This window comes from Lepus europaeus, chromosome 10 (assembly GCF_033115175.1).
Source record: "Lepus europaeus isolate LE1 chromosome 10, mLepTim1.pri, whole genome shotgun sequence".
NCBI classification, from domain to species: Eukaryota; Metazoa; Chordata; class Mammalia; order Lagomorpha; family Leporidae; genus Lepus; species Lepus europaeus.
Window position 1 is genome coordinate 67,958,307 of NC_084836.1, and position 67,398 is coordinate 68,025,704.

At 58.6% G+C, this 67,398-nt stretch overlaps 4 protein-coding genes across 6 annotated transcripts; all 4 read left to right on the top strand.

Annotated features, from left to right (window-relative positions):
- Positions 1-2,551: 2,551 nt before the first annotated feature.
- Positions 2,552-6,313, top strand: LOC133767748 (keratin, type II cytoskeletal 6A-like). The gene is made up of 9 exons (XM_062202185.1): positions 2,552-3,094; positions 3,569-3,783; positions 4,112-4,172; positions 4,321-4,416; positions 4,535-4,699; positions 5,194-5,319; positions 5,549-5,769; positions 5,943-5,977; positions 6,084-6,313. The coding sequence occupies exons 1-9, from the start codon at positions 2,552-2,554 to the stop codon at positions 6,311-6,313; spliced, it is 1,692 nt and encodes a 563-aa protein (XP_062058169.1).
- A 16,435-nt stretch (positions 6,314-22,748) lies between these two features.
- KRT75 (keratin 75) lies at positions 22,749-31,571 on the top strand. 3 transcript variants are annotated; one of them, XM_062202187.1, is made up of 9 exons: positions 22,749-23,246; positions 23,714-23,928; positions 24,734-24,794; positions 25,101-25,196; positions 25,884-26,054; positions 27,663-27,782; positions 27,912-28,132; positions 29,350-29,384; positions 31,080-31,571. In XM_062202187.1, the coding sequence occupies exons 1-9, from the start codon at positions 22,749-22,751 to the stop codon at positions 31,316-31,318; spliced, it is 1,656 nt and encodes a 551-aa protein (XP_062058171.1). In that variant the 3' UTR covers positions 31,319-31,571. The 3 variants fall into 3 exon arrangements, with proteins under 3 accessions (XP_062058171.1, XP_062058170.1, XP_062058172.1); XM_062202186.1 differs by having other exon boundaries at positions 25,884-26,048; positions 27,657-27,782; XM_062202188.1 differs by lacking the exon at positions 27,663-27,782 and having other exon boundaries at positions 25,884-26,048.
- Positions 31,572-36,953: 5,382 nt separating this feature from the next.
- On the top strand, positions 36,954-44,188 carry KRT82 (keratin 82). Its single transcript, XM_062202189.1, has 7 exons — positions 36,954-37,358; positions 38,727-38,935; positions 40,381-40,441; positions 40,847-40,942; positions 41,239-41,403; positions 42,924-43,049; positions 43,964-44,188. The coding sequence occupies exons 1-7, from the start codon at positions 36,954-36,956 to the stop codon at positions 44,186-44,188; spliced, it is 1,287 nt and encodes a 428-aa protein (XP_062058173.1).
- A 9,196-nt stretch (positions 44,189-53,384) lies between these two features.
- On the top strand, positions 53,385-59,810 carry KRT84 (keratin 84). Its single transcript, XM_062202190.1, has 9 exons — positions 53,385-53,876; positions 55,419-55,627; positions 55,946-56,006; positions 56,484-56,579; positions 57,394-57,558; positions 57,652-57,777; positions 58,216-58,436; positions 58,838-58,869; positions 59,578-59,810. The coding sequence occupies exons 1-9, from the start codon at positions 53,385-53,387 to the stop codon at positions 59,808-59,810; spliced, it is 1,635 nt and encodes a 544-aa protein (XP_062058174.1).
- Positions 59,811-67,398: the final 7,588 nt, after the last annotated feature.

Here is a 67,398-nt window from a genome sequence, read left to right on the forward strand (position 1 = left end):
CTCTGAGCTCTGTGATCCATACAGCCCGGGGCCAGCCCCAGCTGTTGCAGGGAACCCAGGAGAGTGAACCAGCAAAGGGGTGTTCTCTCTCTCTCTCTCTCTCTCTCTCTGTCTCAGTGTGTGTGTGTGAGTGTCATTCTCACTCCTTGTTTGGAACAACAAATCATAATTACACACAATTTTCAGTGCAGAGACAGTGAAAGAGAAAGCATCAGGAGGCAGAGCTCAGACAGAGCCCTGGGCCCTGGAGGAAGGCAGCTGGACAACAGCACCAGAGGAAGCGCAGGGCTGCGCGCACACAGCACAGGTGCAGGTGCAGGAGAGGGGGAGGGGCAGACAGACAGGAGAGAGCCACTCGCAGGGCCAAGGGCATCAAGAGAGAACCCCGCGCTGGGAGGAGGAGCTACATGGCAGAGGAGAAGGCAGCGTGGGCGTCTGGTCATGCGTGTGTGTGCGTGTCTGTCTGTGTTTGCAGATCTTACATGGAGAAGCCCGTCGCTGGCCACCTGCTATGTGCAGTTTCACACATGTCATGGAAAACATGGACAGTGACAAACTGCACGTGGAACTCACCAACTTGCAGCAAATAAACTTACGTTTTAAAAATAAATGTATGTTTTCACTCCATTATACTTAAATTGTTTTTAAGGTTTCTTTTTATACATTGGCAAGGCAGAGTGAGAAGGAGGATAAGACAGAATGAGAGGTTTTGTATCTGGTAACTCACTTCCTGTACGCCGCAACACTGGGGCTGGGCCAGTCATAGCCTGGAACCCAGGGGCTACTCAAGACTCTCACTTGGGCGGCAGGAGCCTGGGTCGGTGAGCCATTGTCTGCTGCTTGCATGAAGTCATAGCAGGGAGCAGGATTGGAAAAGGAACAGCTGGGACGCAAAGGTGTCCCTGACAGGGAGGCTAGACGCACAGCTGGTGGCTGAACCCACGGTGCCACAGCCCCCACATGACTTCTCCTGTAATAACATTCCCATAATCTTTCTGTCATTGTCTCCTATGGATTTACATGTGTGTGCATATAATATGTACCTGCAAACAGGTGTGGCCATGTACAATCCACCTATGCAGTGATTCCCTGACTATAAAGCCAGGTCACTCCCTAAATACCAAATTCCACCCAAGATCCAACTCATACACACTCCCACACACACACAAATTCACACCCACACACACTCACACCCAACACACACTCACACACACTCATACACACAAACCCACACACACTCACACACACTCAAACACACTCACACATTCACACACACTCACACTCACTTGCCACACTCACATACACTCACACCTGTGCACCTGCATCCCACAGGCTCCCCAGTAGAAGCACAGGAGCATATGCCAGGGAAGGTTCTAAAAGGACCACCAGGACATGGCAGCACTGTGACTCCCACACGCGGTTCCCTTCTGGTCCCCAGGGCGGTGGCTCCAGGAGGCCCAAGGGCTGCACAGCTCCTGTGTCTACATAACATGGCAGGGAGTTCGCACACAGCCGTGCATGGGCTGCTGCACAGATAACCCCCTGGAATCCTCGCACCCCGGCCTCTACTCGCTGTGTGCATCCTTCCTAGGCTGCAGAGAGGGAACCACCACAGACAGCAGTGAGTGCACGGGCTCAATACAGTGGCCATGTCTGGTCATGACTGTGGACAGCAAGGGTGGACTGGGTGGAGGGACACGGGTGCCACTGGGTGACGATGCGGTTGTGGGAGGCGGGCGTCACGAGCATTCTGGTCTTAACCAAGGGCTGCGTCTGGCTTGCACATACGGGTTAGAGGCCAGCACTCAGATTGTCCACGGGCACCCTGTTCCATGCCTGTCCAGACTGTTTTAGCCACAGGAGAACCTCACTCAGCCTCACGTTGGAAATGTCACTCAAAGGGACACGAGGGACACAGGAGCACCTTAGAGAAACTCCGTGGTGGAGAACTGGACCCACGAGGCAGAAAGGGACAAGACCTGAGGCCAGCTCCAGGCTGTGTTGCAGGCGGGGATCGGTCCTCGGAATCCCAACCTGCTGGTGTCCGTCTGTGCTACCTCTGTGGGATTACACAGAGGAGGAGTGGTACCAACACTTGCAAGGCCTGGCAAGGCTCAAGCCCAACTTTCCAGACCAGGGCATGATGCCCCAAATAAGGAGACTGTGATGTCCTGCCTGGACAGGACAGGTGGGGACTTGAGAGACGCAGCCAGCAACCCATGAACAACCGCAATGGGCTGTGCCCCGCTCCAGGCGTCTCTGATTCCAGTGACTCTGCTTGTGCTGATCCAGCCCAAGCTGCAGGCAGAGGAATTTTGCCCGACTCAGGGAAGCCAAATCGCAGCCTGGCTGTTTCAAAACTTCTCTGCTAAGCCAGGTGATCTCAGGATGGGGAGAGCCCAGCCCTCCCCGCCCTGCCAGCTCCACTTCCAGGACAGGCCCAGCCCATTCCCAGCCTATATAAAGCGCGGCCCGGAGCCCAGCTCACACACCTGCTCTGCAGCCACAGCGCCCACACTCCCGCCCGCTCAGCCTTCTCCCTCCTGCAGCCATGGCCAGCAAGTCCACCGTGAGGACCCAGACCAGCGTCAGCCGCCGCGGCTTCAGCACCAGCTCCGCCAGACTCCCCAGGGGCAGCCACTCTGGCTTCAGCAGTGTCTCCGTGTCCCGCTCCAGGGGCGGCGCGGGGCTCGGGGGGGCGTGTGCAGGCGCTGGCTTTGGAAGCCGCAGCCTCTATGGCCTGGGGGGCTCCAGGAGGATCTCCGTGGTGGGTGGCAGCTGCGGCGTCGGAGGCGGGTACGCCAGCAGATTTGGAGGCGGCTATGGCTTCGGAGGTGCAGCCGGCAGCGGATTTGGTTTCGGCGCGGGCATGGGGGGCGGCTTGGGGCTCGGCGCTGGAGCTGGTTTTGGCGGCGGCTACGGGGGCGCCGGCTTCCCCGTGTGCCCCCCTGGAGGCATCCAAGAGGTCACGGTCAACCAGAGCCTCCTGACGCCCCTCAACCTGCAAATCGACCCCACCATCCAGCGCGTGAGGACGGAGGAGCGCGAGCAGATCAAGACCCTCAACAACAAGTTCGCCTCCTTCATCGACAAGGTGAGCCGGGACCTAAGGCAAAGGCCGGACTCAGAGCGGGAGGGGAGTTTGGTTTTAGCTCTGTGCAAATCACCTCCTTGTTGGCAGGTGTGGGATTCCGCTTGTTCCCCCATCCTGGCTGGGAAGGGGCTTGGCAGACAGGATGTTATTACTGTCCCTGGGGCTCCTCGGCTCCTGCAGGAGAGACATGAACTCTGTGCTCACACATCGGGGCTGATGGCCCAGGAAGGCCACAGGATCCAGGCAGCAGCAGTGCCTGGGCCTTTGCAGCTTCCCCCACTCCAGCCAGCCATGCCTGGTGCCGGCTGTGTTCTGAGAGTGGGAGGCTGGGGGCTTCGCTCTAGATCTCCCCACACCCACCAGACACAGGGCGAGCAGAGCCCCCAGGAAAGGTTGAGGGGGAAGCAGGAGATGGGAGGCAGGGAAGCCACAGCAAAGCCACGTTTCTCCATCTTCTCACTCGGCTCCCCGCAGGTGCGCTTCCTGGAGCAGCAGAACAAGGTCCTGGACACCAAGTGGACGCTGCTGCAGGAGCAGGGCACCCGGCCCGCGAGGCAGAGCCTGGAGCCGCTGTTCGAGCAGTACATCAGCAACCTCCGGAGGCAGCTGGACAGCATCCTCGGGGAGAGGGGCCGCCTGGACTCGGAGCTGCGAGGCATGCAGGACCTGGTGGAGGACTACAAGAAGAAGTGAGTGACGTGGGGGAGTGGCTCTGGGGCTGCAGTGCCGAGGTCCCAGCCAGGGTGACTGCGTCCAGACCAGGGCCCCATTCTTGCCCTTACTGGGTCTGTCAGCTGAGACAAGAACTTGACAGCGTCCGAGGACCTCTGATGGCACAGAAGCACCACATGAGAGGGCTTGAGCACATCACAGTGAGAGGCACCCTAGGCTGCCTGTCAGGCTCTCAGTGGCATGAGCTCAGCCTGGTCTGTTTGTGTTCTGCAAACACTGAGGGCCTGGCCAGCCCTGTGCCGCCTGCTGCCCCTGCCCCAGCCCTGTCCTGTCCTCTCTGAGCAGATATGAAGAGGAAATCAACAAGCGCACGGCGGCCGAGAACGAGTTTGTGACTCTGAAGAAGGTGAGCTGATGATGTCAGCTGCAGGTGTCTGGCTGAGGGCGGGGCTTGTCTCTGAGTCCCCGCCCACCCAGGGGCAGACCTGGGACACAACAGTGGGGACCCAGCAGGGGGCGATCCACTGACCTCAGCCCGTGGACCCTTTCCCCAGGACGTGGACGCCGCCTACATGAACAAGGTGGAGCTGCAGGCCAAGGTGGACGGTCTCACTGACGAGATCAACTTCCTGAGAGCCTTCTACGACGCGGTCAGTGGCTCCATCCCCTGTGTGTCTGTCACACGCCGGGTCTGCACGGGGGCTCACGCCAGGGTCGGGCCCTCGGAGACCCCCAGGGCACAGGGGTCTCACAGTGCTCTCCCCGCAGGAGCTGTCCCAGATGCAGACCCACGTCTCCGACACGTCCGTGGTGCTGTCCATGGACAACAACCGGCACCTGGACCTGGACAGCATCATCGCCGAGGTGAAGGCGCAGTACGAGGACATCGCCCAGAGGAGCCGCGCCGAGGCCGAGGCCTGGTACCAGACCAAGGTGGGCAGGGCGGGGCGGCTGCTGCAGGAGCCTTGGGGCCCTTCCTGAACGACAGAGTCTGCAGATGTTCCCGGTCTCTCCTAAGAGAACGCGGGGTCTCCACTGAGCCAGTGCCCCCTGCCCAGTCATTATGGTGATGTTATTACAAGCCTGATCCATGGTTTCCATGGAGAAACCCACAGCAGGGTTAGGCCAGCGGTCTCGCAGTTAGGAGCCTGCATCCAACAGAGGAACCCTGCTTCTGGCTGCCTGAGGTCAGCCGCTGATGGCCCCATGAACTGCTTCCTGCTCCAACCTGGGAGTTGGGGATGCGTTCCTGGCACCTGGCACTGTCCAGCCCTGCTGTGGGCAGACATCTGGGGTTGAGGCAGGGGGTGGCGTCTCTCTGCCCCTGCTCTGGGTCTGTCTCTGCCTCTCACCTGCTCTCAAAACCCTACCAGTGCGGCTCACAGGCTATCTCCGCCTCCTCCCACCCCACCCCCACTCCCCCGCAGTACGAGGAGCTGCAGGTCACCGCCAGCAGACACGGGGACGACCTGCGCAACACCAAGCAGGAGATCGCGGAGATCAACCGCATGATCCAGAGGCTGAGGTCTGAGATCGACCATGTCAAGAAGCAGGTGCGTGGGGGCGGGGCCAACTCGCTCTGGTGTCCCTGCTGCACCCTAGGCTGGCATCGGGCAAGATGCTGGGCACTTCCCTACTCTAGGGGGATGGGCAGGGGTGGACACAACCTAGGGCAGGAGAACATGAGGTGGGGACAGGGCCGATCCCCCAGGAATGGCGGATGAATGCCATCTGGGAGATGTTGATGCTCAGAGCCTCTGCCTGCTCTCCCCTCCCCCCCAGTGCGCCTCCCTGCAGGCGGCCATCGCCGACGCCGAGCAGCGCGGGGAGCTGGCCCTCAAGGACGCGCGGGCCAAGCTGGAGGGGCTGGAGGACGCCCTGCAGAAGGCCAAGCAGGACATGGCACGGCTGCTCAGGGAGTACCAGGAGCTCATGAACGTGAAGCTGGCGCTGGACGTGGAGATCGCCACCTACAGGAAGCTGCTGGAGGGCGAGGAGTGCAGGTGGGCCCGCCCCTCCCTCTGCCCCTGGGTGCCCAGGCTCCTAGTGCTGAGCCAGCACAGGGCTCCCAGTCTGGGCCCAGCTGCGTCTCCCTGGGTCTCTGGGAGGGCCAGTGGTCGTGCCCCGGGCCTCAGTGGGGCTCCTGAGTCTCACCTCCCCCTGTCCTCTCTCCTAGGCTCAGTGGCGAAGGCGTTGGACAAGTCAACATCTGTAAGTCCTTGCTCCCTTCCTCCCTGCCCTGGCGCCCCTGGGACTGGGCTGGGGCTGGGCACGGGCGCTCACCAGCTCATGCTGTGTGCTTGTGTGCGCCCTGCAGCCGTGGTGCAGTCCACCGTGTCCAGCGGCTACGGCGCCAGTGGCAGCGGCGCAGGTGTGGGCGGCGGCAGCAGCTACTCCTACAGCAGTGGCCACGGGCTCGGAGGCGGCTTCAGTGCCGGCAGCGGCATCGGCCTTGGCCTTGGGGGCGGCCTGGGCTCCGCTGGGGGCAGCGGTGCCTCCATCAAGTACAGCAGCACCACCTCCAGCAGGAAGAGCTACAGGCACTGAGCCCCACCCCCGCTGCAGGGCCCCCAGCCCTGGGCCCCTGCCTGGCTGCAGAGTCGTCGGGGCAGGCGGCCTGCCCTGCCCTGGCCTCAGCTCCGTCCTGCTCTCTGCTTGGAGCTGAGGCTGCCCAGGGCCCCTCCCTCCTCCTCTGTCCCCCATGCTGTGCCCGAGCATCCTTGTCACCATCACAGGTCACCTCTGCCTTCCAACTGTCACTTAGTCATAAGCAGGCATTCACTTTTTTACTAAATTATCAATCTTTTCCTAGAGCGCTGCATCTTAATGTACAGCTCAGCGATTTCTTTCTGTAAAACTCCCCGGGTTCTGCTGACAAGTTGAGCAACTTCTGTTTTATGTCCCGTTGTCTCCCCAAGTCCTCATCACACTGGTCCTGATGACTCCCCTTGCTGTGCCTGTGAAAACACAAATGCCTGTTTCTGTGATGGACAGATTTGTAGCCCTGTGGTGGCTACAAATTGTGGTTGCTTTCTCATACATGCAAATAAAACAGATTTATGAACTAATGCCTGGCTTTGCTGTTTCTCAAGCTGTGTCAAAGACAAGTGCCAGGGCCGGCCCTGTGCTGTATCGGGTAAAGCATCTGCCTGCAGTGCCGGCATCCCATATGGGTGCTGGTTCGAGTCCCAGCTACTCCACTTCCAATCCAGCTCTCTGTTATGGCCTGGGAAAGCAGTGGAAGATGGCCCAAGTCGTTGGGCTCCTGTACCCATGTGGGAGACCTGGAAGAAGCTCCTGGCTCCTGGCTTCTGATCTGTGCAGCTATCTGGGGAGTGAACCAGCAGATGGAAGACCTCTCTCTCTCTCTCTCTGCCTCTCCATAACTCTGCCTTTCAAATAAATAGATAAATCTTCTAAAAAAAAAAAAAAAAGGAATGACAAGTCGACAAGTGTCGTCTCCTTTTCAAAGGTATTCCACTGCTCCATGTGCCTCTCAGTGAGGCACCTGAAACATTCGAGCTTCCCTGGGGAAGGCTGCAGGGTGAAGGCAACATGAGAACCAATGCTCCCTGAATCGCACACACCAGCCCCTCCCTAGGACTCTCAGAAACCAAGTCCGGGTGACACATGCTGACCCCGTTTCTTGTGGGCATGTGCTGGCCTGGTGCTGTCCGTGAGTGGGGCAGGGCAAACCCAGGACCCGGGGACATGGGTCGGGCCACGTGTGCTGTGCTTGGACCCCGTCTGGCCCGGATTCCCCATGGGTGACCATTACCTCCTTAACGTTCTGCTCTCCCATAAAGAGGGACATGACCATGGCCGGCCAAATGTGCGCCCTCAGCTCACGCTGTGTTCCTCTGCAGTGATGCCCCAGCCACACAGGTAACGTGTCCCTTGGTCATCTCCTCACTGTCTATCCAGGTCTCCCAGGGCAGTGAGGGGAGGCCTGAGCCGCCACACACACCTCCCTGTGCCCACAAGAGCGGGCTGCCTGGCAGGTGAACCTGAGACTTCCCATTGGTCAACAGCTCCTTGAACTTGGCCTTGGACCTGGCTGCCCATCACGGGGTGGGACGTTTTCTCCAGGGGTACAGCACTGACTGTACCCATCTTTGGAGAAAATCTTGTAAATTTGTCGGAGAGGGATAATGGTAGAGGCAGAGGGTGGGGGGAGAGAGAGAGAATGAAACTATCTGCCTGTTCCCTCCCTGATGCCTATAATGTTTTCAGCTGGTGCAGAGACCAACGCCGGGAGCAGGAACTCAACACACGTTTCCCACACGGGTGCTAGGAATTCAGTCTCCTCCTGCAGTAGCAGGAACTTGGAGTCAGAAGCAGAGCTGGTCATTGAGCCCAGACACTTTGTTGTGGGAGGCTTGTCCATGAGTGTGTCCCCCGCTGGGCCAGTCCCAAGCCCCTCCCCCACCCTGCTGCTCCTCACACTGAGCAGTTTCTTCTCCACTTAGCACTCGGGGACCCACCCCACTTCCTTCCGGCCCCTCTTCACCTCCTCCCTGAACAAGTCTTGGATGCAGCACCTCACCAGCATGTTCCTTTGACATTCCGGCCCCTCTCCAGGAATCCCTTAAGGATCCTTCTGCCTGCATCCCGTATGAGCGTTCATTCAAGTCCCAGCTGTTCCAGTTTCGATCCAGCTCCCTGCTCGTGTGGCCTGGGAAGGCAGCGGAGGATGCTCAAGTGCTTGGGCTCCTGTCACCCTCAGGGGAGACCCAGATGGAGCTCCAGGCATCCGGTTTTGGCCTGGACCAGTCTTCGTCATGGTGGCCATTTGGGGAGTGAGCCTGCAGATAGAAGATTCTCTCTCTCTCCCTCTCTCTCTCTCTCTCATTCTCTCTCTGTAACTCCACCTTCAAATAAATAGCTAAATCTTAAAAACAAGCCCTTCTTTGAGTGACAACTGCTCTCCTACTCACTGAGAAGCCTCACTCTGGAAAACCACAGACTCCGGAAAACTGGATTTTGCAACTGTATCAGGAGGAATGAAAGGCCCCAGCGTGTGTGAGGGTACATTTAGCTGGAAGCCAGAGGGAGCCTCAGTGCTCCTCCAACCGAAGTGCACCTGCTGGCAGAAGACAGCCTGGACATCCACGCAGCTTCACTCACCGTCTCCAAGGAAACAGGGCCAGCCATTCACTATGGCTTCAGAAAGTAGTAGAAGATGGCCCAAGTGCTTGGGCCCCCCAAGAACTTGTACTATCTTCTACTGCTTTCCCAGGCCATAGCAGAAGCTGGATCAGAAATGGAGCAGCCATGGCAGCCGAGACTTCAACCAGCGCCCATACGAGATGCCAGCACTGCAGGCGGTGGCTTTACCCGCTATGCTACAGTGCCAGCCCTACACAATGTCCTTTACTTTTTTATTTTTTTAATATTTATTTTATTTATTTAAAAGACAGAGTTACAGAGAGAGGTAGAAACAGAGAGAGAGAGGTCTTCCACCTGCTGGTTCACTCCCCAGATGGCCGCAACAGCCAGAGCTGAGCTGATCCGAAGCCAGGAGCCAGGAGCTTCTTCTGGGTCTCCCACACAGTGCAGGGACCCAAGGACTTGGACCATCTACTGCTTTCCCAGGCCATAGCAGAGAGCCAGATCGGAAGTGGAACAACCGGGACTCTAACTGTCGCTCATATGAGATGCCGGCACTGCAGGCGGCAGCTTTACCAGATATGCCACAGCACCAGTTCCCCACGATGTCCTTTAAAAACAAGCCCTGGTTCAAGTTCCCACCATAGGGGTGGTGCTGGTGCTGCTGTCTCCCTCCTGTAGGATCAGTCCCCAGGAACTGTGTAAACACCTGGAAGGCACGATGCTGGCACCGACAAACGAAAACCACTGAAACTGAGACACAGGTGGGGTCTCGGCATTGCAGCTAAGACCCGGGCGGTGTCGCTGGCTCAGTCCCTGCCACCCACATGGGACACCTGATTTGTATTTCCAGATCCACACTCCCACCTGGGTACCGGGTATTATGGGCGTGTAGGGAGTGAACCAGAGGATGGGAACTCTCTCTCTGTCTCTCTGCCATTGAAATTACAAAAAAAAAAAAAAAAAAAAACCCTCAGATCCCCCAGGGGAGCCTCAGGAGGTATGAGCTCATTTGTGCTGGGGCAGGTGCTTGGCAGCGACCTGGAGTGAAATCCCTGGGCAGCGATGAGGGAACGCTTTGGAGGAGAAGAGCTATGGTGCTGCCCTAACAGGAGCTGTCCCGAGCAGCAGCCCAGCCAGCGGTGCCCTGGTCTGTGGGTCAAGTGCACGAAGCTGAATCTGCGTGCAAGGGTGCTAGATTCAGTAAATAGCCTGGGAGGAGAAACGCACACTGACTGTCAGATACACAGGAAGCAACTTTGAGGTCAGCTCAGCTCCGAGCCGTGTTGGACACCCTCCCACCTCAACGTGTTGTCTGCTTTATCTCAAGTTCAAGTCTCCCTGGACACGTGGGCTGCCCAATTCAGGAGCCCAAGGACTTGGGTCATCTTCCACTGCTTTTCCAGGCCATAGCAGAGAGCTGGACCAGAATTGGAGCAGTCGGGACTCGAACCGGTGCCCATATGGGACGCCGGGGTAGCAGGCAGTGGTTTTACCTGCTATATGCCACAATGCCAACCTTGAACTTGAAATATTTTTTGTGACACATCATCTTTAGCATCACTAAAAATTTAGTTTGTGTTCCTCTGTGTAACACACTATCTTCCTGCTTTAATACACTGTGTATTCTGAAAATTTCAAGCAGGACACGAAAGGGTGGTACATGAACCTCCTGGTACCAATCACCAGGTTGAGCCACCATCACTGCTTTCTCGCTACTGTTTGATGCAAATCCGCGACTCTCTCCTCCTCTGCACGCCTAACTGCTTCTCCTGTTGCAAGCGCTTATGGGAGATCCAGAAACCAGGCGATGTGCACTGTAAATGTTTGCATGCGTGTCTGATGGCGGGTTTATCATCTTGTCACAGTCATCCCTTGATGGAATGCTTCCTACTAGCATTTCTTGGGTTGCATCCGAGACGTCTCCCTGTGGCTGCCTTACCTGCCACCGCCCCTAAATGGGCTCGCCTACTGCCTGCCCCGGGGCTGCTGGGCCTCTGAGGTTCTTTCCTGCCAAGCCAGCTCCCTGCAGGTCCGTGATGGGCCGTGGATGTGTGGCCAAATTCTTCCCCGCTGTGAGATTTCCGTGCTGTGGCCTGTGGCTCATCATTGCCTGCTGATGCCTTGTGTCTTTGGGTTTCCTGCGAGTTGTAGGAGACACAGAATCAGATTTTGTGTGGTGGTTGCAGGCCAGAATGTGGGCTAGGTGGCACCAGGAACCCCCCTCTAGTGCTGTGTCCCGTGACTCCGTCCCAGGGTTTCCGTGGTTTGGGCAAGGTCCCTCCATTGCCGGCGCATGGACTTTTTTTTTTTTTTTTTTGACAGGCAGAGTGGATAGTGAGAGAGAGAGAGAGAGACAGAAAGGTCTTCCTTTGCCATTGGTTCACCCTCCAATGGCCGCCGCAGCTGGCGCGCTGCGGCCGGCGCACCACGCTGATCCGATGGCAGGAGCCAGGTGCTTCTCCTGGTCTCCCATGGGGTGCAGGGCCCAAGCACTTGGGCCATCCTCCACTGCACTCCCGGGCCACAGCAGAGAGCTGGCCTGGAAGAGGGGCAACCGGGACAGAATCCAGCACCCCGACTTTTCATCTAAGGTTTCCATGTCCACTCACCAAGCCCCAGATGCACGCTCACTTCAGGAGCTCAGACGGTGCCTATGTGATTTTGCTGGGCTTCCTACACGTTCTAAGCAACTTTCCTCTGTAGACAAGGACACGCAACTCGCACGGGAGAGTCACAGCAGCGGCCCCATTCCACGCTTTTCTCCTGAGCAAGCTGGGGCTGTGGCCAGCTTCTGTGGACACTGAAGCATGGTGGGGGCATGGGGGCGGGGCACGGCTGAGTGGCAGGATCATGGCACAGTCGTCACAGCAAATTCGCTGTGGTTCGGGCCTCTATGCCTGTCGCTGTTTCTTTGTGGCTTCCCTGGTCCCCGCTGGGGCCAACGGGAGCTCCTCTGGCCACTGACAGCATCTCGGTTGCCTGAGCCTGCAGGGACCTGGGCCTGCTTGGGGTCCCCACGCAGCAGATGTGGATCCGCCTTTCCCCTGGTGCCTTTGTAGGGAAACAACGGCCAGAACCAGGACGTGCACCAGGAGCACCAAGAGCACCAGGAATACCAGAAGCACCAGGAGCACCAGGAGCACCAGGAGCGCCAGGAGCATCAGGAGCACTCCCTGACATCCCAGGGCTCCTAAGCATTTCCGGCAGACAGAGCTATGGGAAAATGTAAAAATGCACTTGGAAAAATGACAACAAAACAGAAGTTTGTATGATGCTGCCTGCTCTGATGAAAGATTACAAGATGACTCCATGCCTGAATTGGTTTTTTCTCTCTCTCATGGAGAAGCTTGGCTCAGACGCCAGCACCATACTACTTAGTCTTCTCATCCTACACTGTACTTAGGATGTATCTAAACACTCACCCCGGTATTGCTACTAGAGCCATCTGCCGCGTTCCTGCATGCGCTCTCTGTGGTAGCTTTAGTTCTATCACGATACACACTACTGGAGATACAGATCGAAACCGTGTCATTCGAAGCCACTGGAATACGGCTTTTCCCTGCATGGGTTCCCACAGTTGGGTAAAAAGCTGATTCCGTGTGTTTGTTGTTTGCTTTCAAGGTTTGAGGGCGCTGTTCTCCTTCCTTTGGGATCTTCAACAATGCCAGAAGCTGAGTGCCCTCTGCTTCTCCTCTCCCCTTGCTCCCTCCCTCCCCTCACAGCAAAGCATTCTCGCTCCTCTTGGGTTTCTCCTTGCATTCTTTGTTTTTAAGAACACGAAAGCAAACTCGTCTCTCCAGGTCTACATGGCTCTTTCCTCTCTGATACACAGCCAGGTCCCCTGTGAAAGCTGTCATGGAATTTGCTTTAATCACTGAAATAGACAGGCAACAAACAGATGGAGGCACAAGTCCACGCACTCCCGTGTGGTTCACATGGCTGTTCAGGCATGCACGTTTTGGGGCAGAAGCTTGTAACCACAGCACATTACATCAGAGTACCCGCTTAGAGCCCCGGCTGCTCCGCTGCAGATCCAGCTTCCTGCTAATGCGCGGGGAAGACAGAGGAAGATGGTCCAAGTGCTTGGGTCCCCGACACCCACGCAGGAGACAGGGATGGGTCCTCGCTTTGGCCTGGCCCAGGCCTACTGGTTGTGGCCATTTGGGGAGTGAACCAGCAGGTGGAAGATCTCTCTCTCTCTTTCTTTCTCTTTAGCTTCTACTGCTTTCCCAGGCCACAGCAGAGAGTGGGATCGGAAGTGGAGCAGACGGGACTCGAACCGGTGCCCATATGGGATGCCGGCACTGCAGGCAGCAGCTTTATCCACTACCCCATAGTGCTGGCCCCTGGTTCAACTTGCAAGAATCTGCTCATATAATTCTTGATGACAAGAAAAACAATGTGATTAATTTAACAGATGTGTGGAAACTTATCATTTATTCTTGAGTAAAAAACAAAAGCTCTCAGCTAACCAGGAACAGAAGGGCGTTTCTGTCACTTGGTTACTGGCATCTACAAAGAGTGCTTTGTCTCCAACTCGGAGAACCAGATAAGGATGCCTGCTCACACATACTCCCTATGGCCAACGTTGTACAGGCTGGTGGGGGAGCCAAGAGGAAGAAATGAACGTGCGTGGGGGACCTCCGCTGTGGTATAGTGGGTAAAGCCGCTGCCTGCAGTGCTGGCATCCCATGTGGGCGCTGGTTCAAGTCCTGGCTGCTCCTCTTCTGATCCAGCTCTCTGCTGTGGCCTGGGAAAGCAGTAGAGGATGGCCCAAGTCCTTGGGCCTCTTTGCCCATGTGGGAGACTTGGAAGAAGCTCCTGGCTCCTGACTTCAGATCAGCGCAGCTCCAACTGTTGCGACCAACTGGGGAGTGAACCAGTGGATGGAAGACCTCTCTCTCTCTCTCTCTCTCTCTGCCTCTCCTCTCTCTCTCTGTGTAACTCTGACTTCCAAACAAATAAATAAATCTTTTTTAAAAAAGTATATTTACCATGCAAATTTTAAAAAATAAAGGACATCATGTTTGTTAATTATGTCTATGATTTAACAAAGATGTGAGCCTGAAAAAAAGGGATGAATTCAAGTAGATCAAAACAGTAATAGTGATTGATTCTTTTTTGAAAAGATGTAGCTTTAGTTCCTTGACAAGAGCGGAGTGACAGAGAGGGAGAAAGAGAAGAGAGAGATCTTCCATCTGCTGGCTCACTCCCCAAGTGGCCACAACAAGCCAGGGCTGGGCCAGGCCACAGCCAGGAGTCAGGAGCTCCATCCTTGTCTTCCCTGTGGGTGGCAGGGGTCCAGCACTTGGGCCATCCTCTGCTACCTTCCCAGGTGCATCAGCAGGGAAGGGGAGCAGCTTGGATTCAAACCAGTGTCGCAGGTGTCGTAGGTACAGGTTTAACCCACTGCACCACAATGCCAGCCCCTAGTGAGCGATTCTCAGGAGTGGGGATTTGGGCAATCGCTGTTTTTGTATCTTTCTCCAAGTAAGAGTGAAAATCCCACTCCCTCTGCCGCCCCCGCCCCCGGTTGAAAGCCACTGCGATGGAACCCTGAGGGCAGGCACTGGCTCCCCGCAGCCCAGACCTCTCCGTCCGGCCCTTCCATCGTCACAACCAGAGCTTGGCGTCGCTCGTGGCTTCTGATTCAGCCTACACACGGCTTCTGGCGGTGCCTAGTTCTTCGTGTTTTGCTGTTGTCTTAAGAGTTCGCGTGTTGTGAGTCAGGAGTCTTCGGTCACATTATCTAACTACTTACATCTTGGTCACGTCCAGCACCCACCCCCTTTGCTAAAGTTCACGGCCACTTTAAAGATGAGGAAACCACGCTTTGGAAAAGCGAGTGGGAGGCAGAGCCGGGATCCCAGGCCGGGCACCGGTTTGTTGCCTAACCTGTGCTCTTCCCCTGCACTGGGAGGCGTGGCTCAGTCCTGGCCGCTGGCCTCCCGCCGTCCCCTCCCACTCTCTCAGACTGCTGCGCGCCCTCCCTCCCGGGCTTTGCTTGCCCTCTGGTGGAGGAGCTCAGTCCTGGGGTGCAGGACGGAGGTGACAGCTCCCTTGAGTGGGGGGACCCCACCGGCTCTGGGAAGAAGGCGAAGCGGACGGGTGCACCGGCCCCGTCTCCTCCCCAGCTCGGCTGTGTTCCTGCCTTTCCTCTCCGAGAGCCCTTTCTGGTCTTTCAAGCCTGTTTCCCCAACTTTGACTTCCTGCTTATTCCTTGGTGACGAGGGAGTGAGGAGTGAGAGCAGACCTGTTCCGAACCTGCGCCACTGCTGCTTTAAAAGAGGTTTTCAAAACCTCACCATAGGCTGCTCCGGGCCCTCTGCCACTCAACACCCCAGAAAAATCAGAGTGCCGTCTAAGAAGACCTGCGACCAGGTGGGGATCTGCAAGCTGTAGAGCAATTTCCAGGAAGACAGGCGCACTATTAAACACATGTGTAACTCAACAGGAGTTGGGGTCTACCCCCGAAAGAAGCCTTCTCACCCCGCCGGCCAAAGACACACACAGGCGCAGGTGCACACATGCTCACACATACAAATACAGGCACACACACTCTCACACACAAGCACATGTGTGCACATGAACACACATGCACACACATGGAAGCACATGTGTGCACACATGCTGGCATACGTGTGCGTGCATGTGCCACAGGTATGGGAACACACAAGCACGTGTGCACACACACACCGGCATACGCACATGTGAACACACACACTCCATGCAGACCCAGAGGCCAGGGCCACAGCTGTCAAGCGTGAGACCCGAGCAGTGGCAGATTCCCCCCTCAAGAGAGGCCGCGTGGGCTCCCGTTCCCTGCAGGGGTAATTTGGAAGCACGTAGGGAGCCTGCCTCGGGACTGAGGCTCCAGGATGCTGGGTGCCTTGTCCCTCCTTCTGAAACGCCCCGGATCATAGTCCCTAAGTCATTCCCGAAAGAATCCAGAGAGGCGTCTGCCACTCCCCCTCCCCCTCCAGAGGCACCCAGGGCTGGCCAAGTGGCTGGTCCCCATTAGAACACACGCCCTTGGATGCCTAACTAGCTCCTCACCGAGGTTCGTTACCTGGTGGCTACAACCACAGCAAGGAAGCAGATTCTGCTTCTGCTAATTCCTTGAAGCTTCCCTCACACCTCTGATTTCCCATTCATCCGTCATCCCCATCTTTCTCTGGCCTCCCTCCAGCTTGGCCAACCATTGCTTAATGCACCGGTGCTGGGGTTGGGGTGAGGGGGTGGAGAAGAGCACTTCGGGGTATTTCCCCTGAGAAGACTCAGGCTCTGGCCCCAGCCTGATGGGAGCGCTGGGGCGTCTGCCTGCCGTGGAGTCAGGTGCCATTTCGCCCTGTCCTGCAGGGAGGAAAGAGCAGCAGGGCGCTGAATGTCAGACCCTCGGGTTCTCTGTCTGTCTGGTTTTCAGGCTGGAAGCCCCCTGCAGCCTGCACCTGCTCTCTGTCGGCAAACAACCCTTCCTCCCAGCATCTGTGTCTGCCTTGGCAACCTGCCCCAGCCCTGTTTCCATGGCCCTGAATGGGGCTGTTCAGCCTGTCCCCTCTCTCAGAGCAGAGCAAAGGGGACTTCCTGTTCTTCCACTGCCCTCAGCCAATCCCCCCAGCCTCCCAGGGTCGTCACCAATGTCGCTGTCACTATCCTCAGCACTAACGCCTGTTGATTTGGTACCTGCAGCTCGGCTGGGTGTCACGCCTCCCAGGGTGAGGCAGGGTCACCTGGAGGAAGGCTGGGTGCCCCGTGGGACCGGCCCCACTACTGGGGACCCCGGAAAACACAGCCCCACAGCCAGACATGCACGCCCGTGCTCACAAACAGCAGCTGAACGACGCCTCACTGGGATGTCTCACGCAGACAGGCAGCTGCTCATGGCCGGCGTGGGTGCACGGTCAGCACACACTCACGGCCCCGTGGCCAGCGTCCGTGGGTGGATTCACTCTGATTTATCCGTGATGAGTGTTTAACCCTAACCGCTCTCCCTCTCCACGTGTGTGTGTCCTACACACGGCATTTGGAGCCAGCTGGGGCTTGGGCTCCTCTGCAGACCCCCTCCACCGGGGTTCACCCATGAGCAGGGACACCGCTCGCTGCCTGGGTGGTGGAGTTCCAGACTCTACCCTATTCTGTTTCCTGTGTGTCAATTTTGTCTTCCTCGTGAGCTCTCTTGGCTCACAAAACACGAGGCCTTCAGAATGTGCACATCATGACCGAGCCTGGAGCGGGGGACCACGGCAGAGGCCAGAGTGGTCACATCCCGTGGCACAGAAGCCGGGGCCCCTCCCGGGGTGGGGGGCCTGAGAACCCGCGCTGCACGGCCTGTGGCTTGCCTCTGAGATGAACACAGCTTACCCAAATCCCTTCCCCCCCACCCTCGCCGACCCCAGCCTCTTTCACTGAAAGCCCAGGAAACATTTCTTGGAAAGATAAATAAACAGACGCAACTTGTTTATAGGTGCAATCGAAAGCAACTCCCAGAAATAACTGCGGCGAGGTGGAGTCTAGAATGTTCGGGACGGCCAAGTTCATGAGATACTACAAGCCCAGTAGGGGGCGGAGCGGTGGCTCCCAGCCCCCACTTCCCAGCTGGGGACAGGCACCCCACCCCCAGCAGCAGCCTCCAGACCCAGCGCAAGTCAGAAGGTGGAGTCACCAGCGTCCCTCCGTGTGCCAGTATCACCCAGCCCACCTAGCCTGCACCCCCAGGCTGTGGCTCCGGGCCAGCGGGAGCCTGGCTGGGCTTCTAGGTATTGTGCTCCTGGGTTAGAGAGGGCCTCTGGGCCCCCACCTCTGAGAAACAGCCTCGGGACAGCCCATCCCCTCCTCCCACCACCAACCTCCCACCTTGTATTTGACAGCGCTCAGAACCCTGCAGAGACTTGATGAATGGAACCTGGGAACACACTAGGCCGTCACTGTGGGTGGAGATGAATGACTGAGACGCACCTGGCACCCTCTCCCTTCTGAATCCCTGCAGGTCCCCGGATGGGGCTGCACTGGGGGAACTCCTGAGATTTCCACTTCATGCACCTGCTCCCCACCCAGGAAAGCCCCCAGCTGTGCATCCCAGGCTACATGGGGCTTTTTTTTTAAAGATTTATTTATTTATTTGAGCATCAGAGTTACACACAGAGAGAAGAAGAGGGAGAGAGAAAAAGAGGTCTTCCATCTGCTGGTTCACTCCCCAAATGGCAGCAAAGGTTGGAGCTGCGATCCGAAGCCAGGAGCCAGGAGCTTCTTCTGGATCTCCCACATGGGCACAGGGGCCAAGGACTTAGGCCATCTTCTGCTGCTTTCCCAAGCCATAGCAGAGAGCTGGATCAGAAGAGGAGTAGCCAGGACTTGAACCTGCGCCCATATGGGATGCCAGCACCACAGGCGGCGGCTTTACCCACTGCACCACAGCACCGGCCCCATACATGGGGCTTTTCTCACTGAGCTCTAGCTGGTCACAGACACTCAGGACAAATCCATGGCTACAGAAAGAACCAGGAGTTGTAGCTCTGCCATCAGCAACTGCGCGGCCACCTGCAGTCTTTGTCCCCTCCCTGACCCCGAGTTCCCCTGGGCCTTAGAGGAACCTTCCTCCCCTGTCCCCACGCACACAGTCAGCACCACGCTCGTGCGTCCAGGGCTGGTTTGTGAATGGCCTTAAGACACGCATGTCTGTATGTTGATTTCTGCAGCCGCTGGACAGACTGGACAGACGCTAGGTGTGTCTGAACCCCAGGATTGTGGAAGGAAGGGAGAGAGCTCCATTTTGCTTCTCTCAAGCACAAGTTTAAATGAAAAGAGCACACCAGGGACCAGGGTGGGTGTTTGGCTTAGCAGCTAAGAGGCTGCAGCCCGCATCAGCGTGCCTGGGTTCAAGTCCCAGCTCCGGCTCCTGACTCCAGCTTCCTGCTAACGTGCATGCTGGGAGACAGCAGCGATGGCTTACAGAATTGGGCTCCTGCGACACCTGTGGGAGACCTGGCCTGAATGCCCAACTCCAGCCAAGTGCCATTGCAGGCATTTGGGCATCGAGCCAGCGGATGGGAACGCCCTGTCTTGTCTGTCTCTCAAAGAAATCAAATTTACACCCCCACCATTTTGCCACTAAAGCTGGCTGAAGGGCTCCTGTGGGATGCCAGTGACCTTGGCGGTGAGTAGGAACAGCTCCATGAGTCAGGCCCCAGGCAGGTGGACGTCCCGGGGCTGGAGGGACTGCTGAGAGCCGCTGCCACCCTCAGTGCCCCCAGAGGCAGGCTGGGGACACCCGCTGGACACAGAAAATGCAGAGGGAGCAGGGCTGCTCTGGCCTAAATGGCGAGGAAGGAACGTGCTTCTGGTCCGGGCATCTCAGGAGCAGGCACAAGATCATCTTCTCTGAACTTGGCGTCCGCCAGGAGACGAGGCTGTGACAGCTCCCTGACACTTGCTGCACCCAGAGGGAGATGCCAAGAGGGCTCGCTCTGCCGGGGTCCAGCTGCTCCCGGGGGCGTCATGCCTCCATCCCATGGCTTTCGATCCAGGCTGCCCGCCTCTGGCCCTGGCCTGGCTGGGCGCGAACACTCCCTGGGTGTCCCCCACTGTTCATCTCCGTGCCTTCCTCTCTTTGACCCACTGCCACTGCCCCAAATGCCACCCAAACCAGTCTCCTTGGGTCCCACCACCTGCCGAGGACTTCTATGTCCCTCTGAGGCTGACTGTGATGACCCTAGCAACAGAGCAGGCAACAGGGGAGTCAGGGGGTTGGGTGTCCCACCCTGGGTACCAAGGCACACTGCACTCCCCCAGGCCTCAACAAAACTCCTTCCAGACACACCCATTAGCGCAGAGCTGCAGGGACAGCAATGCTTGGAGATCAGAAGGGATGTAGATCTTCCTGAAACTGGACAAGCTGTATCCTGTGAGCACCTGTCACAGTTCCAGACATGGGAAGCAGGTCGGGGAAGGGAGAATGTCCCAGCCCACAGCAGGAGGTTCACACCCAGGCCACCCCAAATGGAGCACAAGCTAATCTCAGGCAGTCCAGGACCAGGGTGCACAGGGCTCGTCACATGGACCCAGGATGTCTGAGAAGCTGCTTAGGGCTGGCCCTGTGGCGTAGTGGGTAAAGCCACCGCCTGCCGTGCTGATGTTCTATAGGGATGCTGGTTCAAGTCCCAGCTGTTCCACTTCCGACCCAGCTCTCTGCTATGGCCTGGGAAAGCAGTGGAAGATGGCCCAGATCCTTGGGCCCCTGCACTCATGTGGGAGACCCAGAAGAAGCCTGAAGGTGGAGATAGGTCAAAGGCTTCCCAACGTGCTGCTAGCTCTGAACGCCGCAGGGAAAGACACTCTCACTGCAGAACCAACGACCATGGGGGCAGAAATAGGGAGAGGGGCAGGAGGAGGAGGAAGGGAGCTGCCCCAGAGGAAAGGTGACGGTTGAGAGAGACAGGATGGATGCAAAGTGAGATGACAGGGCCGGGGAACAGGCCTGCAAAAGAGAGGAATGGCTGGGAGAGGAGGCAGCCATCGGCAGCTCCCCAAGGGGAGGAAGCCGAAGCCCGGGCCACTCCCTGCACCTGGTCATTGCCGGCCTTTGTTCTGGGGACAGCCCTGGAGAGGCTTCCTCGGCACAGCACAGGAGACAAGCATCCCTTCTTCGTGGTGGGGAGGGAGCCCTACGGAAAAACAAAGCCCTGTATTCTTTGCAGCCAAGGGGAGAGGATGCACCGCCCGGCCCGAGAGGCACTCGCTCCTCCCCGCCTGCACCAACCACAGCTCTGAGTCACGCGTGCCCCGTGGGAACCGAAGCTGTCACAGAAGCTCCGAGGGAGGGCGGAGAGGCCCACCCCTAGCTCAGCCCCCCAGCAGGAAGAGCTTATGGCTGCAAGGGCCAAGCCCCCATTCCAGGCTGGTGAGCGCACCTGCCAGCCACCGGAGGGATATGGCCGTGGCACCGGCCTCTGCCTCCCACCAGCGAGGCAGCATGGCTCAGCCTCCTTGATCGGCCACCGCGTCAGCTTCCACAGAGAGGGCACCTGTGTCATTTCCTCTCCCAATCTCCCCCTCTGCCTAGAAGGCTGCAAGAAGGAAGACAATGGGAGGCGTGGCTTCCCTCCACCCCACCCCGCAGCAGAGATGGGCAGAGGAAGGGGCTGGAGAGTCTTGCAGACCCCATGCATTAGGCCCCAGTGGGGAATGGAGGGCACGGTAAGAAGTAGAATGGGGCAGGAAGAAACCCTCCACTAGGTGGCTCTTGCCAAGAAGGAGTGGAGGCACCGGCGCTGTGGGGCAGAGGGTTAAGCCACTGCCTGTGATGCTGGCACCAGCCCAAGTCCCCGCTGCTCCACTTCCGGTCCAGCTCCCTGCTAAGGCACTTGGGAAAGCAGCAGAGGATGGCTCAAGGGCTTGGGACCCTGCACCCTCATGGGAGACCAGGAAGAAGCTCCTGCCTCTCAGCTTTAGATCGGCGCAGCTCTGGCCATTGTAGCTATTTGGGGAAAGAACCAGTGGATGGAAGACCTCTCTCTCTCTCTCTCTCTCTCTCTCTCTCTCTCTCCATTCCATCTGTCTGTCTCACTCTGCCTTTCAAAGAAATAAACATATCTTAAAAAAAAAAAAAAAAGGAAAAGCAGGAGTGGAGAACTTGGGATTGCTTGGGAGCAGCCAGCCCAGAGGACTTCTGGGATAAGGCAGCCTCAGACGTAGCTGGGGTGGGGGTGGGGTGGGAGGCTGCCTCAGTTTATTCTGCCTTGTTCAGAAGCGATCCTCTATACCTCCATCTTGTCTTCCTTGCAGGACCCTAAGCCTATTATTTTTTTAAGATTTATTTTATTTATTTGAAAGGCAGAGTGACAGAGAAAAAAGGAGACAGAGAGAGATCTTCCATCTGCTGGCTCATTCCCAAATGGCCACAATGGCCAAGGCTGGGCCAGACAGAGCCAGGAGCCAGGAACTCTATCAGGGTCTCCCACGTGGATGCAGGGGCTCAAACACTTGGGCCATCCTCTGCTGCTTTCCTAGGTGCATCAGCAGGGAGCTGGATCGGAAGTGGAGCAGCCGGGTTTTGGGACTCAAGGCCTTGCCGCTGAGTCCTTGGCAAGCCCAGGATTCAAACCCAAGTCCTCCTACTGTCACCTTGTCCAGCCACCGAAGAGGGAAAGCCGGCCCCGGGTAGTCGCAGCGTTGGAGCAAGCCGGCACACACCTGTCTCTGCTTCTGCTCCAGGGACTCAGGCGTGGCCTATACCATAGACTTGGAGGCCTACGGGCCCCATAAAGGGGCAGCTAAACCCAGCCACTTCCAATGAACCATTGAGTGTGAAGTGGGATTTCCAGGATTTGGGGGACAGCGTGATGGGGCGGGGCCGGGCAGCAGCTGCTGACGAAACACTCGGACAGAGGCAGCAGGGACCAAGGCCCAGGAACCAGTGAGTCGCCAGGTCTTGGGCTGACACAAGATGTTTGGACAGCCAGGGAGCTGGTCCCAGGCCTAAAAAAGCGGTACAGAAACAAGGCAGTTTTATGAGTCGATTATAAGACACATGATTAGGACATGACGGAAAGCAATTAAGTTGCTTCTCATTCCGTCTGCTGATCAAGTTGCAACTGGAAAGAAGTTTCCACGTGGGGGAGGGAGGCCCCGCCGGGAGCCAACCAACCTGCGGCACGGCGCTTGCCAGGGGGCTGCTGAGTGTGAGCTCAGGGCTTGTGGATGCCTAGGGCATGCCATCAGCAAGGTCCCTTCATTAGCACAGACCACGCCCCTCCTGCAAGCACATAAAAGCCCAGGGGGCCTTGGGGTTCCGGCAGCTCTCAGCTTCTCCATCTAGCTCTTTGCCTGCACGTGCCTACCTCAGGAGCTCCCCCGGCCAGCCTCCCTCCCCGCCATGTCCCGGCAGTCCACCATCACCTTCCAGACGGGCAGCCGCAGGGGCTTCAGTGCCGCCTCGGCCACCACCCCAGCCGCCGGCCGCTCCCGCTTCAGCGCTGTCTCCGTAACCCGCTCCGCAGGTGGCAACACGGGGCTGGGCAGGATCAGTGGCTCTGGGTCCGGCTTCGGAAGCCGCAGCCTCTACAACCTAGGGGGCTCCAAGCGGGTCTCTGTTGGTGCGTGTGGGAGCGGCTTCCGAAGTGGCTTTGGCAGCAGGGCCAGTGGTGGGTTTGGGGTCACCAATGGGTTTGGCTATGGGGGTGGCATAGGTGGTGGCTACGGGGGCTCCGGCTTCCCCGTGTGCCCCCCTGGAGGCATCCAAGAGGTCACAGTCAACCAGAGCCTCCTGACACCCCTCAACCTGCAAATCGACCCCAGCATCCAGCGGGTACGGAAAGAGGAGAGGGAGCAGATCAAGACCCTCAACAACAAGTTCGCCTCCTTCATCGACAAGGTGAGCCAACAGCTTCTATTCTGCTGGGATCAGGGTCCAATGAACGCTTGCAATGGCCTCCCTATGGGAAAAGATGTCTTCGCCAAGCACCACCCATGGCTGGGCCATTTCCAGCCTCCTGAGGAGTCAGGTGGGCAGGTGCAGAGTTGGCACCAAGGAAGAATGATGTTACTCCACCACCTCCCCGCCCCAGGGCAAATGACCCCTAACCCATAGCAGGTGGCATTGAGAACCCACCGGGCAGCAGAGGCTCCCCCATCGGGGACTGTGGGTCCCACCCATAGCCCCAACTCTATGGAAGCCCCAGGGGCCCCTGGAGTGGCTTCACGGGCTTCCCCACTTGGGGTTGGAGCTGTCAGTTCCACCATCGCACATCAGGTGAAGGAGACATGTTTTTCTTGCCTCCCTTACGTGTAGGAGTGTCCAGTTCTGCCTGCCTCGTTGATTCTGTCCAACTCTCGTTCCAGGTACGGTTCCTAGAGCAGCAGAACAAGGTCCTGGAGACCAAGTGGAACCTGCTGCAGGAGCAGGGCTCCAGGGTGGTGAGGCACAGCCTAGAGCCCCTCTTCGAGGCGTACATCAACGACCTCCGGCGGCGGCTGGATGGTGTCACCGCCGAGAGGGGCAGGCTGGACTCCGAGCTAAGGAGCATGCAGGAGGTCGTAGAGGACTTCAAAGTCAGGTGAGTGGGACATGTGGCACACAGGCTTTGTCACCTGCAGCCATCCCAGGACCCGAGCAGTGCCACGCTAGTATCAGCCAGGAGCCATCGGGTAAAGATGGAATGGCACCGGGTAACAAAGGGACTTCCACCTCAGCCTACTCGTATCCATCCCCGTGACCGATAAGGACTGCCAGTAGTGTCCAGCAAAGCCTCAGGGCTGGCTCGGGATGGCCCAGTGCTGTTTCACTTCTGGGTCATTATTGGGCTCCGTGGGTATGGCTCACTGACTGACACTGCTCAAATTCCCCCAATGGTATCAGCAACTCATCGGGCAAATGTGGACTGCACAGGCTCCAGACCACAGAAGGCCAACCAGGGCAGAGGGCTGGCCCCAGCTAGCCCCTTAGCTGGCGCACCCTGGGTTGCTGAGTCCCAACTACACCTGATCACAAAAAGCCTCTTGGAAAATGACGGAAGGTCATTTTGGAATGTTGTCCCGAATGGACCAAGTTCCAGCAGGTGCAGGCAAGCACAGAGCATTTTAAGATTAGAATCATGCATTGAGAAAGAACTCGGATTCCCTAAGTACCTGGGTCTGTTCCTATGTGTTCCACACTTAGCTTCTAGTCTTAACAAACGTTAACAAAAAAGAAATCTGGCGAAGAAGGCAGGTTCCTTTCCTGGAGGGAGGATGGAGGTTAAGTGACTCACCCGGAGCCACACAGGGGTCAGCGGAAGAGCGCTGAACTCTTGCCACACCGGCCCATAAGAGTTGAAAGGCGCCGTTGCCCAACCTCACGCCCCCTCGGCTCTGTCCCCACAGGTACGAAGATGAGATCAACAAGCGCACGGCTGCTGAGAACGAGTTTGTGGCTCTGAAAAAGGTGAGTGGGAATGGCTGGTGGAGGAGGCGACGCAGCTGAGTCTTGGGGTGGGGAGTGGGCTGACCTTGGGCTCCCCTCAAGAAATGTCGAAACTGCCCAGATGCCGACTCCATGTTTCAGGCCCTGTGGGTGCTTCTCGGGCTTCTGCTGGCCCCGGGGCGGTTCTAAGAAACCAGCCATGGCCAGAGCCAGATTTCTCTAAAACCTGAAGCAGATGGGCCGGGAAGGCATCCGCCCAGCTGGTTCTGTACCGGCGATGCAGGGCTGGGGTCTCAGCAGGGTGTCCCGTGCTGCTTGTGGTTCCAGGATGTGGACGGCGCCTACATGAGCAAGGTGGAGCTTGAAGCCAAGGTGAACACTCTGACGGACGAGCTGAACTTCCTCCGCATGGTGTACGAGGCGGTAAGCGTGCTGCCATGTTTCTGTCCCTCGCGGGTTCTGGGAAAGAAGGTACAGCAGGTGGCCGGCGTTCAGCATCTCTGCCCAGCCTCTTCCCTGGGACACACCAAGTTGGGGGCTTGGAGAACAGGAGGGACCAGAGAGAGCCATGTGGAACCTTGTCACCTCCAACAGCCCAGCTCTGAGGCTTCTCCCCCCACCCCCTAGCCCCCTGGCTCCAGGGCAGGGCAACCCAGCTGGTTCTCAAATTCAAGGTCCTAGGTAATCCATCCCAGGGATCAAGACTGCTCCAGCTGCTCCCTTCTGTTTCCCAGAAAAGTCCAATAAAAAAAACAAACTCTTTCTGAAGATGCCTCGTTCTGAGAGGCAGGGCCCTGAGCCTGGGGGAGGGGGACCAAGACAGGCAGTGAAGGGACAGCACCGCCTTGAACTCCCTTCGGTCCTGCAGAAAACTTTCCTGCCTGTGCACAAACATAGGGCAGATCCAGAGGAGCCTTTCGCACTTCACGCTCAGGGAAAACGCACAGATAGGGCCTCAGAGGACCGATGCTGGAGGACACGCCCACCGCCACACTGATCCATGGATAGAAACTTCCCCCGGGTGGCACGGTCTGGGATGCTGGGGAAAGCTGGCAGAACCCCTGCCATGGGTGATGCCGGGCTGGTTGTCCCCCCAACACACACATGCAGGAGCTGTCCCAGATGCAGAACCAGGTCTCCGACACGTCCGTGGTGCTGACCATGGACAACAACCGCTCCCTGGACCTGGACAGCATCATCGCCGAGGTCAAGGCACAATACGAGGACATCGCCAACCGCAGCCGCGCCGAGGCTGAGGCCTGGTACCAGACCAAGGTGAGCGTGGGCTCCTCTGCCGTTGGTCCTAGGATTAGCATTCTCAAGAAACCAGCCACGAACCTTGGAAATCGCGTGAGGATTTCTGTCCCTTCCAAACTTGGCAGGAACAACCTTGACACTGTGCAAGCTTGGCCTGAACACAAGTGGACAGCCAGCCCTGCACACAGCCACATGATCAGAACAGCTCAGGGTGCTCAGGAGGACACCTGTGGGGCCCCCACCCCATGCACAGCATCTGAGTGGGGCGGGGCCAGCTCCAGAGCAACCAGGAAACAGTCACATGACCATTTTACAAGGGCTTGTTCATTGCATGCATAGTTACTGAGCCCCTACCCTGGAACAAGCAGGGTGATAGGGCTGCTGATGTGCAAGCTACAGAGAATACAAATTCTGGGAGGACAGGAGGTGACAACCAGGGACCAGAGAAAGGTCTCATGGATGACAAGTTCATGGCAGAGGTGGGAGTCTAAGCTCGTGGGGAAGCAGTGAGAGGTGAAAGATTGGCCAAGGAGCCAGGAGCCGATGGAAGACAGGAACGAGCATTTCTCTGAGTGTGAGGTCAGTCAGGGAGAGGGAGCCTGGGATGACCACAGACTGTCCAAAGGCTCAGTTGGCCAGAAGGAAGTCTGGCCTTGTAGGAGACCAACTCCCTCAGCAGGGGCAGCTGCTCCTGGTCCTGCTCTGTGCACTGCCCCTGTGCCTGCTGGTCAGCAGCGTGGTAGAAAGGAAGGGAGGTGTCAGGGGCCGGGGGCCCACGGTGCAGAGGCAGCTACTTGATGGTAAGCAAAGACCGAAGCAACTTAACCCCGAGATGGAGAGGTGGACATTTACAGCAAAACCCTTGGGGCCCCTGGAGGTGACAGAGTGTGTGTGGGGCCGGTTCTCCCGAATGGGTGGCCGTGCACTGTGACACTGGGAGTGGTCAGAGACCAGGGGGTCGTTTCTGCAAGGCCTCAGCACCACCCAACTCCGCCTCCCTGCACCCCTCCCTATCTCTCAGCCTGGGGTTCAGAGGACTAGCAAAGGCTGGTGGGCGTGGTTGGTGCATATCCCCCCTATCCCCCAGCAACACCCATTCCCCACGGCCAGTGACCAAAGTGCCTTCTCATACTCAGAGCTCACCGTGTTCCGTCCTGCCCCCAGCAAACCTGTCCTCATTCGCATAGGCTCTTTCCTCTGTCTGGACCAGTCTCCCCACAAGCTGGCCCTGAAGGCCCCTCCTTCTCCAGCCTTCAGGCCCTGGAAGCTCCTCTTAACCCATCCCCCACTCCCAGGTCTGGGTCAGATGAGATGCCTTTAGTATGTTCTCCCAGGAGCAGGTTCAAAAGGGATACTTATGCTTGTATGAGACCATAAATTCCATAATGCACTCGTTGGGCCGACGTCTGTTAGCTTCTGTGGGGGGCAGGGGCCTGATTGTGTCTTTTGCAGTATCCCCAGGGCCTAGACGCCCCCCGCCAGCAAGTACGTGCACTTGTGAAATGCCACCTGCATGGGTGAGCAAGGGGATGCGTGAATGACTGGGTAACGAGCAGACCTGCTGGGGCACAGGCAGTGCTGAGGCCGGTGCTGGCCTCGGCGCTGAGTCCGCTCTGGTTCTATCAGTATGAGGAGCTACAGGTCACGGCAGGCCGGCACGGTGATGACCTGCGCAACACCAAGCAAGAGATCTCTGAGATGAACCGCATGATCCAGCGGCTGAGGTCTGAGATCGACAACGTGAAGAAGCAGGTACGTGGGGGCGGGGCTACGAGCTCCTTGCACTCGCATTTCTTCTGGGCGCTTTTGCCACCCCATAGTACTCCTACCCAAAAGCCCCGGGCCTCGGGGAAAACTCACGGCTTCCTCCTCTGCTCACAGTGCTCCAGCCTGCAGGCAGCCATCGCCGACGCCGAGCAGCGCGGGGAGCTGGCCCTCAAGGATGCACGGGCCAAGCTGGAGGGGCTGGAGGACGCCCTGCAGAAGGCCAAGCAGGACATGGCACGGCTGCTCAGGGAGTACCAGGAGCTCATGAACGTGAAGCTGGCGCTGGACGTGGAGATCGCCACCTACAGGAAGCTGCTGGAGGGCGAGGAGTGCAGGTGAGGACAGCTGCACCAGCTCCCTCCACAAAGCAGGGGCGCTCCCAGCCAGGGGCTCGGGCCGCGGCAGCCCCCTCTCTTCTCCTGGAAAAGGAAGCCAAATGCAGGTGGAGCTGCACATACAGTTTCCTCCCAGCCTCAATCCTCCAAGAAGCAGCAACACTCTGCACGCATTAGACATCTAGGGTCTGGTCAGGCTCTCTCGAAGGCTGGATTTGGTCATTCAGCACAGTTCTCTCAGTACGGTGGAAAGCGCTGTGTGGACTGAGAGTCAGTTGTCCTAGGCCCTAGCATCCAGGCTTCCGGGCTGACCGCTAACAGGCTGTGTACCTTGGGGAAGTCAGTCTTCCCGCTCTGCCCTCACTTCCTCAGTGATAGCTTGAAGAGCCCACATTGCACCACCTCCAGTGCTTGTGGGAGCTTAACCTTGGCCAATGACCAGCTGTGCAAATAAGGGAGCATTACTGAATCTCTCGAAATGGGGATCACAGTGGCTCCAACCTCATCCAGCTTGGAAAAAAGCAGGGTTTAATTAAGAGACCGCACACACACAGGGCTCTCAGAACAGTACGGGGCACTCAAGGGTCCAATACCTGTTAGCTGCCATTTGGTTCAGTGGCCAAACACTTGGGCTTTGCAGTCAGGTGAACCTGACCTTCAAATCCTGCTTCGTGACCCTGAGCAAGTTGACTGACTTCTCTGAGCCGCCACACCCCCTCTGTAACAACCGAGCATCACCATGTCAGAAGCAGGTACTCAGGAAGTGTTAGCTCTGGTTTAAGTTCTAAGTGTGTTTGTGAATGAATGCCACCTGCTAGGACAATAGATGGGCTACTGCTTTGTTATTTTTATGATTCAAGCTGCTCTCCACGTCTACAATGGCCAGAGCCTGACAATGGTCCTTTGTTGAAAGAGAAACCTTCCTGCTCCAAGTCAAGCCCTCCCTTCCCCATTAACACCAGTCTGTGATTAGTTTTAATTTCCTTAATGTGTCTGACCAACTTAAACCCACAACCTGTTTCTGGGGTTGCGGGGTTTACCCCCCATGGACCTCACGCTGCACATGATTTCATTCCCCACATTGTGGTTTTTATGAGTGCTGGAATTAAGACAAGTTCTACAGTGCACATGAGAAACGGGGTTGAAACGTATTCAAGACAAGCACAAAACCAGCCCTGCCCATGGGGTAACCTTCCCTCTGCCTTCCTTCCCACCAGGCTGAGTGGAGAAGGAGTCTCCCCAGTTAACATCTGTGAGTATCACATCCTTCTGGTGTTGTGTGGCTGGGGGGGGGGGGGACAGAGGGGTGGGCCCGTGGGAGGGGGAGGATGTGGGGCCCTGGGGGCACCCTGTAGGCAGAGTCCACTTTGAGGTGGGAGTTTCTGAGACCCTTGCAGAGAAAGCCACGGAAGGAGACACTCCCGAATGTCAGTGTCGTGACATTGCTGAGCGTGCAAGCACCGTGGAAGGGCTGGGGGGGCTTTGCTGCAATTGGTCTGCCTGCAGCCACACCTCCACCTCCCAGAATCCCATGCCTTCCCTGCCTGGGCTCCAAGAGCAGGACTTAGGGTCTGCTTGGGCAGGCTTCCCATCAGGCCCAGGAACACTGCCCGTCAGATGGCTTCTCCCAGAACCATGTGAGCAGAATGCCCGCTGCTTGGCTCAGCTCTGTGGAGCTCAACCGCAGACAGCTGCCGACACCTGTCCGGGCAGTGGGGGCAGCAGAGACACAGGAGGCGGCGGCGGGCTGGAGCAGCTCCCGCCAGCCCCGGCCCCCGTGTGAGTCGGAGCTGGCATCCAGAGCCCCCTGAACCTGACTCTCGCAACTCTCACTTCACACAGGGCTCAGCTTTTTAGACGTGGGATCCAGTGAGCAACTGGTTGTCCCGGCAGAAAGTTCTAGAAGGCAGTGTCCTCTGTGCCCACCCAGGCAACTTCCTTCCCTAGTGCCTTTGTCTGGGGACTCCAGAGACCCTCAAAACGAAGTTTGGGAACAGAAGTTTGCCTTTACACATGAAAGTCTGCATCAGTGTCCAGGGTCCAGACCCAGGGGCCTTAAAATAACACAACTGGAGCCTCCCACAGTTCCACAGGGCAAGCCCATGCTCGGGGTGCATCTGAAGTCTACAGGGGGGCCCTAGCTGCTGGTGCTTGCCGTGGGTAGTCTGCGGTCATGTGGCCGAGTCCCTGGGGTCTGTCTTTCCTCCAACACTCACCTTTGTCTCTAAGGATGCCAGCCTCACTGGATTAGCGCCCCCTGCACAGTCCTATTTCCAAATAGGTCTCCGTTCCCAGGCACCAGGCACCCCGGCTTCAGTACCAGTTTCTGGAGGACACAACCCATCCCATCAGAGTCCATTTTTAACTTCAGATTTCCTTCTGCAGAGCTCCCAGTAGGGTGTGTTTAAGGGGATCCGTGGCTGAGTTAGGAGCGGAGCAGCTGGGAGGCAGAAAGGGGTCGAGGTGATAGCTGTGGCTCCTCTGTCACTTGGGCTGTTGAGCACCCACATGTCCTCGGGGTCAGAGCGCCCAGGCTGGGGGGCATGGCAGCAAGGGCGGAGCTTGTAAGCCACAGAGGAGCTGCCCAGAGGAAGTCAGGCCTTCAGAGCCAGAGCCCTGGACCAAAGGAGAGAGGCAGGCAGGCTGGAACAGCTCCCCACGGAAGTCTCCAGTAGGTTCTGGAAAGAGAAGAGGCAAATCCCGGAAGGGAGGAAAGGAGCCACGCCCCCTGCCCATCCCCGTGAGAATGCCCGCCCCGCAGCTCAGAGATAAAATGTACCTGCAGCTTCCGGCAGGCACAGGAGGTGGGAGGGGCAGGGACGAGGACAGGTGCCTGGCCAGGCCCCATCCTCACCCCGAGGACGTGGGGACAGAGGTCCTGGTGGCCGCTCCTGTGTCTCCTCTTCTACCCCCTTGGATTCTGACTCCATTACTTCTCCTCCGGCAGCCGTGGTCACCTCCACCGTTTCCAGCGGCTACGGCGGGGGCAGCAACCTTGGAGGTGGAAGCCTGGGTCTCAGCGGAGGAAGCGGCTACTCCTTCACCAGCAGCGGTGGGCACAGCCTGGGCGCCGGCCTGGGGGGCTCTAGCTTCAGTGCTGGTAGCAGCCGGGGCCTTGGTGGTGGTGGCTCCAGCGTCAAGTTTGTCTCCACAACATCATCAAGCCGCAAGAGCTACAGGCACTAAGCACAGCCCATTTGTACTCCTGCCCAGACACCTGCGCCCTTCTCCCTGTCTGCCTCCATAAGGCCCCACTGTGCTGCCCGGAAGGCTAGGGCTGATGTCCCTCCTGTCCGCTACTCCAGGCTGCTGGCCGCACTCTCGCTTCGCGTGGGCCACACTGGAGCCTGCCCTCCCTCCTGGCTAACACTCAGCCCCCCGCCCCCCTGCTCCCTCCAGCTGTGGCGATAGGCGAGCCTGTGTCTCTGAAGCTGGCTGTCTCCAGGCCAGGTGGCTCCCCCACATGTCTCCAGGTGCTCCAGTGTCTATTAAACTGCACATGTCATGTGTCTGGCGTCCGAGCCCCTCTGTCTGCTATGGTGATGGAGTTCAGAACCATCGTCCCCCTACACCCGCATGGGCTCCATGCAAACAATGCTCGGAGCATACCAGCCCGTGCCCCTTCCCTCCCTGGGAGCTGAGAGGGCTGCATGGGTAGATGCAAGGGGCTGCAGGGCTTTACCCAGGGCACCTCCCAGGTGTCTCTGTACACTTTGCCTGCTTCGTGCGGGCAGCCCATGCCCCCTTGGGCGGAAGCCCCCAGCCAGGCGGCCCGCTGCTCTGTGTGCTACGCAAGGCCATGCCTTCCCCTCTCCAAACCAGACAGTTCCAGGGACACTGACACACAGTGGGCACAGCAAAGGGGCTGAGCCAAGAAATAACAGGCCAGGGAGAAGGAATGAAAGGCCAGCCTAGGGGCAGGCTCAGGAGCCACTTAGCCCTTAATTGCGGGCACAATGAGACATCTGGGAACACCCACATTCCTGAGCTGAGGTGTCTCCCAGCACCTCCCAGCAGGCCAGCGCTGGGCGCACCCAGGGCCACCCCGTGGGCTTAGAAGGAATGGGTTCCACGCTGGGGACCAAGCTTGAAACTGACCAGCAGTGACGCATCAGCATTCTGGGAAAGACCGGGGGCTGAACAGGCTGTCCAGTGGCAGGGAAGGGAGAGGCCTGAGTCAGAAGCAGGTTGGAGGGGTTGAGAGGGGAGTGGGGGAGTGGGGCTGGGAGTGAAGACAGCAGCCCAGAGCAGCAGAGGGGGCAGGAATAGCAGTGGGAGCCTGGGGCTGCTTCCCTTTGCCAAGGCTTCTCTCCTTGCTCAGGGCATGCATCCTGGGGTCACACCCTGGGCTCCAACCCCCATCCCCACCCCCCTGCACTGGCTCTGGGACCTCATTCTCAGCCACACTCACCGAGTGATAGTGAGAATCAACAGAAATAACGTTTGTGGCTGACCGCCCACCAGGGGCGGTGCAAATTCAATCCCCAATCAATGGCTTCTTTTCCGTCCTAAGTGACCAGCATGACAAGGATGCAGTTTGAACCCAAGGCCAGGCGCTAGAGAAGGGAGGTGTGGGTGAGAGCAGTGGGCGTGTCCACAGCCATGGCCAGGGACCCGGGAAGGTGAGGGGCTGCAGCCACGGGCCAGCATCCCCAGGCCTGGTCCTGCCCTGGTAATCTGTTCCCCATGTGATGAGCAGGGCAGGAAGACGGGCTCAGAGATGTGGTCCCTGATCTGACGCAGCCAAGCCCAGTTCTCGCGGGCAGCTTGGCCCAGTGCAACTTTGGAGATTCCTCTGTGCTTTTCTGAGACCGGCTATGACGTCCCTGGACCCGTCCTCCTAGGGACCAGGGGTCCTGCCGATGGGGTGGAGGAGAGGAAGGCGCCCTGCCTGGTTCAGGTGGGAGCTGGAACAGCCTCCACCTCCAGCCCCAAGAGCTCCCTGGCCCAACACAAGGACATGGAGTGGGCAGTGAACGGTCCACTCGGGGCATTAGGAGAGCTGAGTGCCCCCTGCTGCCCGGCCTGCACGTTTAGGGCGAGAGCCACCCACTACCACCACCACCATCACCCAGCTGAGATAGCTTTTTGCTGCCTAGGGAAGAAACGGAACGTGGGCCTCGCTCAGCAAGAGGTGACCAGTCCAGCTTCCAGCTGCGGCTCCATAGCCAGGAGACTCAGCAAGCTCTCCAGGCCTGGGTTGGGCTGGACAGAGAGACAGAGACCCCACCACCACCACCACCTTGCAGACCTAACAGGCTTCGAGATATCTCAACCACACGGAGCCAGGTTGTTCAAAGTGTAGAGCTAGCCGAAGGCACTGGCGTGGCACTGGCTCTTGAATTTCCCATCCCTGTCACCCCACCCAGCCTCATTTGCACCAATACAGGCGTGATTCCCAGGAGCCCAGCCGCGAAGGACTTACCTGTCCTTGGTTCATCTGTAGGGGGCGTGGGAGGTACGGGGGTGGCAGGATTTTATTTAAGGGGCAAGGTTGCACCTGTTTGCCAAGGCGGCCTTCCAAGCTGAGGAGCAGATGGACTGATGAAGACACCCAAATTAGCAGCACGAGGAAGGGGCTCACCCAAGGCTGCACAGTTCCCTCGATGCAGCCCCCAGAGAGACCCAACCCAGCCTGCCCGGAGGGTGTGGACAACTGAATCCAGATTCAAGAGCTGGAGAAACCACATCAGACAGTGGACAGATTGAAATTCCCACCAAGAACCTCACCCAGCCACGGGAGGGTGGAACGTTCTTTCCTTGCACTATGGAACAAATCAGACGCCACCCAACCACCCGCTGCCGCCCAAGCCCAGTGGAGTGTAAGCAAAGCAGCTGAACAAGCAGACAGCTGCTGTGGCCCAGCCTCCGCTCCTAAGAGGGAGGCCAGATCTGGCGGGGGAGAGGGGAGGGTACACAGAGTGCCCTGGCTGGACGAAGGGGTTGTAAGAAATCCAGAGACTCAGGTGGGCACCAGCAGAGCCCTGAGCACTGGCCATGGGAGTCCCATGCATGAGGGAGGTGGGGGAGAAAGCCTGGAAGCAGCCCCCCAAAAGGAGCAGGAATCCTCCCTCCTCCCCGCAGGGGGTGGGGGAGGCAGCCACAGAAGCAGTGGGTGAGGGACAGCTGGAGACACAGGAGCAGAAGTTCAATAGTAGCTTCTCAGGGGTGCACACCGGCACACGAGGAGGGGTTCTTCTAGATGGCCTTCAGGGACACCAGTGACATGGGCGTCTGCAGGGGCCTCCCAGAATCCAAGGCCTCATGATGCATCCAAAGCAAGAGCCTCCCAGGACAGGGCGCAGGAGCCCAAGGCCCTGGCTCCCGGCAAGTGTGAGCTCGAAGAAGCCACGTATTCCCTTTGCACATCCCGTCCTTCCTGGATAAAATGAAGGTGAATGACAACAGCAGCCCTCTCAGGCCTGTCGAGATCGTTGTGGCCACATCTGGGGAAGGACCTTGACATTGCCATACCCTGCACAGGTACTCAGCCTGAGCTGTGTGGGGTGGGGAGGGGGGTCATGCCTACCCTCCCTAGTGCTGGCTCAGGAGAGCTGTGTTCCCTGAGGCTCTTGGGGGCTGGAGATGGCGGGGGAGCAGGCCTGGGGATGAGCCATAGGGAGGCCCAGCCGGTGCACACCATGCCCTGTCTCTGCAGCCCCTTGTCTGGGAGCATAGGGTACAGTGGGGGGTGGTGGCCTCTCCATGGGTGGTGGTGGCTACAGCAGTGGCGGTGGGAGCGGCAGCTTTGGAAGCAGAAAGGCACCCGCACTGGTGGGCTTTGTCCCCTCCCTGAGGGTCATGTTGCGCAGCCCCTCCCAGGGAGCAGAGGCAGGACAGCGGGGAACAGGGAGAAGGGCAGGCAGAGAGGGGTAGTGGTTTCCCCATTTCATCTAAAGAGTTCTAAGCCCCTCCCCACCACCTGGCATGAGTTCAAGACCAAGGTGGCTTCCGAAGGTAAGCAGTGACTGTCTTGGGAGCGATTGCCACGAAGACGGCTCACCGCCTTGGAACGAGGCAACCCCTCCCAGACGGCAGCTGCCCGACGCTTGCCTGCTTCCTGTAGCAGCTGCTGTAAAGTGTCCCAAGCTGTCTGGGTCATGTCTGAGTCTGTGTCCCGTCTCACGTTCCGGGTGGGCAGCCTTGCACGGGTGGGCTCTGGGAGCAGGTGCTTGTGGCCCACGGTGAGTCGGCTGAACCACCCCATTTCTGCTCTCAGGCTGTGGTCCTGGCCACCACGGTGCCCACCCTCTGGCCTGGACACCATTGGGGTGCTCTTCTGTGTCTGGAGAGCCCGAGGGAACGTCATCCTCAAGGGTCTGCCTACAATTTCATTCCCGCCTACAGCACCAATTTGCTGTCTGTCTGGCTGGCTGTCTCAGCCTCACCCTCGCCATTAACCCAGTTTCCCACGCGCGCCTGTGGGACGCTCACCCAAGGCCGAGCAATAAGCCACAGGACCCCCACACACATACACACACACCCTCCATCCCCACCATCACCCAGAGGGTCCTCATAACACTCATCCCCTCCCCCACTGCTCCGGGCACCAAGGTCAAGACTACGGAAAAAGGGAGCCATGTACAATGGCACGTAGAGGCGTCTGGAGTTGCAGCCTCCTGATCTCCAGGGGCTGGGGACCAGGGACAGAGAGCGTGCAGGCAGCGGATGCCTGATTCCTAACCCAGGCTTCTCTGCCATGGAGCAGCACAGCACAGACACGTCCCAGGTCTGGAACTGAACCCCGGCATGTCCCCCTGTGAGCGACCTGCCAACACAGCTTCTCACTGCCCTTATCTGCCCATCGGGAGGCTGTCCTAAGAATTGCATGGACTCAGTGGCCACTCGAAGAATGTCACCCCTCTTAGGATGATTAGCTTGATTCTGCCTGGAAGGCAAAGTGGTGTCAGCCCCCCACCCCCCGCCATCCCCTGGGATGCTTTCCCCGGCAGGACTGGTAAAAAGAGGTGTTGGGGGGGAGCCTCTGGACATCTCCAAGGGGCTGTGTATGATGCCCGGCTGCTGGGCAGAAAGGTGGAATCCCAGACCCACCTGAGGGCAGCCACTGTCGCCAGGGATGTCCTGGAACAGGGCAGACTCCAGCTGCTCCAAGGATGCTCAGGGTGGAATGGGAGGCAGGGAAGAGAACTGGGGACATGGAACCCCAGACCTAAGGGCCCAGAGCATGTTGGGGGGAATCGTCTTTTCCTCTCTTCTCCTGCAGAAAAGGGCTCTCTTTGGGAGTCGCCTGCACTGCTCTTGGACCCACGGACCTTAGACAGAAGCCTCCGTTCCCCAGGGCCTGTTCACGCTCAAGGACCTGTCTGCTACCAGGCGGCGTCTCCCACCCCGAAAGCCTCCGTCCCTGGAAATGTCTTGGAAAAGACGTGGAGACAGCCCTGGGGCAATGGAGCAGCCATGAGTGCATCTAATTTGCGCCCCATTGCCCCCAGCCAGCCAGGGGGCTCTGAGTCACTGCGCTCCTTCCTCTCCTGTGAAATCCCTAGAAGCTTGACTGTCCCTGTCCTCCAGGCTGAGCCCCTGGGGTGGGGGCACACCCTGTCTGGCCGCCCCAATCTTCAGAGCCCCCCAGCCCCGATCCTCAGTTCCTCCTCCATGCTCCGAGCTCCCCTAATTACCCACCTTGCTCCTTGGCAGCTGCCAATGGCCCAAGCTCATAAACCTCATTTAATGGTGATTTGGGGTTTGACCCAGCTCAACCCTCCACTCCGTTCCCAGATAAAAGGGGGCAAGCCGAGCCCTGACTCCATCCTTTCTGCTCTCGCTCTCCCCTCCAGAGCCACATCTCTCCTCTCCTGCTATGTCTTGCCGTTCCATCCAGCTGGGCTCCAGATGCGGCAGCCGGGGCTTTAGCTCCTGCTCAGCCATCGTGCCCCGGCTGGTCACTCACTACGCAGTGAGCAGCGGCTCGTGCCGGTACGGGGGTACCGGGGGTCTCCGCACCCTGTGCTACCCCAGCTCACGGAGCCTGTGCAATGTGGGCTTCGGGAGGCCCCGGGTGGCCTCCAGGTGTGGTCTGCCTGCCTTCGGGTACCGAACGGGAGGCCCCTGCGGGTCTCCTGCCTCCATTGCCCCTGTCACCATCAACGAGAACCTGCTGGTGCCGCTGGCGCTGAAAATCGACCCGACCGTGCAGAAGGTGAAGAGGGATGAGAAGGAGCAGATCAAGGGCCTCAACAACCGCTTTGCTTCCTTCATCAACAAGGTGAGGGGCCTGGGGCAGGCGGGAGGCGGGCTCCCAGGTCTGGCCAGGATTCTGGAGAGAGACGAACAAGAGAGACGCTAGTCCCTCTGCCAGTCCCCGGTGACAGCTGGTTAAACCAGCCCCAGAACCGTGCATTTCTGCTTCCCAGTCCTTTTTCAAATACGTCCTCTCTCTCTCTCTCTCTCTCTGCATCCTGTCTGACCACATTACCAAGGCTGCCTGAGGTTAGACCGCGAGAGGGACTTCCCAGCCCTACCGGGAGGAATGCCCAACAGGCAAGGCCATGCCCGACCTGATGAGGCTGGGTGACCGAGCTGGGTGGACCCTGTGGGCCTGAAGGGCTTGTGACCCCAGACTTTGCCACCAAGTAGGGCTGAGGTCAGACAAGAGTGGGGCACTCAGAGCTGGTAGCACCCGGTGGCCCTCACCAAGGTCTTGTAGGTGTCAGCTCCAGAGTCATAGCTGTGTGGGCAAGGAAGGGCATAGGCCTGGCTTGTCATCCCTTGGCTACCCAGGCGGGGGACAGGGGATGGGTACACACCCAAGAGCTGCAGAAGGAACTTATTTAATCCCTTAGAGTTTTCTCGCTTTTTTTTTTTTTTTTTTTTTTTTTTGTTCTGGGATTCACTCTCCAAATGTCCACAAGAGCCAGGGCTGGGCTCAGGCCAGAGCCAGGAGCTCAGTGTAGGTGTTCCAGGTAGACAGCAAGTTTAAGCCATGCTTGCTGTCTGGGAACGTCTGTGTTAGCAGGAAGCCGAAGCCAGGATCCAGAGGCAGGATTAGAACCTGGGCACTCTGATGGGAGATGGAGGCCTTTTAACCACTAAGCCAGACGCCAGCTCCCAGAATGTTCCAAGTTGAAGTTCTGGTTATAAACACCTTCCAGCCACTTGGGCCTGTTCTCCAGCTGTACTGTGTCAAGAATGACCACCGTGGTGGTGTTCCTTCCTCTGCAGTGTTGGGGAGGGGGGAACCCCAGATAGGGACTAGAGACCACGCCTCCATTTTCCCGGGACTAGCTAGGGGCCATGGGGGACTCACCCCCTGCCCCTAGTCTCCATTTCCAAAGCAGAGAGAGTGAGGAGGTGGGCCAGCTGCCGCCCCCATCACTGTACCCCTGGGGAAAGAGGGGGTCCCAGGATAAAGTCCTGGATCCCTTCCCCCAAGGGGTCCCGGGCTGCCGGGCATCACACAAGCTGGCGCTGGGGTGGAGGTTCGCAGAGCGCTCACCCAGCACACTGGGGCCAGTCTACACAGAGCCCAAGCAGTGCTAGGGTGGCACTGTGTTGGGAGGGAGGGCAGCCACTCATTCCACGGCCCTCCTCACGCACGGCCCCCGCGCTGCGCCCCCCACCCCCTACCCTACAGGTGCGCTTCCTGGAGCAGAAGAACAAGCTGCTGGAGACCAAGTGGAACTTCATGCAGCAACAGAGGTGCTGCCAGAACAACATCCAGCCCCTCTTCGACGCCTACATCAACAGCCTGCGCAGGCAGCTGGACGCCGTGTCCGGGGAGCGCGGGCGGCTGGAGGCGGAGCTCTGCAGCTTCCAGGACACGCTGGAGGCCTACAAGAAAAAGTGAGCCAGCCGCACAAGGCAGCTGGGCCTCGGCCACTCTGTCCGTGAAGTGGCAGGGCCGGGGAGGGGGAGGTGGAAGCGGGATCGCTGGCTGGTGTCAGGACGGTTGCTGGGAGCGGGCGGGCAGAGCAATTGGCAGCGGTGCGTTCGCACTGGGCCCCTGCCCCAGGCAAACCCTCTGGGACCTGGCAGCCATCTTGATCTCCCTGCTGTCAGCCCTCTCTCGGGGAAACGCACTTTCTCCTGTCTGGTTTGGAGCCCCAGGGCTCAGCTCCCAGCCACCACCTGCTGGTTCTGCCTTTGCGCCCATCAGTACCTGTGCACAGCCTGGCCCACTTTCTATCTCCCAAACAGACCCCAGGCCTCTCCCCTCCCAGCTGCACCCCTGCCATCCCTTCTGCCTGGTCAGCCCTGTCTCAGCTTTGCTCTGCACCCCCCACTCCCCAGGGCTGGGGAAGAACCTGTCCTCCACCCTGCCACCCCTGTCCCCTGAGGACAAACCCCAGGCCTGAGCAGGTGTTGTTGCTAAGCACGGGTCAGCGCAGAGCCTGCTGGGAAGGAGTGTCCATGCTTGCAAGGGGCTGAGGCCCAGATCGGCGGCCTCCGTGCTTAGGCATCCGGGACCAGGGTCTGTCATGGTTGAGGCTTGAGGGAGACACATTTCCAACAGGGAGACACATGCAAATATATTGAGAGCAACGGATCACGGGGAGGCGGGTCCGTGGAGTGGAGCCTTGTCGGGGTGTAGATGCCAGAGGCTGTATTGGGAGGTGGGATGCTCTGGGGCAGGACTGCCGCTCTCCTCATCCTGGGGCAGATGAGGCACGGAGAGGCCGAGTCGCTTACCCAGCACGTGGCACAGCCAGGCAGCGGGGCCCCGAGCCCAGTGCCAAGAGCATGCAGAGCAGCTCTGGGAAGGAGAGAGAGGTGGACATCAGAGCGGGGCGAGCACTGGGCTGTGGTCGCTCGCCAAGCCCTGCACGCTGAGTCCCTGTGCCTTTCGGGGAGCAGTGGCAAGTGGGCTAGGGAGCTCATGGGGAGGGGGGAGGCATGGCGGAAGCTACACAGCCGGCCACCTCTGGGACAGGCTGTAATTGCTACCTCTGCAACCAGCCCACTGCAGCGGGGGAGGCTCGGGGACTGCAGGCAGTCTCACCTGGCAGAGTGGGCGGGGCTCCAGAAGTGGGCCAGGATGGGACTGGCCTGCAGGGGGACTTACCGGGGCTGACTCATCGTGGGCCAGGCTCCTGGGGGCTGCAGGGGACAGGAGGAGTAGGAGGGGAGGAGGTAAAGTTGGAGAAGCCGCTGGGGGAGACTTGGTAATAACCACATGCCCTGAGCCGGGGAGCTGGGGGCTGCCCAGACTCCGTGGGGCATCCACGTGGGGACAGGCAGCGTGGTCCCGAGCCTGACCCACGGCAACCCGCTCCCTGTCCTCCTGCCAGGTATGAAGAGGAGGTCTCCCTGCGGGCCAGTATTGAGAATGAGTTTGTCACCCTGAAGAAGGTGAGAGTGGCCACCCAGGCTGGCGGGGCAGAGGGAGGACCCCCAGCCCAGGGCAGGGCCCACGAGTGTCCCCGACCCCCTCACCCCACTGAAGGATCTCTGGCTCCTCCAATTCCTGTGCCAGCCGCCCCTCCCCCTTCCCCCACCCAGAAAAGGAAGGCCAGCCTCCAGTGCCCCCTTGCAAGGGGCTGGGGATTGGCCTGGCCTCGGGTCCACCACTGCCCACGTAGCTGGAGACGTGGCTAGTGCCGCATCGCAGAGCAGAAACCCTGAGTCAGACCCCCCACACACACACACAGGGGTGCCTGGGGAGGGGGGTTGGTGGTGCTCGGAGAGGGTAGGGGGTAGCCTGCGACCCTGGCGCAGCCCCGCCCAGGCCATGCTCCTCTTTCTGCCCCACTGCAGGAGGTAGACACTGTCTTCCTGGTGAAGGCTGATCTGGAGACCAACCTGGAGGCCCTCGTGCAGGAAATCAACTTCCTGAAAAACTTGCACGAGGAGGTACATGTCGTCTGCCACCTGCTCGCCCTGGGGTCCTGCGGGGGCTGTGGGGGCAGGGAGAGCAGTGGGCAGGGGCGCGTCCACCTGGCACGCACGCGTCAGGCCAAGCAGGTGCAGCCATCTGCATGGGATTCCCGGAAGTCCGACTGTCCAGGCCTCTGGCTTTTGGGCACCCCTGAGAAAGCCCCTCCTCTCCCCCGAGACTCGGGGTCATTGGAATAGTCCCAGGCCCCCTTCCTCCTGCCCCTCGCCCCCTTGGTGAGCTCACATCTCCTCCCCCGGTGCCCCTCCCCCAGGAGATCCAGCTGCTGCAGTCTCAAATTTCTGAGACCTCGGTCATCGTGAAGATGGACAACAGCCGGGACCTGGATGTAAATGACATCATTACCGAGATCAAGTCCCAGTATGATGACATCGTGAGCCACAGCAAGGCCGAGGCTGAGGCCTGGTACCAGTCCCGGGTGAGGACCTGGGGGCCGCGGGGCTCGGGCAGAAGGGGACCTCAGGGGCAAGAGGAAACCAGGTGGAAGTGGTTGCGGAGCTAATGAGGGCCACACCAGAGCCAGGGAACCCCATAAACCCTAGCGCCTCTCCCTCCTGCCAGGCCCCAGGAGGGCCCCCTACCCCCCGCCCAAGACGGCCCAGGCCTGTGATCAGGTGCCCGGCCGTGTTTACCTGAGACTCTCTGCGGGCAGCGTTCAGTAAACACCAGCGGTGCTGGCACAGAGGACCACGTGGGCGGGGGCTGGCAGCGTGGGGATGTTACGCACGGTGGAGAGAAACAGTGATTAAGGCAGCCCCAGACTCGGTAATTAGGGCTTTGCTGGGAGGCCAGCGGATGCCCCTGGGGGCAACTCCGATGGATGACTGTCATCTCAGCCGCCCCTGCCCGGACCGTGCAATTGTTGTCAGTGCGAGCAGCTGCTCACGGCCTCACATTCAGCTGCTTCCTCCGCTTCCGTCCTGTGCCACCCACAGTCCCAGAGCAGGAGGGACAACAGGGAGCCAAGCAGATGGCCAAGCAATGCCCCCAAGCCATGCTCTGCCTGTTTTCACAGCCAGTTCTTACTTTCTCCGTGGTAACCAGAAATACAAAGATAACCTGCCTAGGCTGACGTGGGGACCCAGGGTCCCCCCCACTTTCCATTCCACCACCTTGAACGTGCACCTGCCCGCTCAAGGTGCCTCTCGTCCCAAGACAGCTGCAGGAGCTGCGGGAGCCTCACAGGTTCCCACCAGGCAGGAAGAAGGAGAACAGAGAGGGAGCTGTCGGAGAAGCCCGCCCAGCAATGGCCACAGACACTGTGCTGAGACCGAGCTCATGGCTCGGCTCCCTGTTGGGAAAGAAGAGCGGGTATCTCTCGGGCAACTGCAGGCTTCCCCACAGGAACCAAGTCACACAATAGCCAGGACCTGCTTCTGGGCTCCCCTCTCTTGTGTCCTGATGTCTGCCCAAAGTGCTCCCAAACGCAATCAGAAAAGTGGCTCCTCTTCAGCAAGCTGCGTGCGCAGTCTGCACCGACTGTCCGTGCAGATGTTGCATTCAGAGCGCAAAGATTCGGTGGTGCTGGTCCGAGGCGGGAGTTTGGTGGTTTTGAGGGAGAAACAAGCAAAATCACTCTTCTTGACGGGCAGGCACGGTCTGACCTCAAGTCCATGGCCTGGGCACAGAAACCTCTGCAGAGAGTCCTCGGGACACTCCAGGTTCTGGGGCAGAGAAGAAAGCAGCAGGTGCAAGGGGTAGGGGAATGTGGAGAACCTCACCGGCCTGCAAAGCTCCGGCTGGGCCAGTGAGGTGGGAGCAAGGAGCGACCCTCACGCAGACCCCAAACTAGAGGAGATTTGGAACAGAGACCGGGAGCAGAGCAGGTGCATGGGAATCAGCGCGCCCGGGCGGCCACCAGAGGGCGGCAGAGCGAGGGCGCGGGGCAAAGCCCCCCACCCCCGGGGACGGGGGCTGACCTCTCTGCCCCGCACACAGTACGAGGAGATGCGGCTGACGGCCGGAAACCACTTCAACAACCTCCGTAGCCTCAAGAATGAGATCCTGGAGTTGAACAGGGTAATCCAACAGCTGCAGCAAGAGGTAGAGAACACCAAATCGCAGGTGAGGCCCGGAGGTGGGGGCGGGGGAGTGGGCGGGGCCTGAGGCGGCAGGAGCCCAGCCCCGGGGCTGGCCGGCCCACCCGGATGGGGTGGGGAGGGGGCGTGGTCCAGGTCCCCCTGCAGCGCCGTTGAAGAGGGAATGCACGCGCCTGTGCTGTCTTGCCATAGAGGACGCGAGCGCTTCCCACAACAGAGCTGACCCACAGAGCAGCCGGGTCCCCAGGTGGGCAGGGGCCGCGGCACAGCGAGATAAGCCTCTGCCTGGGAGCATCCCGCATCAGAGCGCCTGGTTCTGACCCAGCTTCCTGTTAAATACCCCCTGGGAGTCAGCAGAGGACGGCCCAAGGGCATGGGCCCCCATCACCCACATGGGAGATCTGCATGCAGTTCCAAGCTCCCAGCTTCAACCTGGGCCGGCCCTGGCTGTTGCAGGCATTTGGGAAGTGAACCAGGGGAAAGAATCTCTCTCTCTCTCTCTCTCTCTCTCTCTCTCTCACTCTCTGCCTTTCAAGTAGATGAAAATAGAAATTATTTTAAAAAGAAAGACACTTTACCATATGCAGTATAAAAAGATGTCTCCCATTAAGACTCCAATACTCCATGATCCCAAAATTCGAGATGACTTGGGGTCGTTGTTAAAACCAAACCCATTCTACACTGCTAGGCAAGTGGGGACCTGCCAAGCCCTCCAAACGCATTGGCTCCAAAGAAAGCACATCTAAGAGGAGAGTCTCAGATCTCCTTGAGTTGTTGTGGGTAGAAAACTGGTCCCACCTGTTGAAGGAACCGGCTATCACAACCCACAGCAAACCTGAACTCAGCCTACACCACCCCAACGTTGTCCCCGGCCTTCTCAGAGCCAGGCTCGGGGCTCCTGGGGCTCTGGTGACAACTCTCTCTGTGTCATTCCCGCAGCGTGCCAAGCTGGAGGAGGCCGTGGCCCAGGCGGAGCAGCAGGGCGAAGGGGCCCTGAATGACGCCAGGGGCAAGCTGGCGGGGCTGGAGGCCGCCCTGCAGAAGGCCAAGCAGGACATGGCGTGCCTGGTCAAGGAGTACCAGGAGGTGATGAACTCCAAGCTGGGCCTGGACATCGAGATCGCCACCTACCGCCGCCTGCTGGAGGGCGAGGAGAACAGGTGAGCCTCAGGGGAGGAGACCCGGTCAAGGGCAGGCATGTGTGTGTGTGTGTGTGTGTCCAGCCCTGCAGTCATCAAAAATGCAAAGCAGCACAGGGTCTGCAACCTCTTCCTGCATTTGTTTATTTGAAAGTCAGAGTTACAGAGAGAGTGGGAAAGACAAGAGAGACAGAGGGAGGTCTTCCATCTGCTGGTTCACTTGCCAGTTGCCAGCAACGGCCAAGGTTGGGCCAGGAGGAAGCCAGGAGCCAGGAGCTTCTTCCAGGTCTCTCACATGGATGGCAGGGGCCCAAGCACTTGGGCCATCTTCTGCTGCATTCCCAGGCCATTAGCAGGGAGCTGGGTGGGAAACATAGCAGCCCAGACTCGAACCGGTGTCCATATGGGATGCCAGCCTCTTGCCGCAGGCATGCGCAGTGTGGTCTCTGATGCCTTCTTTCCCCTTATTCCCAGGCTGTGCGAAGGCATTGGACCTGTGAACATCTGTAAGTAGACGGATCACGTACCCAGGGCCCCAGGTTGGGCGCAGGGGCAGTCGCTCAACACACAGGACCCCTCCAAGGAAACCTGGAGCCTCCCCCTCCACGCAGGGAGAGCTCTGCCTGCCTCCCACAGAGCGGGGGGGGGGGGGGGGGGGCGTGTCCCTGGAGGGGTGTGGCAACAGGGGCGTGGTCTGGGGCCACTGCCTCAGCACCAAGCAGGGTGGGCTCTGAGCCTGCATTCCTGCCCTGCAGCCGTGAGCAGCTCCAAGGGCGCCATCCTGTATGAGCCGTGCGTGGAGAGCACGCCCCTGCTGAGGACCGACTACTGCTCCGGGGGCACCAGCATCCTGAAAAGCGGTGGGAGCTGCAGCGTCGTGGGCACCGGGAAACTCTACATCCCCTGCGAGCCCCAGGGGCTCCGGAGCTGTGGGAGCAGGCAGGGCTCCAGCCGCAAGTGTTAGCACTGCCCCCAGAGACCCAGGGGACAGCACCCCAGCCCAGCCCCCACCCTCCCACCCCCCGCTGTCACCTCTCCCACAGGGCTGAAGACAAGCACTTTCCAAAGCCCCACTTCCTGTACTGACCCTAGGCGGCCCCAGAATTCCTGCTGGGTGATGAGCTGCCATCCTCATCTCCAAGATCGCTTTCACTTAGCTGTGTGCTCACTCCAAGCTGGCCTAGGGTGGGGGAGGGGATGCAGAGAGAGAGAGAGAGAGAGGACGCAGGCTTCCAGCCCCCAGAGAATGGCTGCAGCCCTCAAGCAAAGGGCCCTTTGCATTCTGGACTGTCCCATGGAAGCTGCTCCACAAAGCCGGACTCCTCTTCGTCACACCCCAGGCTCCTCACCTGCCTTGCTCTGGCTCTCATGCGCACTGCAGAAAAATGAACTTGTCTCAACACGCACCAGAATCCCACACCATACCGCAAGTGTCAACAGGAGACGGCCCAGATCCCATGCTGGGTTCTAAAGCCCGGTGCTTGGCAAAGTCATAGCACAGACAACCCAGCGATGCACACGGGGCCGTGGCTTCCCTTGCTGTGGTGTGTTGAGCTCCAGGTGTGAAACAAGTCATGCCCGTCGGCAGGTGATGGCAAGGAAGCGCCTGGAACAAAGGACCAGGGGACACGGAGTGTTGACCAGACAGACTGACCATCCCCAGCTGACCCCGGCTCAGTAGGATCAAGCCCCACCCCCACCCCACCCCGTTCTGTACACAGCTGCCTACTTTCTGCTCCTTTACCTTGACTGTCTGTTGGGAACTGCAGGCTCAGCCGCTCTGGCTCTGGACTGGGAGAGGGAGGAGGAGGTGCTGGGCTGACCCCACCTCCCAAGAGCCCCTCTTCCTGCGCTCCACCCACCTGGGATCCAAGATCTCCGCCCTGAGCCTCTGGGCCTTTCTCTTCTCAATAAACTGACTCAGTTGCACATGATTGAGATGTAATTTTTTACCCTGCTCTGTTGTGAGTGTGGTAAGGCTGAGGGGGGCCCTATGAGCTGCCTTTGGGGACTGGAGGCTTGGGAATGACTGCGAAGGCTGTGATACGAGCAGAAAAGGTACTTAGTGAATGATGTAACGCAGCCTGTGCAATAGATAAGACGCCATGCAAACCACACTGAGAACCTGCGCGTCACACCCACCAGTTTGCCAGTCGCTTGCTGTGTTAGGGACCGCGTGCCTGGGGCAGGCGTCTGGCGCAGCACTTGAGACTCGTCTCGCATCGCGTAGCCGAGTGTTTGGGATCGAGTCCCAGCTCCACTTCCCAGTCCAGCTGCTGGCTAATGCAGACCCTGGAGGTAGCAGTAATGGCTCAAGTCAAGTTGGGTCCCTGCCACCACATAAAAGACTGGATTAAGTTCCCTGCTCCTGGGCCCAGTGCTGAGGTGTAACAGTTAAAGCTGCTGCCTGCAGTGCCGGCATATTATATGGGCGCCAGTTCAAGTCCCGGCTGCTCCACTTCCGATCCAGCTCTCTGCTCTGGCCATTGCTGGCAACTGGCGAGTGAACCAGCAGATGGAAGACCTCTCCCTATCTCTCTCTCTCTCTCTGTCTCTCCTTCTCTCTCTGTGTAACTCTGACTTTCAAATAAATAAATAAATCTAAAAAAAAAAAAGAAGTTCCCTGCTCCTGACTTGGGCTGCCCAAGCCCTGGTTATTTCAGGCATTTGTAAAATAAACCAGAGGATGAAAGACCCTCTCTCTCCTCTCTCTCTCTCTTTCTTTCTCTATTTCTCTCTCTCTCTCTCTCTCTCTCTCTCTCTCTCTCTCTTGTTCTTGCTGTTTTTCCGCCTCTCTCTGTTACTCTACCTTTCAAATACATAAATAAATCTTCTAGGGGCTGGCGCTGTGGTGCAGTGGGTTAAAGCCCTGGCCTGAAGCAGCAGCATCCCATATGGGTGCCGGTTTGAGACCCGGCTGCTCCTCTTCTGATCCAGCTCTCTGCTATGGCCTGGGAAAGCAGTAGAAGATGGCCCAAGTCCTTGGGCCCCTGCACCCACATGGGAGACCCGGAAGAAGCTCCTGGCTCCTGGCTTCAGATCAGCACAGCTCCGGCCATTGCAGACAACTGGGGAGTGAACCAGCAGATGGAAGACTCTCTCTCTCTCTCTCTCTCTCTCTCTCTCTCTCTCTGCCTCTTCTTCTCTTTCTGTGTAACTCTGACTTTCAAATAAACAAATAAATATTTAAAAATACATAAATATTAAAAAAAAGAAACAGACCTGGAGATGACATTTGGTGGCAGCATGGCAGCAATTCCATCCCTGCCACCTCAGTGACCGCTGAACTCCTGGGGGCCCCCTGCACCCAGCAGCCCTCACCCTGGGAGCTGGGGTGCATCTGCCCTCCCCCAGGGCCCTCACAAGCCCTGCCCCAGGAGCTGAGCTTGGCTCGGGTTGCAAAGATGCCTGAGCTGCCTCTGTGCCCAGCAGGGATTCCAGACCTCATGGGGACTCAGAGGAGGAGGAAGGGGGGGGGGGAGGCAGAGGGGGAGGGGCAGCAACACGGAGAGAGGGCCAAGAGTGATTTCTGGAAAGGGAGTCAGAGAGAAACTGGCAGAGAGGGGAGCAGGAACAGAGCCTGCAAAGAAACCCAGAGCTGCAGACTCGCCGGCAGCAAATTCAAAAGGAGTCACTCATTCACTTATTTTATAAAAATTTACTTATTTGTTTGAGAGACAGAGAAAACAAAGAGAGAGAGAGAAGACGCTCCCATCTTCCTGCTCGCTTTCTTTCTTTCTTCCTTCCTTTCTTTCTTTCTTTTTAACATTTCTTTATATTTGAAAGGCAGAGTTACACAGAGAGGAGAGGCAGGGGCAGAGAGAGAGGTCTTCCATCCGCTGGTTCACTCCCCAGTTGTCTGCAAAGGTTGGAGCTGCGCCAATCTGAAGCCAGGAGCCAGGAGCTTCTTCCGGGTCTCCCATTTGGGTGCAGGGGCCCAAGGACTTAGGCCATCTTCTACTGCTTTCCCAGGCCATAGCAGAGAGCTGGATTGGAAGAGGAGCAGCCGGGACTTCAACTGGTGCCCATATGGGATGCCGGCGCTTCAGGCCAGGGCTTTAACCCACTGCACCACAGCGCCGGCCCCACTCCATATACATTTATCAAGCACCTGCAGTGAGTCAGGGGCTGGGCCGCCTTAGTCACTGTTGTGCCAGCCCCTCTCAGGCAGGCACGGGAGACGTGGTACCCAGGGCCCATGCTCAGGAGTGCCCAATGGAACACCACCGTGGTGCAAAACAGCCCGGGAGTGCATCACAGCACCAAACAGAGTCAGCAGATTATCCAGCGAGGCCACACCCATGAGTGGTAAAAACACCAGTCCACACAAACACCTGCCCCTGAAGATTCACAGCAACATTTTCTGTTGTAGCCATACATGCAAATAACCTGCATATCCATCAAGAATTTTTTTTAATGGGTAAAGTAGATGTGCTAAAATTATCCGTGCAGGGAAATGGTATTTGGCTTTTTGAAAAGGAGTGGAGCAGCATAACTGCTGCAACTTGAGCGCCCGTGAGAACGGGACGTGCAGTGAAGGCACTCAGCCGTGGAGACCACGCACTGAGCCACCCCGGGACCCGGCAAGGCCCGGAGCGGAAGCTGCCGCAGTAGGCAGAGATGGGGGCATGTCCACCTGGAGGGGGTAGGGAATCCCTGGGAGTCGTGTGGGGGTCCTAGCTAGGGGTTTCTCTTCCAAGCGCTGAAAAAGACCCTCAAAAAGAGGCCATACTGATGCTTGTACCTGTTGGTGGCTACGCTAAAAACCCCAGGACTGGGCATTCGGAAGGAGCAGAGTGTGTGCTGATACGAATCATAGCTCTGCAGGGCTGCTTAGAAACACGAGAGTGTGGGGGTTAAGCTAGCTGCCGCCTGCGATGCCTGTGTCCCCTATCGGAGCACCGATTTCTGTCCCACTGCTCTGCTTCTGATCCAGCTTCCAGCTAATGCTCCTGGGAAGGCAGCAGAAGATGGCCCAGGTGCTTGGGTCCCTGCATCCATGTGGGAGACCTGGATGGAGCTCCTGGTTTCTTACTTTGCCCTGGCCCAGCCCCAGCTGCTGCAACCATTTGGGGAGTGAACCAGCAGATGGATAAGTCTCTCTCTTCTCTCTCTCTCTCTCTCTCTCTCTCTCTCTGCTGTCACTCTGCTTTTCAAATAAATAAAAATAAACCTTTAAAAAACTAAACATATGGGGTTCTGGCCCAAGCCTATACCTCACAGAGACTCCAGACTTGGAACATGAAATTTCAGCAGCCAAGAGCAGAAGGCTTTGGGGCCAGAGCTGCAGTTCCTGCCCAGGTCTCTGGAAGTGGCCCCGCCACCTCCCAGAGGATCTGACTCCTGGTGGCCAGCAAGATGGCCAGAACCTTTCTCCTCCCAGGGGCCCTTCCCTCTCCCAAGACCCCTCCCCAGGTGCTCTCTGCTTCTGCCCTTCCACCCAGCCACACCTGCAGCCCTAGTGCCCCTCCCCCCTCAATGGTGCCACCAGCCACCTGTGACAACAGAGTGCCCATGAGATGGGGGCTTGGGTTGGGGGCCACGGCCTCAGAAATGCCCCCTGTGAGCAGGGGAAGGGAGTCGGAGTTGCCTCATGTGGTAGAGGAGAGAGGGCTGCCCCTGCTCCCCACACCCAGTGGGGGCTCGCAGAAGCCACCTGAGCTACACTCCCCCCAGGAGCAGCTGTCTTGCTCTGGGTCAGTTGACAGCGAGAGCACCTGGGGGAAGGGGGAGGAAGGGTGCTGCACTCTCTGGAGGAGCCAGCGATTGGGGGAGGGGGGGCAGGTGAGGGTGGTCTCAGCCACCCGGCCCGTCCTGGCTCCCTCTGCAGGGGACTCCCCAGCTCCCTTTGCTGGCAGGAACAGGTCTTAGCATGAAATCTCCCCAGCCGATGCCTCCCTCCCGCACCCACTCATCCCCAGGCAGGACAGCAGCTCCGAGCGAAGCTTCCCTCCTCATCTACTTCCCACACACACAGCCACAGTGTGCTCAGGATTCCTGAAACAAACCAAGCCTGGGCCAGCCGGGACAGGGCCAGGCCAGGGAAGCCCTCCCTCCCCAGCCCACAGGTAGTGTCGGCATGAGCCAGGCGCCAGCATGAACAAACGCCACGGAGGCCCTGGGGCTGGACACAGAGGCCCTGGGGCTGCACTCAGCCCGCAGGTGGCTGGGACTACACCTCAGCTGATTGATGATGAAGGTGAAGAGTCACCAGGGCAACTCCCGCTGTCTCCATCGGCCGCCCCCCTAAACAATGGCTGAAGGGCTGGAACCGCCAAGCCAAATAAGGCCTTGGAACTGTCAGGGCTGGTGGTGACAGCTCACCCCGGAACAGGGTTCTGCTTGACTGGCCCTGATTACCCCACTCCCTGGGCTGCGTCAGGGGTGGAGAGCGACTTGGGGGATGGCGCAGCCTGGCTGGCGGGGTAACCAACAGTGCCTCAGCCACTGCGGTGGGCAGGAGGTGGGGTGTGGGGACAGCACGGGGGTGGGCCACACAGAAGCGAAGGGGAAGCAGGGGTGGTCACAGCTTTCACAGGAGGACTCTGAGGCTGGGAGAGGCTGGGAGCTCCCCCCAACCCACTCCACCCCCGCCACAAGCCCGTGGTACCCCGGGAGGACTGGGCGGCATCTGAGTCCCTGAGTCTGATGGCTGCGTTATTTAGAATGGCCAGAGCAGGTGCACCTGCTCGGCCGCAGCGGCGTCGGTCACTTCCGATTTCTCTGCGGGCACCCAGAGCAGAGCCCTGCACCCACCCTGCCCTCCTCTGTCCAAAGCCACCCTGCGGGAGGGTGGCAAGAGCAGGACTCAGCCCAGGCCCCTGTGACACCAAAGTCTGTGTCAAGTCTTCTGTCCGTGATGACGCCGCACCCCTCCCTCCCTCTGCCTGCACAGGGGGGTCTTCTGCGCCCCTTTCTGATCTCCTGGAACCCCGCGCCTGGATCCCAAGAGATCAGAGCTGGAGGGCAAAGTGGCCCGGCTCCCCTGGGCCTCCTAATTGTGGTCCATTTCAGAGCCTGGAGACTTCGCTTCCTGAAATCTATGCAAAATCGGATGTCCTGGCTCCCTGCTCCTTGTTCCTGTGTGGTGTCTGCGTTCACACAGCACGCGTATCACCAGCCCCTTCTCTACCAAGTCCAGGCCACAGCCTGAGGACAGAACCCAACAGGGCTACCAGCTGGAGCTCAGGCTGCAGCCGGGGCAGGGAGGTGACAGCAGGTGACTCCAGGCGGAAGAGGACCTCAGGCGGGGATACTTGCTAAGAGGTGATGGCAGTGGGGGAAAAGGACAGGGAGATCATGGGCCAGGGAGCTCTGAGCAGAGATGAGAAGGCGACATAGAAACCCACACCCGGAGAAGAGCACAGAACTGCCATATAGGGATTTGGGGCAGGGAGTGGGGTGGGCTGGGGCGGGGAGGTTCCCAGCAGAGAAGACAGCAAACGGGGGAATGTCCGAGGCAGAGTCCCCTGCCTGGCGGGTGGACAAGCAAGGGGGGCACAGCGGCTGCAGCAGATTGGGCAGTGGCCCGGGGGGACGGGAAGGAGGTTGGGGGGGGCAAGGCACACTCTGTAGGAGCGGGAGTGGGAGGGGCCGGGAAACAGCTGGCCGGGCCCCATCGGGGCCATGCAGGCAGTAGTGGGCGTGGCAAGAAGTGGTTGGAACCTGGATATATGTTGATGGTAGGGTTTGCCGATGGGTCAGTTGTGGGACATGGAGGATGACCCCAGAGTCGTCGGCATGCAAGTGGAGCGGCGTGGTGTCTGGAAACCCAGAGAAGACCAGAGGGAAGGGAAAGGGTGTGGCGAGCCACACGTCGTATGCCTCTGAACAAGGACTCCCTTGTTACTGTCTTCTGCTTCTCCCAGGACGCACAGCTGATGACCATGTCTCCAGAAAACAAGTTTGAGGTGCCGGTCTGGCATCCAGATGGAGACGTGGAGACGTGGATGAGCATCCGTGTGAGGGGTGCAGGGAAGGCCTGGCGGGGGGGGGGCAGGCCTTAGTGGTGACTGATGGATAGAGAGTGCTTACATCATGAGTCCGTATGGTATCACAAGGGCGTGAGCCTGTCGGCCCGGTCCCGCCCACGGCACGCAGCCCCCTCCAAGTGCAATCCCACACAGCCCAGCAAGTCTCCAGAACGGAGACAAATGTAAGTTTCTCCCAAGCACAGGACAGGTGGGAGGAAGCACAGGTCACACAGCACCAGAGCCTGACTCTGGTCCGGAAACAGCTGCCCCACTGACGACAGTTGACAAAGCCGTGGGGCTTTTCATTTCCTGTGCAGATGCCTCTTGCTTGGTGTCTCTCTTCCAATGAGAATGATGCTTTGACAATTCAGCGACCCTGCGTGGGCGGGACCGTCATTCAGTCCCATGGTGCCCCGGGGCAGGGGGCTCCACATCACGTGATCAGCTTGTCCCACAGGTAACACGATAGCACAGTCTGGGTAGGCTTGGACCTCAGATCACTCCCCAAAAGTGCTGAGTGGTGGAAGTCCTCAGGATGCACCTTCCTCCATCACCAGGGAGGGTGGGGGGCATCTCTTTGGCCTCTGTACTCTCAGTACCAGGAGCTCAAATCAGAGGGGTGTCTACACCAGCCCCACTGAGCGTCACTCTAGATGCAACTCTTGTGTCAACAGCCAGAGCAGGTCTTGGAGGACAGAAAGTCTTCCTGTCTGTATCATTTCCCACCTGGAGCTGGGCAGATCTTTTCTCTGCACTGTACACACATCCCCTTCCTGTCCTTAGGGGGGCAGGTGCACACCCCCACCAAGAGCATCTCACAGGAACTGTTACCATCCCTAACTTTCTGGTGGTTAGCAGTGAAAAAACCCCCATTGGGTTTATGGCCAAAGCCCATTTATGTCTCCATAATGGTAATTGTGGCGGACTTACAGGGCAAAAATAAGACTATAATGTTAATGTGTTTTTAATGTTTATAGCGTGGATGTTATAACTCTCATCCCCATGAGAATAGGTATGACGGGCATAGCTCATTGTTCTGGAAGTTATAGGCCCCGAGAGTTTCTGCTAACTACCACTACCCAAGCTCATAAATGCCTTTGAATGGCTTTTCTCATTTTTATGGGATCAACCCGCAGATCCCCATACACATAAAAGGGGTGAGAGGGACCCACTTGCCCCAGAGGGACCTCCCAACTCCAGCTCGCCCCACTACACAGCCAGTCTGTGGCTCTCTCCCAGGAAGCCACCATGTCTTGCTGTTCCTACCCAGTCAGCACCTGCCGCCGTGTGGCCAACTTCAGCTCTTACTCGGCCGTGACAGTGCGGAACCTGAGCCACTTCCGGGCCAGCTCGGTCTCCTGCAGAAGTGGGCCCGGCTTCCGGGCAGGCTCTGGCAGTCGGAGCGTGAACAACCTGGCATCCCGCGCACCCCGGGTAGCAGCTGTGGGCCCTCGTGGCATCCGCGCCGGAGCTGGCCTTGGTTTTGGCAACGGCAGCAGGGTGGGTCTGGGGTTCGGAGTTGGCAGCGGCCTTGGCCATGGCTTTGGAGGCCATGGGTTTGGCTACCGAGTCGGAGGACTCAGAGGCCAGGCAGCTCCATCTATCACAGCCGTGACTGTTAACCAGAGCCTGCTGAGCACCCTGAACCTGGAGATTGACCCCAGTGCCCAGCAGGTGAAGACGGATGAGAAGGAGCAAATCAAGATTCTCAACAACAAGTTTGCCTCCTTCATCGACAAGGTACCCATCCTTGCTGCGACTCTGGGTCTGAGACAGGGAGAGGCGAGAGGCACTGGGGCAGGGGAGTTCTTTTTTATTATTATTGTTTTTTAAAGATTTATTTATTTATTTGAAAGGCAGAGTTACAGACAGAGAGAATGAGAGAGAGAGAGGTCTTCCATCCGCAGGTTCACTCCCCAAATGGCTGCAATGATTGGGGATGAGCCAGCCCAACGCCAGGAGCCAGGAGCTTCTTCCAGGTCTCTCACTTGGGTGCAGTGGCCCAAGGGCTTGGGGCATCTTCTACTGCTTTCCCAAGTCATAACAGAGAGCTGGATCAGAAGTGGTGCAGCCAGGACTTGAACCGGCGCCCATATGTGATGCCACCGCCACAGGCCACAGCTTAGCCCGCTACGCCACAGCACTGGCCCCATGGATGATTTTCCCTTAGAAAGAAACAGCCTGTGTCTGGGGCACGGACCTTGACCCCAGCTCCTCCAGGTGTCTTCCAAGGACCCCGCGCTGGGCTTTCTGGCTTGTTCTGCTGTGCAGTGGGATAGGCTGAGGCTCTGGCCAACTGCTGGGGGGAGGTGGAGGGAGAGCACCCCGCCCCATATGAGGGCCCCCGAGGAACCAACACTTGCTATGTGATCCCTTAGGAACCAGAGGACCCTAGCCGGGGCTGGTGGCTATGGGTGTCCTTTGCAAGGTTTCTAAGGTGTCTGAGTCTGGGTGGCTTTCTCTTTTCAGGCTTAGGAAAGTAGAGAACAGAATTGAGTAATTTCTGCATTCTTAAAAAAAAAAAAATACAAAGAATCTATACTCCCCACAAAGGGTCTCAAGATGGGACCAAGTTGCCCCGATGGAGGGAGGTGACGGTGGGGAGGGTGGGGGTGGAGAGGAGCCAGTGGTGGTCGCCGAACTTCAGACTGGCACAGGGGAACAGCAACACGGCTCTCACGGGAACGCACCCCGCCTGCCCCGCACCACCTGCCTGCACGCACCTGGGACGCTCGGGCTGCCGGGGCGCGGAAGGCAGCCTCCACAAGCTGCAGCTCCTCCAACTCTGCACTGAGCGCGCGGGGAGGACGAGGACCCTTGCCCTCCCTTCCAGCTGTGCTGATGGAATATCAAGATCGGGGGTTGGTTCTCCCTCACCCCGCCCCGCTCTCCTCTCGGAAGCCCCGCCTCCCAGGCCCTGTCCCATCCCCATACTCACTTTCCTCTGCCTTTCACTCCCTGCCAGGTGATGGACAGCGCTCATCAATCATCTGCAAACTCCTGCTTAAGCATTTCAGTCTCTCCAACTTCCTCCTGCACCGGCTCACACTTTGCTTAGGGGGCGCAAGGGCAGCCGGTACCGAAGTGCTTTGGTGCAAAGCCTCCACGTGTGCCTGGGCACCAGAGGAGTCGCAGGGCTGCCCTTCCAGCTTCTGCAGAGACAGAGGACAGAACACAGTCCCCAGGCCGTCGGCGGGCACCGCGAGCCCTCCGGAGAACTTGGCGAGATGCCGGGTGACCACGCCGTGATCGGTCGCCATCTCTCTGCCCCTGCGGGTTTAGGTACAGTTCCTGGAGCAGCAGAATAAGCTCCTGGAGACCAAGTGGAGCCTCCTGCAAGAGCAGAGATGTGCCAGCAGCAACCTGGAGCCTCTCCTTGAGAACCACATCAGCAGCCTGCACAGGGAGCTGGACGGCCTCATCAGCGACCAGGCCCGGCTCCAAGCCGAGAGGAACCACACACAGAACATCCTGGAAGGCTTCAAGAGGAAGTGAGTGGTGTGTGCACTGCACAGGCCAAGGCCAGGCCCCCGGCCAGACCCAGAGCCACAGCCAGACTCAGACGAGAGAGCAGCCGGAAAGACCTGGCTTGAACATTGGTTGCAGTGCCCAGCCTGGGAGCAGCAGTGGGGACGGCACCCTGGGAAGGGGTGGAGGTGGGGGTGTGGGCGAGAGACTTGTGTATGCAATCCTGAGTGCAGCTGGGGGGGGGGGGTGCGGAGGGGCTTGAGAGGGTTGCTGGGGGCATTGGGAGAGGCCGGCTCTCTGATCAGTGTGAGAGCTCACCCTCTTCGCCCTGGTCACCCCAGGTATGAAGAGGAGGTGGGCTTCCGGGCCAATGCTGAGAATGAGTTCGTAGCTCTGAAGAAGGTAAAGGGAGGCAACAGGTGCCCAGCAGCTTCCCCAGACAGGCCATGTCCTCAAGACCCGCCCCCCATCCCACCCCACCCCACCCCCACCCGGGAATGCACCTGCTCGCCAGGCCACGGCAGGACCCCAAAGACCACACAGCAGGTTCTGATGTGGCCTTGGATTATTTAGGGTTGGGTCCCACGGGAGCAGCTCAGACAAGGTATCTTGGATTCTCTCATTTTTCCTTGCCACTAAAGCACTGGCCAGCGCCCAGCAGGCACGGGGGCAGTTCTCACGCTGCAGGGGGCATAGGGAAGCAAATCCACAGAGCCTCACTCCCACCCGATGACACCAGCACCATTCCCATCAGCCTGTTGTAGGGCTTGGCTCCCCGGGAATCGGCCTGCACCCCACACTCGGCTCCAGCGCCTCCCCCACCTGCATGGGAAAACTGAGCAGAACGTGGAGAGAGCGCATCTTCTCTCTCTCACGCAGGCTGTGGACGAGGCTTTCCTGGGGAAGTCGGACCTGGAGGCCAACGTGGATATCCTGACGCAGGAGCTGCACTTCCTAAGGGCACTGTTCGTGGAGGTATGGCCGGCTTCCTCCAGGCCCCCACCCCCCACCCCGCCCCCAGGAGCTGGGCTCTGAGCTGATGTGTTGCAAGCCACCATCCGAGTCCTGGTCTTCCCTCCCACTCAGACCGATGCATTCCCCATGGCGAGGTGCCTGCCGGGGCAGGAGCTAAGGGAGGCAGCTTCTCGGGGGCCTGACTCACGTCTGAGCAAACGCCTTTGTGGCCCAGCCAAAAACAGCTGGGTTCTAGGAATGTCCCTTCCAGGGAACGTTCTAGAAACGTCCATCCTCCAGGAGGCACTAACAAATCCTCATGTTTGACCTAATCAACCAGCTCCCTTCTGCTTTGTTCGTGACCTGTTGGGTCTCTTATGGCCCTGGCCAGGGCTGACCTGCAGCCCCCAGCGACCAGGCTGCCAAGCCCTTGGCCTTGCCCGCAGTTCCCAGCCCTTGGTTCTATTAGAGACCTGGGATACAGGTGTTAGTAGCTGATCATCTTCTAAAATCCGGCCAGATTGCGGGGGGCTATGGCCAGCACAACCACTGAGTGACCCCAAAAGGAGCTCCCGCCAGCCCCCACGAGGCCCCTGGGATTTTGATGGTCTCCTAATTGAGGCAGCTGTTGGGGAAACAGCCCCACATGTGGAACAAAAGTTCTGAAAGCAAGCACGCACTCTCTCGCTCTCACTCTCACTCTCGCTCTCCGCACTTGGCTTGGAGGCCTCTCTTTGCTCTGAGCCAGAGTGGGCAATGTTCTCTGCCCCTGACCCCACAACCCGGGGCCCCTGTAACGGAGCCCTGTCTGAGCCCCTCCGTGGTGCCGACACAGGAGAGCCAGCTGCTGCAGTCCCAAGGCTCAGAGACCTCGGTGGTGGTGAAGATGGACAACAGCCGGGACCTGAACCTTGACGGCATCATTGCTGAAGTCAAGGCCCAATATGAGGAGGTGGCCAGGCGCAGCCGGGCGGACGCCCAGGCCTGGTACCACACCAAGGTGGGCAGGAGGAGGCAGCCTCTGGGAGGGGCCTGGTGCAGGTCGAGGGCCCCAATTTAGTGGGGGCCTGGCCTTTGAACTCTACCCCCTCAGTACGAGGAGATGCGGGTGACAGCTGGCCAGCACCGGGACAACCTGCGCGTCACTCGCGACGAGATCAACGACCTGAGCCGGCTGAGACAGAGGCTGAAGGCAGAAGTGGAACACACCAAGGCACAGGTGTGCAAAGGAGGGTGAGGACCCAGAGGGAGGACAGGCAGGGCCCCACGTCTGCCGAGGTGAGGGTGACAGAAGCAGAGGAATGGCGGGATCAGTCTGGGAAGGCTTCCTGGAGGAAGCAAATATGGGGGAGGGCCAGCTTCCCATATAGGATAAGGCCTGCCTGGGGCCGACTCAGAGGCAGACAGAATAGGTTTGCTCTCGGGAACCCTAGGGTCTAGGGCAGCAGAAATTGGGCAGGGCAAAGTCAAGGGAAAATAGCAAAGCAATGCTGCGCTCCCCTGCCGGTGATGTCAAACTACAGGTCCCCGGGAAAGCAGCCTCCAGGAGCTCCCTCCAGGCGCCGCAGGAGGCTGTGTTCCCACCAACAGGGGGGCAGCGTCCATAGCGCCGCCACCCCAGGGGTCTCCAGGCACCTGCAAACTTTCCTCCCTGCAGCGTGCCAGGCTAGAAGCCACGCTGGCCGAGGCGGAGCAGCAGGGCGAGGCGGCCCTGAGCGATGCCGGCTGCAAGCTGGCCGAGCTGGAGGCCGCCCTGCAGCGGGCCAAGCAGGACCTGGCCCGGCAGCTGCGCGAGTACCATGAGCTCATGAACGCCAAGCTGGGCCTGGACCTCGAGATCGCCACCTACCGGCGGCTGCTGGAAGGCGAGGAGCACAGGTGAGCGCGTAGGGCCTGGGAGCAGGGCAGGAGGGGTGGGCGGCTGCCCGGGAGACGGCCAGCGTCAGGGAGGGCGCCAGGCCAAGAAGGGCTGACCCGAGCCTCTCCCAGAGGTGGCAGTGCCTCTATGCAGCAGAACTGCTCGTAATTGCTGGTGCGTGCACCGGCTGGCCAGATCTGCAGGCGGTTTTTGCCTGGTTAGTTCGTTTGTTACGCTCATCAATATAAGAATACATTTCCTCAAGTATTTCAATGTGGTCATTTTGGGGGTAGAGTGGAGGAATATGTCATTTTTCAAAGCTCGGTGGTCTTGGGTACAGCTAGGGGGTGCAACCACTGGGCCCTGGGCTACCCAAAAAGAAGCCCTATTTGAAAGCACTGAGTCCTCTCTCTCTCTGCAGGATCTGTGAAGGTGTCGGACCAGTGAACATATGTGAGTGACCTGAGGCATTCCCCCTTCACACACTTGCGTAATTTCAGGGAAATTTCAGCTTGGGAGTCCGGGGACTTCCACGATGGCCAGAATGACCACAGCCATCAGGAGAGCAAGGACCCTCCGGCCCCTTAGCTCAGGTCCTAGGTCATGCCCAGAGTGAGGCGTGCACGAAGGTGCAAAGGCCACCACGTGGCAGAGTGCCCTGGGAGACAGCGTCCACTTGGGGACAGCAGGCAACGAATGATCGTGCGACTCAGACTTGAGCAAGGCTGGGGTGGTGGGAAGGGGTCTGGTGAGAAGGCAGGATGTAAGGAGAGCGCCCCTAGATTAGCCGAATTCAAGCTCTGGCATGGGGTGGGCATGTCCGGCGCGGACCGGGGTGGGGGTGGGGTACAACAGATCAGAGCCTCCTGGAGGTCAGAGGGGACTGATGAGGAGTTCGTGCTGGGCCTGGGGCTTCCTGGACACAGCAGAGACTAGCCCGTGGCCTTTTGGGGGCTCCTGCCCCGGGTCGCACGGGCAATCAGGTTCACACAACCCAGCCCGCTTGCACTTGATCCAGGAGGCAGCATTGGAGGCTTCCGACAAGCTGAAAGTGGAGGTTTGCTTTGGGTGGAGGCCTGGTCTCTGAGCCGCGCAGACAAGAGGCGGGACAGCAGGCACCACATCCTGGCATCAACCTGCTTTCTGGTTTTTATCCCGCAGCCGTGAGCAGCTCCCGGGGCGGCCTGCTGTGCGGGCCTGAGTCCTCGGTGGCCAGCTCCACCCCCACCCGCGGCGGGGTCACCTTCTCAGGCAGTAGCGGTGTCCACACCACCACGGGCATGGCCTCTGCCCCCAGCGGCCCCTGTCCCCTGGCCACCGAGGGCGGCTTTAGCAGCCACAGCTCCAGTGTCCACTTTGCATCCACCACCACCTCCCACCGGACCAAATACTAAGAGCCCAGACAGCCACTGGCCAGAGAAGACCCAGGTCATGGACTCAGTCGCCCCTTCTGCCACGACGTGGCTGTTCCATCCGCCTGCCCCTCCCCCTCCTTGCTCGGGATCGCAGGATTCCCATCTCGGGGGAGAAGGGGGCCCAGTTCAGCACGTTAAAGAAGGCCTCAGGCTCCCATCTGCATCTGTGGTTTCAGACCAGCCTGGAGGCGGTGACCCAGCCCTGCATCTTTCTCTCTCCCTCCTCTTCCTCTCCCCGCTTTCTAGCCCTTTCTTCTCCTCCTGACCCAGGAGGATCCACAGGTCCCGGAGCTCCAGAGACTGTTCTCCCCCCAGTAGCTGATGTCCTGGTTGCCTCTCTCTGGGTGTGTGAATCCACGGGGCGGGTGGTGTGGGGGGAGGGGGGAGTCTGCAGGGCGGCCTGAGCCCCTGCCTGAGTTGGTCGGGGGAGGGTTTTCCTCTTCCGGCTGCTGTAGGCCTGGGGAGTGGAGCGTGGTGCCCCTGTGCATTCCCGTGCTTGCAATAAACTTGCCCGGCCAGCTCTGTAACAGCCCCAGCCTCTCCCTGGACACCAGACCGCAACGCTAGACTGCCCCAGCCCCATCCGCCACCACCCAGGCCTCGCCAAAAGCAGAGGTGGAGGCCCTGGGCACTGAGGAGGAGGAGGGGGCAAGCCCTCCCTGGCTCACAGCGCTGGGGGTTCAGCCCCATGGCCCCAGCCCTGACTCGCAGAGAAGGGAAGGTGCCCTCCTGCTAACCACGGGGAACAACTTCCCGAGTTCCCCAGGTTCCAGCCTGCAGCCAGGTCCCCTGGGATTCCTGCAGGGAATCCCCACCCCGTCCCCCACCCCCACTCTTGTCCGGTCTGACTCACTGATCCTGATTCCGCCAGAGATGTCTTTCCCACACAGAAACCGGCCCTGGCTCTCCCCTGATCACAGCTCCTGGGAGGGCACTGGGCACTTGCCCCATGGCCTTCTAGAAGCAGCCAAAGCTCTTGACATGGTGTAAAACACCAGTGTGGGTGCTGGTGTTGTGACACAGCAGGTAAAAGCCGCCACCTGCAGTGCCGGCATCCCATATGGGCTCTGGTTCGAGTCCTGGCTGTTCCACTTCCAATCCAGTTCTCTGCTATGGCCTGGGAAAGCAGTAGAGGATGGCCCAAGTCCTTGGGCCCCTACAACCACGTGGGAAACCAGGACGAAGCTCCTGGCTCCTGGCTTCAGTCTTGTCCATCAATGGCTGTTGCAGCCATCTGGGGAGTGAACCAGGAGATGCAAGATCTCTCTCTCTCTCTCTCTCTCTCTCTCTCTCTCTCTCTCTCTCTCACACACACACACACACACACACACACACTGCCTCTCAAATAAATTAATAAAATATCTTTAAAAAAAAAAAAGACCTGTGTTATATGCCCAACCCCTGGCATCCCACCACCAGCCTCTCCTTTAAAAAATTATTTATTTATTTGAAAGGCAGAGATACAGAGAGAGAAGGAGAGAGAGAGAGAGGTCTTCTGTCCACTGGTTGATCCCCAAACAACTGCAATGGCTGGAGCTGGGCCAGGCTGAAGCCAGGAGCCAGGAGCTTCTTCCAGCTCTCCCACATGGGTGTGGGGCCCAGGGACTCGGGCCATCTTCTGTTGCTTTCCCAGGCCATTAACAGGGAGTAGAATTGGAAGTGGAGCAGCCAGGACTTGAACCTGTACCTATATGGGATGCCGGCACTGCAGGTAGGGACTTTACCTTCTATGCCATAGCACCAGCCCCTGGCTCGCCCCTTTTATTCATTCATTCAACAAACCTTTGGTAAGTGCCTGTTACCTGCCAGGTACGATGCTGGGAAAATAATAGTGGATGAGTTTCTGTCTGTGTATCTGGTATGGGCACACGAGCAATTATGGCCTGGCATACTTAGTGCTGTGCTGGGCGTAAAGGCAGAGCCCCAGAACAGAGAGGACAGGCCCAGCCCAGGCTTGTGGCATCGTTAGAAGCTTCCTGGAGAATGAGATGTCCCAGCAGAGAAGCTCAGGACGATGAATTAGTCACAGACGAGGAAGTCGTGTCCCAAACAGAAGCAGCAGTGTGTGCAAAACCAAGGAGACAGCATAACAAGTCTGGGGCTGTGGCCAGGGGCGAGGGCAGGCCATCATAGCAGGTGGGGACCGGGGCCAGCCAGGGCGTGCTCGCACCAGCACCCTGGACACAGCCCCAGGAGGGCGCCCGTCCCTCGTGGGAGCTGCTCGCTGGTCAGCCGCACCCCGAGACAGCCCCTGTCACAGAGCAGGAAGCACACGTCTCATTGTGTGTCCTGCCCAGGCACCTGCAGGCTCTCCTGCTTCCAGCCTCAGGCCCGCCTACTGTCCCGCGCTCCCCACTTCCTGCCTAGTCTCCCGCGCTGCAAAGCTGTGTTAGGAAAACACCGCGCGGAGAATTTTGGCAAAACTGTCCCCTGATTGCGTTTCTCGGCGGCGGCGTGTTTGAAGGACCCTTGTATTAAGCTTTTGTTGCTCAAATTGCTGTGGGGGACTGGCTCCTGATTGGTTCCTGACTGGTTCCTGATTGGCCTCTGATAACAGCTTCCAGCTCCTCAAGCCAGGCCCCGCCCCGACACCGAGACCCTAGGCCCCAGGCTCTAGGTGTTCTCTCTCTGCTCTCCCCCCAACACAGAGGACCTCACCCGGTCAGCTCTGTGTGTCCAGATGCTATCCACGTACATTCCAAGGGCTCCGGAGGTTCTATCTCCCGCCCACAGGCTGGGACATACAGGTTTGCTTCCCCATGGTATGGCCAAACGGGCGTCTCAGACTAAACCCACGTCTGCAGACCACTCCTTGGCTTCCTCTCCAGGCTGCTCCCTCCACATCCTTGGCAGTTTCACGCTGAAACCAAGAAACTGTGGAGTTGTCTTCGACGCCAATCTTTCTCACATCCCCACGCTGAATCCATCGGTGGCAGATTTCATCAGCTTGGGCATAACCCAGCTGGCTGCTTCTCTCCCCCTGCATGCCTCCCACTCACTGCCTTCTAAGGGAGAAGCTAAAACAGCAGTGGGGCCTGGGTCAGGCGGATTCCCGCTAAAAACCTAACAAAGCAAGGACCCAGAGCCCAGCCCACAGCACGGCCACAACATACAGTCTCCAGTCAGAAATGACATTGACAAGTGATCAATGGTCCTAGGGAAGAGGAAGTCAGCAGAGGCTGGAGCAGCCATGGGAGGACTTCAAAGCACTCGGGTAACCATGTCCTATGCAATAAAGGCAAACACATCCGAAATGAATACATGGGCGAGATTCTCATATGGGAGCACCAGTTTGAGTCCTGGCTCCTCTACTTTCCATCCAAGTCCCTGCTAATGCATCTAGGAAATCAATGGAGAATGGCCCAAGTCCCTGGGCCCCTGCACCCATGTGGGAGACCCGGAAGAAGCTCCTTGCTCCTGGCTTCAGCCTGGCCCAGCCCCAGCTGTGTGGCCATTTGGGGAATGGAAGATCTCTCTCTCTCTGTCTCTCCTTCTCTGTCTGTAACTCTATCTCACAAATAAATAAAATGAATAAATAAATACGCAAATCTAAGCTGGCTCTGGCATTCTATGTGGAATGTCCCAAAGTTATTAAAAACAGAAAAAGAAAAAAAAAATCACAAATAACCCAGAGATGGTAAGAGAGGGTGTTAGAGAGACAAAACACAGAAGGGCCAAAACAAAACCAACGATAAAATGATAGAGCCTCAGGAAATCACATGAATTATTACTGATAATGGACACAGTCATCCACACACAGTGAGGATCAGGCCTCCTGTAGCCAGGTGAGGCCCAGGATCTGTGAGCCTGTGCATGCGCCCGGCAACAGGGGCCAGCTACAGGCCTCCCGCCCCGCCCTTGATGACTCGTGTCGGTATCAGCCGACCTGACGGAATCGACATTTCCAGAACCTACTTACCCAAAATGAGGAAATGCATGTTCTTTCCAAGTGTTGGTGGACGACCGCCACCAAGACTGACCCCCCCCCAAGTCAGTGGTCTCGGGAGTGGACAGTGTACTTTCAACCCCTTAACAATGAGAACTTCAGGGGAAGGGAGGGGCATCTGCCAAGGATTCGAGAAAGGATTCAGCTCAGATTGTTCCAGAGCATCTAAGAGGCGGGGACATCTCCCAAGTCAGAATCAGCCACCGACAATAGAAGAAATCTGGAAATCAGTTTCTGTATTTTTACATATGCATAAAAATTCTCCACAAAGTATTGGTAAATTCAATACAGCAAGAGACTCTCTGTATCATAACCAAGTAGCAGTTACCTTAGGAATGCAAGGCTGGTTCAACTTTCTTTTTTTTAAAATATTGTATATATTTGAGAGGTAGAGTTACAGACAGTGAGAGGGAGAGGCAGAGAGAGAGAAAGAGAGAGAGAGAGAGGTGTCTTCCACCCGCATGTTCACTCCCCAAATAGCTGCAATGGTCAGAGCTGGGCTGATCCGAAGGCAGGAGCCAGGAGCTTCTCCCAGGTCTCCCACGCAGGTGCAGGGGCCCAAGCACTTGGGCCATCTTCTACTGCTTTCCCAGGCCACAGCAGAGAGTGGGATGGGAAGTGTGGAGCAGACGGGACACGACCAGTGACCATGTAGGATGCCGGCACTGCAGGCAGAGGCTTTATCCACTTACCCCATAGTGCTGGCCCCTGGTTCAACTTGCAAGAATCTGCTCATGTAATTCTTGATGACAAGAAAAACAATGTGATTTGCCTTTTCACTATTCACGGAAGATCGTGTGGTCAACACGTGGACCCCACCCCCCAGCCCCGTGCACAGGTGGACGCAGGAGAGAGTGCACGCAGGAGAGACCTGGCCCTTTCCCGCCCCTGCCCAGGCACTGGAGACCTGACTGGCCGGCAGGCCGCGCCTCTGCCAAGACAGCTGCGGGGGTTTGCTGCCCTCTGCTGGCCGCCAACTTCAGCGCCGGCTGCAGGCAGCACTGAGCCCTATGAATGATACAGCAAGGGGAATGATGAGAGGCTACCAGGACAAATAGAAAATGCAGCCTAAGGCAGGAAAGACCCGTGAGCGGTTCTGAATCCTGTGATTTGCAAGCTGGGGGTGCTCCTCAGGGCCCCAGGGCATCTTAGCCCCAACCTCAGACACACCTTTCGCCGTGCGTGGACGCATCAGTGGACAGCACCCACACTGTCCCTGCTCCCAGCAAGTTACTCTTGGGGGCTAGGGAAAGAAAGTCCATAATCAATGGATGGAAGGAGTCAATTCTAGGGTTGCCAGTGGGGATCAGGTGCCGTGGAATAAAGAAACTGATTGGCCAGAGGAAATTCAGTGCAGAAAGCCTGGGGGGGGGGGGGGGTGCAGGCTGCTGTTCTAGAAAGGAGGCTTGGGGAGGGGGGTGTTTGAGCAAACTCTGCAGCAAGCCGTGTGGCGGAGAGAAGAGGTGGGGAGCAGGAGAGACGGACGGTGCCAAGGCCCTGAGGCAAGCGTGCACCTTGTGTGCCCCAGGGGCAGCAGGAGGCCAGCTCAGGGGCCGGGAACAGAGACATGGAGGAAGGAGACAAGGGGAGAGCGGTGACACTGACACAGGGCACATCGGGCCTCGCCAGCTAGGACTCTGGGTGAACGGTGGTCGCGGGGGAGGGGGGGCCCTGAACGAAAGAGGGACAAGGCCCAACCTTGTGTCGGCAACGACTTCTCCTGGGTGGGCCGGGCATGAGCAGGGGCACCGGCGTGGGAGCCTTTGCTTTCTTTTATGATTTATTTATTTATTTACTTGAAAGAGAGAGGGCTCTTCCATCTGCTGGTTCACTCTCCAATTGGCCGCAAAGGTCAGAGCTGGGTCAATCTGAAGCCAGGAGCCAGGAGCCAGGAGCTTCTTCTGGGTCTCCCACGCGAGTGCAGGGGTCCAAGGTCTTGGGCCATCTTCTACTGCTTTCCCAGGCCACAGCAGAGAGCTGGATTGGAAGTGGAGCAGCCGGAACTTGAACCAGCGCCCATATGGGATGCCACCACTGCAGGCGGTGGCTTTACCTGCTACGCCACAGCTCTGGCCCAGCCTGGCAATCTTCTCAGTCCTGGAACTAAATATGTGATGAAGATATGGCTGTGCCCCGAGGGACCTCTGGTCCAGCCCCCAGCAGCCGCAGAGGTGGGCACCAGGCTCCCCTCCAGGGAAGCTGCCCAGGAGAGGCCCAGGAGGAGAGTGAGGAGACTCCGGAAGCCCCCTGCTGGTCAGCCAGGGAGTGGCTAAGAGGCCAGCTTGCCACACCCTGCCACACCCTGGGGAGGGGATGGTTGGCTCACCCAGAGGCTCCCACCCTCACTCCACCTGCACCGCATCTCTAGATCACACCCGCTTCTTGGCAAAGCCAAAGAAGGGGCTTCGAGACTGCAAGACTCCCACAACGGGGGTGGGGAGGGTGCAGACCCAGCAGGGTGCATAGTTTGGGAGCAAAATGTTCAGTGTGGCTGGTAGAGCTGAAGGGTGGGGCTCAACCTCCACCAGCCGGGAGGCAGGCCCTGTTCCTGGGCAGCTCATCAGGGTTGACCCAGGAGAACCAGCCGGCCAGGAAGGGTAGCGAGATGGCCCATGGGAGCCCAGGCAGAGACAAGCAGGGAACTGGACGAGCCAACAGGGCAGGGCCAGCGAAGGTGTCAGTGTTCTCTGGAACACCCTGGAAGACTCCTGGAAGCAGGGGGGGTTTATGCCCAGCAGGAGGAACAGAAGGAAAGGGAGGTAGTGAGCCTCCGGTGTGGGGAAGAGAGCAAGCCCAGCTCAGGTAAAGCAAAGGAGAGGCTGAGCATGCAGGTAGGGCTGAGGGCAGAGCCCAGGAAATGTGCCTGGTGCGGGGCAGACTCAGGGCAGGTCCTAGGGGTTGCCTGGGCCTCCAGGGTCAGGCAAAGAACCCCTCTCACCCAATGAGCTCCCGAGGGCTTCTCGGAAGAGGTAGCCTCTTCAAATCATGGGAAGGTCATGGACTCTGGGTTGGACATTCCTGATACCGGGTGGGGCCTTCAAAAAGATGGGGGCAGGAGGGGCTGGGACCAAAGCGGGGTGATGCATAGGAGCGCCCAGGACAGCAGGGCATGGATGGGGGTGACTGGATTTCCCCTCGGGCCCCAGAGGGCGTTTTATGAGACAGCAAGGAGAATTCACAGCCTCCCTCTCCCCAGTCCCAGGAAGGCTTCCTGGAAGAGGCAGCCATTTGTTCAGGGACATTCCAGAGAGAAGGCTTGGGCATGGGGAGAAGAGAGAGAGAGAGAGAGAGAGAGAGTGTATGTGTGTGTTCAGGGCAAGGCAAAACTTCCACGCCCTCCCGCCCCCGAGCAGAGACAGAAATGGATCAGGTTCCATCCTCTCCAACAACCTGGAGGGAGCAGAGCTGTCAGAGGAGGGGTGGGGGGCAGCTGAGCAGAGGGGCCCCATCTTCTAGCTCCCACATTCCAGCGCACCCCACCCCGGCTAGGCAGGTCAGGAACTCAAGGTCCACAGCCCCAGCCGTCGCCCCTCTGGGTCCCGGCAGAGGGAGGAGCCTGGCGCATCCCCCCACCCCCACCCCGGACCACGTCACACCCTGAGCCTCTCTCTCTCCACCCCC

Bases quoted from the DNA above. Each gene is read 5' to 3' on its own strand.
- LOC133767748 (XM_062202185.1), top strand. From the start codon at position 2,552: ATGGCCAGCAAGTCCACCGTGAGGACCCAGACCAGCGTCAGCCGCCGC. The intron at 3,095-3,568 runs GTGAGCCGGGAC...GGCTCCCCGCAG, and splicing joins TCGCCTCCTTCATCGACAAG to GTGCGCTTCCTGGAGCAGCA. The intron at 4,417-4,534 runs GTCAGTGGCTCC...CTCTCCCCGCAG, and splicing joins TGAGAGCCTTCTACGACGCG to GAGCTGTCCCAGATGCAGAC.
- KRT75 (XM_062202187.1), top strand. From the start codon at position 22,749: ATGTCCCGGCAGTCCACCATCACCTTCCAGACGGGCAGCCGCAGGGGC. The intron at 23,247-23,713 runs GTGAGCCAACAG...CTCTCGTTCCAG, and splicing joins TCGCCTCCTTCATCGACAAG to GTACGGTTCCTAGAGCAGCA. The intron at 27,783-27,911 runs GTACGTGGGGGC...CTCTGCTCACAG, and splicing joins TCGACAACGTGAAGAAGCAG to TGCTCCAGCCTGCAGGCAGC.
- KRT82 (XM_062202189.1), top strand. From the start codon at position 36,954: ATGTCTTGCCGTTCCATCCAGCTGGGCTCCAGATGCGGCAGCCGGGGC. The intron at 40,943-41,238 runs GTACATGTCGTC...CCCCTCCCCCAG, and splicing joins TGAAAAACTTGCACGAGGAG to GAGATCCAGCTGCTGCAGTC. The intron at 43,050-43,963 runs GTGAGGCCCGGA...TCATTCCCGCAG, and splicing joins TAGAGAACACCAAATCGCAG to CGTGCCAAGCTGGAGGAGGC.
- KRT84 (XM_062202190.1), top strand. From the start codon at position 53,385: ATGTCTTGCTGTTCCTACCCAGTCAGCACCTGCCGCCGTGTGGCCAAC. The intron at 56,580-57,393 runs GTATGGCCGGCT...GTGCCGACACAG, and splicing joins TAAGGGCACTGTTCGTGGAG to GAGAGCCAGCTGCTGCAGTC. The intron at 58,437-58,837 runs GTGAGCGCGTAG...CTCTCTCTGCAG, and splicing joins CTGGAAGGCGAGGAGCACAG to GATCTGTGAAGGTGTCGGAC.